The sequence below is a fragment of the Pan troglodytes genome, chromosome Y (genome assembly GCF_028858775.2).
Source record: "Pan troglodytes isolate AG18354 chromosome Y, NHGRI_mPanTro3-v2.0_pri, whole genome shotgun sequence".
Taxonomy (NCBI): domain Eukaryota; kingdom Metazoa; phylum Chordata; class Mammalia; order Primates; family Hominidae; genus Pan; species Pan troglodytes.
In genome coordinates this window covers 17147306-17219394 of record NC_072422.2, presented here as the reverse complement: position 1 = coordinate 17219394, position 72089 = coordinate 17147306, and the positions used below count along the sequence as shown (strand labels likewise).

Sequence of the window (72089 nt, the reverse complement as noted above, 5' to 3'; positions counted from 1 at the left end):
AACATCATCAGAGCCTATGCGATCTGATGAAGGAAACCAGCTTTCACATAATAACAGCCCCAGCTGGGGAGAACAATGAGAAAGGGCAGAGAGAACACTGTAAATAATAACACGCCAAATTCCCCAAATGAGTTAAAAGACATAAAAGTACAAAGAGTGCTTCTTTTCAATTCAAGGCCCTTGAATTCAGAATTAGAAAGTAAACCCAGATATAGAATAGAAAGATAGACGATACAGATGGAGAGCGTGTGTTGGGGAAGTAAGGGAAGGATGAAAGGAGGGGTGTAAAGGAAGGAAAGGATAAAAGGAAGGGAGAGAGACTGATAGATGTTCAAAGACACAGATACAAAGTCTACAATGGTTGTAGAGATAGGCATGTGCAAATTGCCGCGGGGAGTGTGGAAAAATATCGGAACCAACGAGACCTAGGTGGAGTCAGAGAAAATATACAAACTCGCACAGAGAAATAAACATACACAACCACAAACACACACGTGGTAGTTTAAACATGAAAAGACACCAAGTCCCTGTCGGTACAAATCACAGATGTGCTTCCGAGTTACTGAGGCACAATGCAAATTTGTCATTGCCCTTAGCATCTGTGGCCCATGTGCACGGATATTCAGTGGAAGAAGTGTTACACAGCCTTTATAATTCAGCACGATCTGTGGTAATACCAGAAGAAGGGATCTCATGTGAAATCACTAGACTGAATTGCACGTAGGATTCAAGGAAGAAGCCCAGTCTGCTGCATTCACTCGGTGGGGTGGCAATATGGCTGAGCCACCAACCCATGGCACGCCCATCCATTGTAGACAGTTCCTGGTTTGCTGCCTGCCTTGGAAAAAGTTCCTCCCCTACCACCACTTTAAAACAGGCTAGCTCCAAAACTAGCCCTGGCATCCATTTACGGTCATTTTCTTATCTATTTACCTCCTAGAAAAATCATTGCAAGACCCTTTCCTCAACATTTTCCTATGCATTAAATTTGGGGAAACGCATTTTAAGACGACCTCGTTATAGGCAAGTCCCCAGACGTTTCCTAATCTGAGTTGCGCAGAGTGCACACACCAATCTGTTGCCCCATTGCCACTATAGGGATACCGTACTGGACCACAGTGTCTTTGACATGCACAAAGTAGGATAGAGGGCTGCTTGAGGGGGCCAAACGGTTCCGACTGTTTTCAGAATAATTTGCTTAGAAAACCTGCTTCCCCTGTGTTTGTGGGTCAGGGGGACGGTAGTCAGAGGAGGACAAGGCTCCCGCTCCACAGCTTCAGCTGTCTGCATAGGAGCAGGGTCAAAACCGGACGATAGATTTTAAAAGCTCAACTGCTTTGATACCGAGCAGAAGGGTTAGAATGCATATTCAAGGCACCACAACAGATTCAGGAACTTTGACTGTCAAACCCTCTTCCCTGAAACAACATAGCTCTTCTCACAGAAGCTGTGCTGACCAGAGTCTATACGGGACAGGAATGTTAGCACTCTATTAGCGTGTGGTCAACATGGACGCTCATGTTGGAACTGTTTCATCTGGGAACAGCAAAGAAAGTTCTGCCTCCGACACTGAAATCCTCCTGCCCCATCCTTGACAGAGACAACCCCTTGTCTTGTGCAGACACAGGTGTTCCTGGGAAGCAGCCTCCCACTCGCGAAAGAAAGGTGTATGTTTTGTCCTCCTGTGTGAGGCTTGCAAAACATACTCCGCAACTATATTCACTTTACGTTCTAAACCTTAGGTAAACTATGCTGAAGAGGCCACAGAAAATTAAAGGGCCCTGGTCTCCAGATACAATCTGCAGTGCCAATCACGAGGGAGAATATAGAGCCTCACTAGACTTTGCAAGAGCACAAAATGCACTCGTAGTGTTGTTAGCTACATATGTTATTGGCTCCTTTCCTAACACAGAATCTTGGAGAAAAGCTTAAAACAACTTAAGATGTAAACATCCACAAGAGTGTCCATATCCTGGGTCATTAAGTGTCAAGAGAGTCCATGGATGGATTCTCCAACAGTCTTATATTCCACTAATCCACCCCCTTTCCCCTCACTTCTGTAAGTTTGTGTTTTCCCTTAGTCATCTATGCCAAAAGCGTATCCTGAATGCCTTCCCACATGCCTCTGTCACCTTTCCCACAGTCCCTCCATACACCTTACATGCCCATTTCTTCTCACGTTGATGTTTCAGAAGTCCTGAGAGGCTGATTGTCCCAGAAAAGGATTATGTATTCACCTTTAAAAGAACATGTATTTTCAACACGAAAGCGAACTTTAAGATTTCCATCATCCTGTGCTTATCTATTGTGTATGATGATACCCAAAATGAAGGATTTTGGAGGTCCCAGCAAACGGGGCCCTGGAAACCCAGTAACCCCATTCCTTGAACTATCTCTGCTTCCATAGGACCAAGTCAGCCTCCAACTAAGCTGTCTTTTCCTTTTACCTCTCCCACTCTGTCCTGTAGGAAGAATCCCAACACATCCCACACCCATTCACTCTACAACTATAGAGGCCCAGCTCCAACGCAGACTGGTTATTTCCATGAAGAGAATAAAGCACGTGGATTGATCAATTCATTATGACACCCGAATAAAGTGGATAAACATACACACACACACAAACACAAAGACACACTCACACACACACAGACACAGAGTCACACATCCTTGAGAATGTTTATTTTTCATTCCATACAATCCAAATTTACCCCCTCTTCCTGATTTTTGGTGACTCGATCTCTTTTTCCTTTAGTTCCTGTGCATAAGACCATGCTGAGTACTGCCGTCCTGCATACTGTTGTAACTTTTTAGGAGTTCTGCTGTATTAGGTAAAATCTGATGTTCCATCATATTCAACTCAACAACTGGGAGTCCCCTAGAGAAACACAAACTCATGTTAAAACGCATTTTCTCTGAGCCATACTTTGAAATGTTTCAATTGTGGGGCCCGCTGAGAAAAGGATATCCCTTCCCCATTTGTGATCCCTTAAACTTCCTCCTACCACGTGTTACAAACTGTTCTGCACAATCCCTGCCCCATTCCCAGTATTGTCTGTGAGGGGAGTCAGCTAACAAGATGCACTGTACCCTAAAAGCACACAGAAGTCTGATGGGGCAACAACTTAAGGAAATCCATCAATCTAAACAGTCCTTTGTGGTTTGGGGCAAGGATGATCAGGACGCACATTCAGGGATCCCAATCTTATGGGGTTGGTAGGATGACTGCCGGAGGGGTTCACAGCCATGGAATCAAGTGCCACAGACTGAACTGAATGATTTTCAGCTTTACTCCTCATTGATTCTGGAAATGGACGATTCTTCACTGGGCTTAAGACTCCACAGCTATGACCCGCTTTGCGTGCAGTCTCTAATGTGCCTTTTCAGCCCAATGCCATGAACGTCCTGGATTCTGTCACTCTCTGTCTTCCTCTCAAGGAATTTCTATATGTACCAAAGGAGCCTCAATTTCTACATTTCTGAAATGAGCACCCAGGCTCCCTGAATAGGCAGGCGCATCAACCCCCTTATACTAGGCATCAAACAGCTCCAGTCCCAACTAACGGCTCACCTGACGTCTCTGTTCCCTCTTCAGGTGGCTTCATCCTCTTGTAGTATTGCAGGGGATTGCGCCACAGGTCCTTACATAGGATCTGTCAGGGGACTCAATCGGGAAAGGCCTCATCAGGGCTCAGAAAGGTGACCCAAGCAGCTGGGAACACATGGGGTCATTTCTCATGTTTCCCAGTGAGGACTCACCTCAGCAATCTTGTTAGATCCTGCGAAGTTGTGGTCAGAGAACCAGTTGAAGAAGTTAAGGCTGCTGCTGTGGTGTCTGCGGCGATAGGCCTCCACTTCATAATACGGATACCACTCAATTGGAGTGGAATGAGAAGCCCTGTATTCTACAGAGACAGGAGTTTTCGTGGGAAGAGGGCTGGATCACGTCGGCAATGATCCACCCGCCATCTTCCTTCCACTACCCATCCTGGGAGCCACCTGTCACCTGTGATGTTCACCAGATATTCCTTGGTAATCACTTCATTCTGGAAGTAGGGGTTACTCCGAAAGAACAACATGATCTTGCAGAGATGAACAGGATGCTTCTCTTCTTCCACCTGTCAGGACAAGGTGGAGAAAGCTTAAATACGTTTTCGGGTGAGGTGCTCACTCTTGCTTACAGGAGTGAATTATTTCCCTTACCCTCCCCCGCTAAACCCTCTAGCCTCAGTCTTCCTGGCCTCACCTCCAGGCTGACCATGTAGCTCAGCATGTCTTCATCTTCGTCAGTGATCAGGGCTGACATCTGGGGGTGGTTTGCAATCTGATTTAGGTCAAAGAGACTTTATACACGATGGAAGGGAAAGCGACGAGCAACAGGGAAGAAGGCCTAAGAGCACCCAGAGGCTGGGGTAGGGGATTTCTCAGATCTGCTTCCATGTATGATCTCCTTTCACCTCCCCCTCCCCGTAAACTAAGGCCTCCTGTGTTCACAGAGGGTGTATGATTCTGAGGCTGACTGCACTGACATGGGGAGGCGCGATTTGCAGAGACTTGCTGGTGTCTGAGGAGTGGCAGAATCTGCTTAGAGCCGAAGACGCCCAGTCCCAGATCGGACTAGCAAGGGGCAGCAATCACACTCCCTTAAAAATAGCTTGATTCACCGAAAAACCTCTTCTGCTCTGAACTCGCTTCTGCTCTTCAAAAAGATGCCCCAAAGGTCTGCTGCTCGGCATCACCAAGGGTTTCTCTGCCGCTTGCAGGACAATAGTACCCACGCCTGCTCTGGCTTTCCACAGCCACATTTGTCCGTGGCAACTCCCCTTTGTTCCCCAAAGAGTCACATCGACGCCGAGCTGCCCATCGGTCACTTACACTTCCCCGAGAGCACCTCTCCACTAGAAAGGCCGAAGAAACACTGAGAAGGATACAACATTGGCCCAGAAGCCAGGGACGCTCTGGATGACGGCGCCTCTGCGGTCTAGGTTGGGCTTGCGCCTCCGCTCCATCTTTTCCCGCTGCCGAGAAAAGGCCTTCCTGGCTTGGGCATTAACCGGCTCCAGCTCCACCTGAACGGCCAGCAGCTCCTCCAGTGCAGACTCTGGGGTCATGGGCCCAGGGCCAGGCTGTGCCCGCTGGGCCTCCTCCTGCCGCTCCACGAGGCCCTCCTCCTCCGCCACCACCTCCACCTCCGCCATTATGTCATCCAACAGCCGCACCGCCTCCTCCCCCAAAGCCGCCTGCTCACTCTCCACCCCGGCCGCCCCCTCCTGTACAGCCTCCATCCTGAAGGCGGTGCCTTCCTCGGCACTCGCACGCACCAAGGCCTGTGCTGCCCGACCCACGCCACAGGAACCCTGTCGCAGCCTCTATGGCACCCGGTAGCTCAGCGAGCCCTCAGGGCGCATGCGCCGGGCTTCCAGGCGCCCCCTAAGGGACTGCGCGCGAAGGGCCGAGGGGCCGCACCCAGGCCGACTTCCTCCCGTCGTGGCCAATCAATGGGAGGGAGGTGGGCGTCTCCCTGGGCGGCACAGCCACTGGCGGGCCTGCATCTCCAGCCCCCCACCCCCCGCCTTCCCTGCCCAAGCCTCCTCGGAGAAGCCCTTGGAGCTTGGGCGGGGTATCTAGGCATCCAGGCACACGCGGGCTGCGTGGCCTTTGGAATTGTGGGCATGGCAGCCCTGTGCCCTGACATCCTCAGTGTGGCAAGCCATGAACATCTCTATGTGTCACGAACACAGGAAACATCTCTCTTCGTTAGGCAGGCCAGGTAGATGGTACGGAAGTAATACTGCAGATCCAGAGAAAACTCTCTGGTTCCTGGGGCTAGGGCGGCAGGGGTGTCCTGGGGGAAGTGATCGGGGCGGGCACGTGGGAGGAAAGTCGCCTGCCTTATAAAAGATTAATTGTGAGGAGAAAGTTATGCTTCCCATTACTACAAATACACAAGTATGATTTCATCCAAAGCTGAAAGCAGTCAATATAATTTGTTTTTAATGTTTTATTTAAAATCCTTAATTTCAACAGGATTACTCAAGAAAAATAACGTTATTCGTATTAAATAATGTTGATGTATTCCCTTTAATTGTTGATTATTTCAAATGTACGTAAAATAGTAAATGGCACTGTACAATGTAGTTTCATGAAGCATTCTTTATAGTTTTCATAAAATTGACAGTCTCCATGGAATATTTTAAGACTGAGGAAGTTCCATATATCATTTTATTGTACTTTCACTTTATTACTTCTTGCATGTCATAACTGATGGATATAAAACTATGTATATTTACAAACATGAAAAACATGGATTTTTGTTTACGTTTTCTAGTGAGACAAAGTTACCAATACTTATGCCTATTTAGGAAAATTTTTACAAACCCAAAGTTCTAATCTGTCTTTTCTTTGAAGTTTCATATTTCAGTCTAGGTATGTAATGGAATTGGCTGGGATCATTCTTTGATTTCACTGTTATTTGTGAGTTTCTGATATGCTTTTAGGAATGTATAGAGTTTCAAGCTTGCTTTCTTCTTCTTCGTCTACCTTTTGACCTGTATATGCGATGTCTGCAGTAATGTGCAGTGCTATCTGACATACGGTTGCTGAAAGATACAAGCATATATACAATTCTTTGTTTCAGTGAATCTTTAGGAACAGACAAGTAACCTGAGACATAATTATGGTATGAATGTAAGCAAGCAGTTTATCATAGAGGTACAATAAGGGTGAAAATAAATGTAAAAATACATGCCTCATCCAAAACATGAGGTAGTCAAAATGAAAAATTTAAGTTGGCGTAAAGAACACTTTAAAAGTTCTGATTCTTTCTGGTGAGAGCAAGGAGCTCAGAAACCATGAGAAAGTCCTTCAGAGCTGCATGTTGGATTTGCAGGTCAGGATGGAAAGCCTGGGTCTGGGGGAGGGTGCTACGGTCCTGGTCTGGTTGAGGTCCTTCTGGGGCTCAGGTGTGTCTCAGCGGGAAAGCTGGGAAGGGGAAACGCATGCTTCACCCCGGCTAGAATGCCACCTCAGCCCACCTAGATGAAATTGCCCCTTCACAGCCCTGTTTCTCCTTCTTGGACAGGCAGGTGGAGGAACTCGGCCACCCTGAATACAAGTGGTAGGAAGAATTTTGCCTTTCATCACAACATTTACTTCGGAAACAAAGTGATGACTAAGGAGTATTGCATTGGTATCCTCCATGAGGAGTAGAGGGGGTAGTACCTCGGAAGCTGGGCCTGGCGTGAGCCTTCCTGACTCGTCTCCCTCCAGGATACAGGGCGACTGGCTCCACTGCAGTCCAGTGGTTCCAGGGTCATGCAAGTGAAAGCCCGAGTTTCCCGCAGGTCACTGCCTGAGCTTCTTCAGCTGGTTGTCTGACTGTGACGGCCCAGGTTACGGCAGGATTGCTGAGGTGGGGCAGCTATGGGGCATCATCGCAAAGGACCTTCTTCGACATTCCTTGGCATCGGAGGAATTGGCTTTGAACCAGAACCTGACCTGTCACGGCCAATTTGCCCGGTCCACCAGATCATCAGCCAGGGCCTGTGGCTCTATATTCTGCAGCACTACCCAAGGAAGTTAGGCCCTCAGAGAGGGAACAGAGAAGAGGCTAGGGAAGCAGCCCAGGGCTGGGGGTTGAGAGGCCTGTGGGTCCTGGAGGTAGGACACACATAGAGAAGCCAAGGCTCAGGGAGGAGACTGCAGTAAGGAAACTCAGGCCATCATGGGCTGGTGGAGAAATGCCCATCAGGGAACTGTGGTACCCACATTTCACGATGGGGGAACCGTAATCTGCTGAATAGGCATAAGTAGCTAAGGTCAATGGGTGGGAAGCCAGGATCAAGGGATAGCTGCCTCATCATCCCTTGCTAGCTACTTCCCTGTCCTGAGGCTTGCTTCTACCTGGGGTTCAGTTTGGGCTCAACCAGGGATCTCTCACCCTCCACACAGATGCCCACCTGAGGCCTGTCTAGGTCTGCGTCCTCCCAGAATGACTCTCCCAGGCCTGCTAAGTACCGTTTGGATGACACCACGCTCCACTGACATGCTTGCTTCCCTCCGCCATCCTCATTCACCCACCAACTCCCCACCCCAAAAAAGGCAGGCCACCGCACAGGGAATCTGGAGGACCACACAGGGCTCACAGGGGAGGAAATGTGAAGAGACGGCAAAACAGAACAGGACATTCTGTGTGTTTCCAGAAGGCAATCTGCCTGGATATTAAGGCCCACCTCAGTATTGGTGGGGACACCCAGTGTCTCTTGGCCCTGAGCATGTGCACACAAACACGCACATTGTCTAAACGGCATTGACATCACTACTACCTGAGTCATCCTCAGATTCTATACAACCCCTGTAAAAATATCAATGACACAATCTTCTAAGAAAAACAATCTGGGAATCCAAAATTTGCTATGAAATGGCAGAAGATCCTGAAAACCCAGAGCAATCCAGTAAAAAGCACAAAGCTGGAGCCACCACACTACCTAACTTCATGATATACTACTACAAAACTTTTTGTACCAAAATACAATAGCACTGGCAGAAAAGCAGAGACTAGAGCTCAGGAAAAACAACAGGAGCCCAGAACTAAGTCACTGCATTTGCAGCTCACCGCCTTTACCCAAAGAAGCAAGAACGCCCAATGCAAAATCAAGTATCTTCTATAAACTAGGTTGGGGAAATCTGAATAGCCACACAAAGGATTTTACAAGTGGATTATTTATCACCAAACTCCAGTGTCAGATCTGAAAGGATAAAAATAGCAGAAGAGATCACAAGGAAGAAGCTCCATGGCGTCCGTGTGTTCAATGATGGTCTCAAAGTGACTGCAAGAACACAGTAAACACCATCAAAAACAGAGAATGGAATCATATCAAACTAAAGTGCTTCACCACACCATAGAAAACTCAACATACAGAAGGGGCATCCTACAGGATGGGAGCAATGATTGGATCACCATACATCTGTTAATGGGTGAATAGTCACAGTACATAAGGAACTCCCAACAACTCAATAGCATGAAAACAAATGGGCGAAGGCTGCGAAGACTCATTTGTGAAACTGAGACATACAGTTGCCCAGAAGACACACTAAAAGGTCCTCAGTATCCCCAATCCATCACGAAAATGCAAATCAAAAACACAATGAGATTTCTTCTCACTTCAGTCAGAATGCCTATTATCCAAAAGACAAACAAACAAACAAACAAAAGAAAACAGAAAACCCTAATTTCTGTGAAGGATAAAGAGAAGAGGAATTCCCTGCTCACTGTTGGTGAGAATGTAAACTAGTGCAGGCATTAAAGAAGCTTTATGGCTTTTATTAAAGTATAAACAGTCTTCAGAAATCTACAAGCAGAACCACCCACTATATGATCCAGCAAATCAGAATACCCGGGCATGCCCACAAGTACACAGATCAGTATGTTGAAGCAGTGCGTGCACCCACGCAATTATTGCTGCACTCATTACGTTTTTGCTGTAGCCAAAATACGGAAGCAACCTGAGTGTCCCTCCATTGATAAGTGGATTAAAAAAATGGGGCAAAAACACATATGCAGAAAGGAAATATGCACTGCAATAATAAGTCAGGAAATCCTGCCAGTTGTGAGACTGTGTGGGAATCTGCTGAATGTGTGCATGCCATTCTGTTAAGTGACATAAGCCAGGTATCAGAAAGGAAATTAGCACATGACCTCATTCTTATATGAAATCAAAAAAGCGGACTTCACAGAAGTAGTGACTCCAATGGCTGCGTGAAGAGGGTGCACTGAGGAGATGCTGGATCAAGAACCCATATTTCTAGTTAGAAAGGAGGAATAGGTTAAAAATATTTACTTCAGCATGCTGACTATAACTAGTGGTAACATATTCTTTCTCTAAAAAAATTCTAAAACAGTTCATGTCAAGTTTTTTCACAACAAAAATGACAACTATGTGAGGTCACACATATGTTGATTAGCTGGATCTATCCAATTCATAATGTATATGACCTGTTGAACATCACGCCTTAAGTTATAAATATGTAACATTTCATATGACATTTTTAAATTAAACATACAATTTTGAAAATGCCTTAACAAAATAAATGTCAATAAAGTATTCTATTATAAAGCAGTGCTTTTCTTTTCTAGCAAAGTCTTTTTCATGACACAGGAAAGAATGCAAGCTCTTATGGTAACTGGAGAAATAAATACATATGTGTACATGTATATATATACATATATACATGTATATATGTATATACATGTGTTTATATACATATATACATATATACATATATATGTATATTATGTGTGTGGGTATATCTATTTTTATATATGCATATATATATATATATAAATGAAAATCTCAATGAATGCTGATGATGATTTGATAGATAGAAATTCCAGGCGCAGAGACTATAGTCGATGAATTGAAACCTTCACTGCATGTTTCAAAAGAAGACGTGAGGTGGAGGAAGTAAAAAGCAAAAAACACAAAGCCATGGCAGGGCCATGGGTCACACCTGTCATCCCAGCACTTTGATAAGCTGAGGTGGGAGGATTGCCTGCACTCAGGAGTTCCAGATGAGCCTGGGGCAACATGGACCCACATTCAAAAAGTAAGTATTTAGTTAACTAATACATAGCTGGGAGGGGTGGCATGCACCTGTACTGCCAGGTGTGTGAGAGTCTGAGTTGAGAGGGTCACATGGGTGTGTGGTGTCTGGGCTGCAGTGGGCTGAGATCGTGGGGCTGCTGTCCAACCTAGAAGACAGAATAAGACCCATTCTCAGAAAACAAACAAAAAAACAGTCACATTAGGTAAATTACAACTACCTAGTGTGAGGAGAATCAAAATAAACAAAACATCATTAGAGCCTACGCAATCCGATGAAGAAAACCAGCTTTCACATAATGACAGCCCCGGCTGGGGAGAACAATGAGAAAGGGCAGAGAGAACACTGTAAATAATAACACACCAAATTCCCCAAATAAGTTAAAAGACAAAAAGGTACAAAGAGTGCTTCTTTTCAATTCAATGCCCTTGAATTCAGAATTAGAAAGTAAACCCAGACAGAGAATAGAAAGATAGATGATACAGATGGAGAGAGTGTGGTGGGGAAGCAAGGGAAGGATGAAAGGAGGGGTGTAAAGGAAGGAAAGGAAAAAAGGAAGGGAGAGAGAGTGATAGATGTTCAAAGACACAGATACAAAGTCTACAATGGTTGTAGAGATAGGCATGTGCAAATTGCCGCAGGGAGTGTGGAAAAATATCAGAACCACGGAGACATAGGTGGAGTAAGAGAAAACATACAAATCCGCACAGAGAAATAAACATACACAACCACAAACACACACGTGGTAGTTTAAACATGAAAAGACACCAAGACCCTGTCAGTACAAATCACAGACGTGCTTCCGAGTTACTGAGGCACAATGCAAATTTCTCAGTGCCCTTAGCATCTGTGGCCCAAGTGCACAGATATTCAGTGGAAGAAGCGTTACACAGCCTGTAAAATTCAGCACGATCTGTGATAATACCAGAGAAAGGGATCTCATGTGAAATCACTAGACTGAATTGCACGTAGGATTCAAGGAAGAAGCCCAGTCTGCTGCATTCACTCGGTGGGTGGTAATATGGCTGAACTACCAACCCATGGCACACCCATCCATTGTAGACAGTTCCTGGTTTGCTGCGTGCCTTGGAAAAAGCTCCTCCCCTAAAACCACATTAAAAAAGGCTGGCTCCAAAACTAGCCCTGGCATCTATTTATGGTCTTTTTCTTATCAATTTACCTCCTAGAAAAATCATTGCGAGACCCTTTCCTCAACTTTTTCCTATGCATTAAATTTGGGGCAAGACCTTTTAAGACGACCTCATTATAGGCAAGCCCCAGGCGTTTCCCAATCTGAGTTGCTCAGAATGCACACACCAATCTGTTGCCCCATTCCCACTATAAGGATACTGTATTGGACACAGTGTCTTTGACACGCACACAGTAAGATAGAGGGCAGCTTGACGGGGCCAAAAAGTTCCGACTGTTTTCAGAATAATTTGCGGAGAAAACCTGTTTCTCCTGTGTTTGTGGGTCACGGGGACGGTAGTCAGAGGAGGACAAGATTCCTGCTCCACAGCTTCAGCTGTCTGCATAGGAGCAGGGACAAAACCAGGCGATAGATTTTCAAAGCTCAACTGCTTTGATAGCGAGCAGGAGGGGTAGAATGCATATTGAAGGCACCACAACAGATTCAGGAACTTTGACTGTCAAACCCTCTTCCCTGAAACAACATAGCTCTTCTCACAGAAGTTGTGCTGACCAGAGTCTATACGGGACAGGAATGTTAGCACTCTATTAGCATGTGGTCAACATGGATGCTCATGTTGGAACTGTTTCATCTGGGAACAGGAAAGAAAGTTCTGCCTCCGGCACTGAAATCCTCCTGTCCCATCCTTGACAGAGGCAACCCCTTGTCTTGTGCATAGACACAGGGGTTCCTGGGAAGCAGCCTCCCACTCACGAATGAAAGCTGTATGTTCTGTCCTCCTGTGTGAGGCTTGCAACACATACTCCGCAACTATATTCGCTTTACATTCTAAACCTTAGGCAAAGTATGCTGAAGAGGCCACAGAAAATTAAAGTGCCCTGGGCTGCAGATACAATCTGCAGTGCCAATCACGACGGAGAATAGAGCCTCACTAGACTTTGCAAGAGCACAAAATGCACTTGTAGTGTTGTTAGCTACATACGTTATTGGCTCCTCACCTAACATAGAAACTTGGAGAAAAGCTTAACCCAACTAAAGATGTAAACATCCACAAGAGTGTCCATATCCTGGGTCATCAAGTGACAAGAGAGTCCATGGATGGATTCTCCAACAATCTTATATTCCACTAATCCACCCCCTTTCCCCACACTTCTGTAAGTTTGTGTTTTCCCTTAGTCATCTATGCCAAAAGCGTATCCTGAATGCCTTCCCACATGCCTCTGTCACCTTTCCCACAGTCCCTCCATACACCTTACATGCCCATTTCTTCTCACGTTGATGTTTCAGAAGTCCTGAGAGGCTGATTGTCCTAGAAAAGGATTATGCATTCACCTTTAAAAGAACATGTGAATTCAACACGAAAGCAAACTTTAAGATTTCCATCATCCTGTGCTTATCTACTGTGTATTATGATACCCAAAATGAAGGATTTTGGAGGTCCCAGCAAACTGGGACCTGGAAACCCAGTAACCCCATTCCTTGAACTATCTCTCTTCCACAGTACGAAGTAAGCCTCCACCTAAGCTGTCTTTTGCTTTTACCTCCCCTACTCTGTCCTGTAGGAAGAATCCCAACACATCCCACACCCATTCACTCTACAACTTTAGAGGCCCAGCTCCAACGCAGACTGGTTATTTCCATGAAGAAAATAAACCACATGGATTGATCAATTCATTATGACACTCGAATAAAGTGGATAAACAACACACACTCACAAACACAAACACAGAGGAAGACACACTCACACACACACAGACACAGAGTCACACATCCTTGAGAATGTTTATTTTTCATTCCATACAATCCAAATTTACACGCTCTTCCTGATTTTTTTGTGACTTGATCTCTTTTTCCTTTAGTTCCTGTGCATAAGACCATGCTGAGTACTGCTGTCCTGCATACTGTTGTACATTTTAGAAGTTCTGCTGTATTAGGTAAAATCTGATGCTCCATCATATTCAACTCAACAACTGGGAGTCCCCTAGAGAAACACAAACTCACGTTAAAACGTATTTTCTCTGAGCCATACTTTGAAATGTTTCAACTGTGGGGCCCGCTGAGAAAAGGATATCCCTTCCCCATTTGTGATCCCTTAAACTTCCTCCTACCACGTGTTACAAACTGTTCTGCGCAATCCCTGCCCCATTCCCAGTATTGTCTGTGAGGGGAGTCAGCTAACAAGATGCACTGTACCCTAAAAGCACACAGAAATCTGACAGGGCAATAGCTTAAGGAAATCCATCAATCTAAACAGTCCTTTGTGATTTGGGGCAAGGATGACCAGGACGCACATTCAGGGAGCCCAATCTTATGGGGTTGGTAGGATGACTGCCGGTGGGGTTGACAGTCATGGAATCAAGTGCCACAGACTGAACTGAATGATTTTCAGATTTACTTCTCATTGATTCTGGAAATGGACGATTCTTCACTGGGCTTAAGACTCCACAGCTATAACCCGCTTTGCAGTGCAGTCTCTAATGTGCCTTTTCAGCCCAATGCCATGAACGTCCTGGATTCTGTCACTCTCTGTCTTCCTCTCAAGGAATTTCTACATGTACCAAAGGAGCCTCAATTTCTACATTTCTGAAATGAGCACCCAGGCTCCCTGAATAGGCAGGTGCGTCAACCCCCTTATACTGGGCATCAAACAGCTCCAGTTCCAACTAGCGGCTCACCTGACGTCTCTGTTCCCTCTTCAGGTGGCTTCATCCTCTTGTAGTATTGCAGGGGATTGCGCCACAGGTCCTTACATAGATCTGTCAGGGGACTCAATCGGGAAAGGCCTCATCAGGGCTCAGAAAGGTGACCCAAGCAGCTGGGAACACACGGGGTCATTTCTCATGTTTCCCAGTGAGGACTCACCTCAGCAATCTTGCTAGATCCTGCGAAGTTGTGGTCAGAGATCCAGTTGAAGAAGTTAAGGCTGCTGTTGTGGTGTCTGCGGCGATAGGCCTCCACTTCATAATCGGATACCACTCAACTGGAGTGGAATGAGAGGCCCTGTATTCTACAGAGACAGGAGTTTATGTGGAAAGGGGGCTGGATCACGTTGGCAATGATCCACCCACCGTCTTCCTTCCACTACCCATCCTGGGAGCCACCTGTCACCTGTGATGTTCACCAGCTATTCCTGGGTAATCACTTTATTCTGGAAGTAGGGGTTACTCCAAAAGAACAACATGATCTTGCAGAGATGAACAGGATGCTTCTCTTCTTCCACCTGTCAGGACAAGGTGGAGAAAGCTTAAATACGTTTTCGGGTGAGGTGCTCACTCTTGCTTACAGGAATGAATTATTTCCCTTACCCTCCCCTGTTAAACCCTCTAGCCTCAGTCTTCCTGGCCTCACCTCCAGGCTGACCACATAGATCAGCATGTCTTCATTTTCGTCAGTGATCAGGGCTGACATCTTGGGGTGGTTTGCAATCTGATTTAGGTCAAAAAGACTTTATACACGATGGAAGGGAAAGCGACGAGCAACATGGAAAAAGGCCTAAGAGCACCCAGAGGCTGGGGTAGGGGATTTCTCAGATCTGCTTCCATGTATGATCTCCTTTCGCCTCCCCCTCCCCGTAAACTAAGGCCTCCTGTGTTCACAGAGGATGTATGATTCTGAGGCTGACTGCACTGACATGAGGAGGCGCGATTTGCAGAGACTTGCTGGTGTCTGAGGAGTGGCAGAATCTGCTTAGAGCCGAAGACGCCCAGTCCCAGATCGGACTAGCAAGGGGCAGCAATCACACTCCCTTAAAAATAGCTTGATTCACCGAAAAACCTCTTCTGCTCTGAACTCGCTTCTGCTCTTCAAAAAGATGCCCCAAAGGTCTGCTGCTCGGCATCACCAAGGGTTTCTCTGCCGCTTGCAGGACAATAGTACCCACGCCTGCTCTGGCTTTCCACAGCCACATTTGTCCGTGGCAACACCCCTTTGTTCCCCAAAGAGTCACATCGACGCCGAGCTGCCCAAAGGTCACTTACACTTCCCCAAGAGCACCTCTCCACTAGAAAGGCCGAAGAAACACTGAGAAGGATACAACATTGGCGCAGAAGACAGGGACGCTCTGGATGACGGCGCCTCTGCGGTCTAGGTTGGGCTTGCGCCTCCGCTCCATCTTTTCCCGCTGCCGAGAAAAGGCCTTCCTGGCTTGGGCATTAACCGGCTCCAGCTCCACCTGAACGGCCAGCAGCTCCTCCAGTGCAGACTCTGGGGTCATGGGCCCAGGGCCAGGCTGTGCCCGCTGGGCCTCCTCCTGCCGCTCCACGAGGCCCTCCTCCTCCGCCACCACCTCCACCTCCGCCATTATGTCATCCAACAGCAGCACCGCCTCCTCCCCCAAAGCCGCCTGCTCACTCTCCACCCCGGCCGCCCCCTCCTGTACAGCCTCCATCCTGAAGGCGGTGCTCTCCTCGGCACTCGCACGCACCAAGGCCTGTGCTGCCCGACCCACGCCACAGGAACCCTGCCGCAGCCTCTATGGCACCCGGTAGCTCAGCGAGCCCTCAGGGCGCATGCGCCGGGCTTCCAGGCGCCCCTTAAGGGACTGCGCGCGAAGGGCCAAGGGGCCGCACCCAGGCCGACTTCCTCCAGTCGTGGCCAATCAATGGGAGGGCGATGGGCGTCTCCCTGGGCGGCACAGCCACTGGCGGGCCTGCATCTCCAGCCGCCCTACCCCCCGCATTCCCTGCCCAAGCCTCCTCCGAGAAGCCCTTGGAGCTTGGGCGGGGTATCTAGGCATCCAGGCACACGCGGGCTGCGTGGCCTTTGGAATTGTGGGCATGGCAGCCCTGTGCCCTGACATCCTCAGTGTGGCAAGCCATGAACATCTCTATGTGTCACGAACACAGGAAACATCTCCCTTCGTTAGGCAGGCCAGGTAGATGGTACGGAAGTAATACTGCAGATCCAGAGAACTCTCTCTGGTTGCTGGGGCTAGGGCGGCAGGGGTGTCCTGGGGGAAGTGATCGGGGCGGGCACGTGGGAGGAAAGTCGCCTGCCTGTGCTGAGGTGGAATTGATCTGCTGTAGAGGCCAGAGCCCCGGCACACACTCTCACAGGTCGAGGCAAATAGAGGCTCCGAGTACCATGCTTCCTCCCTGAGGATGCTGTACTCCAAGGAGCATTCCAAAGGGCCTCTTGTCCTATGCCCTGGGCACACCAGAGGCCAGCCGCCAAGGTTGGCCATTGTCGGCCTGCGCGCACGCTGTTGTGCACTGCCTTGACGACCCAGAGGCTCCCGCACCCGCAGCAGCGGCTGCGGTGCCTGTTGGTGGGGCTCTGCAAGCCCAGGGCCGGGGCCTCTGGCTCCCGAGCTCCTGTGTGCAGTTGAGCCTGCTGGGGACCGGAGCCCTTTGGCCGGTGCGGGATCTGCGGGTCCAGCGGAGCTCCTCAGGAAACCTGGGTCCACATAGGTGTGGGACTAGGTTCTCAGCAGGGCGACGCCCGTGGGTCTTTCAGGGAGCGGGTCTGCTGGGGAGCGGGCCCCCAGCGCCTACGGGTGCGGGGCATGGGCTGGGCTGGGCTGCGCAGGCCCGGGGTCTGTGGGAGCACCCAGGAGAAAACCGTGTTCAGGCTGGAGGCAATGCTGGAGAGGACGGCCGGGGTACAGAGCAAGGAGGCGGCCTTGGAAGAGGAGGCGGTGCTGAAGGTGGAAGACATCATGGCTGAGGTGGAGGTGGTGGTTGAGGTGGAGCCCGACGTGGGGTGGCAGAAGGAGGGCCAGTGGGCACAGCCTGGCCCTGGACCGAGCACACCAGGGCCGTCAATGGACTCGCTGGAGGTCCTTCACTTGTAGCTGGGCTCCGTGAATGCCCCAGGCCACAGAGCATCTCCGCCTTGTGGGCCAGAGCCATATCCTTGCGGCTGCCGATTGGGGATGGCTGGCAGCAGGGGATAGTCATCGGGCTTCGGGGGGTATGGGGGCTGTTTGGGGGGAGGAGCCAGGTGTGAGGCACGTGAGGTCAGCCAGGAGGCAGAGGATGGGGGACAGCGTGGGAGCCGAGGCCACGTTCCTGCAGCTGTGAGGGCAGCTCGCTTGTAGCAGCCCTGGGAGCACGTGGTAGAGAAGGGGAGCCAAGGCCAGCACTGACAAGGGAGAATCGCGGCGCCAAGGTTCCTTTGCGCACAGCCCAAATTCGAAGGACACGTTTCCCTGGGAACGTCCCTGGAGGACCGGGAATCTGTATGCCATTACCAGCCATTGAACCTCCCCTGCTCTCGGTGCCTGTTTCCAGCAGGCTCACCTCAGAAACACAAGGTGCTTAAGACGGGTTCGCGGTGCATGGGGCTGCCGACCACCTCACGGCGGGCACCAGCTCCGCAGATACGCATTCTTCCAACTGCAGGCGCTGCACTCAAAGGGGTGTAGGCCCTGAGCCTATATAACTTCCTTTGGACCCACGCAATTCCCTTGGAGAGCGCCAGGCACGACCCTGCTGTCGCTTCTAACTACAAGGCTTCCCTCAAGTGGACAGGACCACCCCTCAGGGTGACTAGGATAAGAGGACACCACACACCCGGACATCAGCGGAGCATGTCCAGCACCCAGCACACAAAGTCCTCCTGCATCTCAGAAACCCAGAGAAGCAGCTGCCTCACACCACCCTCTGACACTTGCGTGCCTCAGCTGCAACCACCTGCCCACTTTTTCTGCCTCCCGTCTCTGGTCAGCCCAGGCCTTCTTGGCCGGGGTCCACCCACTCCTAAAACCACCACAGTTGTGGCGTTGCCTCCTCTCCAGACAGAGATAGAGGGCCAACAATGAAGGGTGACTGGCCAAATATTTGGGAGATGGCCCTTTTCCACATTTTCTGTGTTCTTGGGAAATTGCAAGGCGTCACGAGGCTTGCCCACCCAACCCTCTGGAGAGTTCTTGCGCAGAGGTAGATTGTTTGGCACACGAGATGTTGGTGTGGGTCAGAAAGCATGCGGAAGTCCTGCTTTGCTACATGATGGATTTGCAGGTCAGGCTGGGGAGCCTGGGTCTGTGGGAGGAGTCCAGTGTCTGAGTCAGTTTGAGGTCCCCCTGGGACCAGGGTTGTCTCAGTGGGAGAGGTGGGATGGGGAAACTCATCGTTCACTACAGCTAGTAGGCCACCTCAGCCCAGCTAGTTGACATGGTCCCATTGAATCCATCCTCTTTCTCCTTGGTCCGGCTGGTGGAAGAACTCAACCATCCCGGTTACCGGTGGCAGGATGATTTCCTTTCATCCCAACCTTTATTTCCACAGTGGAATCATCATGAAGGAGCACTTTGTTGGCATCCTCGGTAAGGAATGTCTCCCAGCATGGTAGGGGAGCTGGTGTGTGGGAGGGTGGGACTGGCATGAACCTTCCTGACTCCTCTCCCTGCAGGCTACAGGGTGTCTCATTCCACTGCAGTCCAGCGGTTCTGGGATCACGAAGGTCAAGCCTCCAGCTGCAGGCAGTACACCTCCTACCTGAGCTTATTCAGCTGTTTGGCTGAACATGACTGCCCGGGTTTTGGCAGGATTGCTGAGGTGGGTAGGGTACGCCGTGGGGCATCATGGGAAAGGACCTAGCTGGTCATTCCTTGGTCTCTGGGGAATTGGCTTTAAACTGTCACCTGAACTGTCCTGGACCCACTTCTACAGTCCCCTAGATCATCAGCCAGGGCCTATGGCTCAGTCCATTGCAGTTCTATCCCATGGAGAGAGGGTCAGCCTTAGAGGTGGAATAGAGAGGAGGCCAGGCGAGCAGGCCAGGGCTGGGAAGGGCTGGGAACTGAGAGGCCTTTTGATCTGGATCTGGGCCCCACATCGAGAACCCAAGGATCCTGGCGGAGACTGCAGTGAGCAATCCCAGACAATCCAAGGGTTGGGGGAGATAGACCCATCAGGGACATGTAACACCCACATTTCAGGGTCGGGGCCCCTTAAGTCACTATGATGCATATATGGCTAAAGTCAGTGGGTGACAAGCAGGGCTAAAGGGATAGCTGTCTCATCATCACTCGCCAGCTCCCTTCCCTGCGGTAAGACCTGCTACCACCTGGGGCTTATTTTGAGGTCAACCAGGGCCCCCTCCCTCTCCACGAGGATGTCCACCTGAGGCCCACTTCGGTCTATGTCCTTTCACAGTGTTTCTCCCTGGCCAGTCATGTTTTTTTTACATGACCCTGGCTGCCTTGACATGTGTTATCCTCTCTGCCTTCCTCACTCCCGGTGCCCTGCCTTCCCATATAAGTTAGTCCACCTCACACAGAATGTGGAGGACCACACTGGGCTCCAGTGTGAAGCAATGTTTTATTTTCTTCAGGTACATGTGTTTTAGGGCTACCTCCCGGGCTGGGAATGTGAAGAGATTGCCAAATGGCTGGGGACCTTCAGTGTGTGTCCAGGGAGGGAACCTGGCTGGTAATTAAGGCCCACCTGAGTAATGGTATGGACATCCAGTGTCAGTTATCTTGATAAAGACCTGCTTTCTTACATCACCTACTATTAGTATAAAAGTTAATTTCGTTATTGAAAAAACAAATCTATGTATGAAGAAATATAATTTGTTCATAATTGTATGGAAAAAACTGCTGACTAATCCATTTTCCATTACAATTCTTATGGGAGACTTGAAGTATTTAGCAAGTTTTAAGATGCATTTTTATTCTTCTACTCCTGCAGTTTTTATGATCATTTTTGTAATATAAGGACATGGCCTCTAGAAAGTTTTGGAGGGACTTTCAGATTCTTTTATGCTAGATAGTTGTAAATTTTGAATTGTTTTCCCCTGTGGTTCTTTTCAGATTACTGTTTTTACTTTATATGGGGGGTGTTAAATTCATTTTCTTATTTGCCCCTTGTGGAAATTGTAGGTCTGGGGAAAAGGAAGGAAATAATAGGCTAAATATATGTAAATTATGTGCTGTAAACAGAAGCTTAGCTCACAGACAGTAGTTGATTTGTCTGGCCGCAGTTGTTTTGTCATCTCTTATATACATACAACTACCTATTTATGGGCTATCTGCTAATGACTATTTAAAAAAATCTGTTTCAGCAGCAATGGCCTAAAAATGCAAGTAGGTATTTAATTGAAAACTACTCAGTTTCCCGTTCAATCAAATTATGGGTTAAAGAGTGCCAGTAAACACATGGGGTAATCATGAAACCTGGTAGTCCATGTTGGGACCACAGGCTAAAAGTGATATCCTGAAATCCAGAATACAGATGGCTGAGGGGAAAAAGCAGCTGCTATTTCATAACATAATACTTAGTTACATTAAGAAAAGTATGGCTGAAGATGACATTTTCACAGGTTTAGTGTGTCAATTCGGAAAAATTAAGCATATAATTCTGAGATGCCTGGCTTTTTATTTATACTATATTACTATTTTAAAAAATCGTGTACATTTTAATTCTAATTTTTCTGCACTTAAGAAATATGCATCAGTAATTGTTAGTATGTTAGCTCCATTAGCTACAGAAGAAATTCCAAAAGAATTGAATAATGCCATTTAGATGTTTCAAATAGAAAATTAAATTTAAAAACAGTTTGGATTTTTAATCAATCATTGCAAACAAAATAAAGCTGTTGAAATTCTCTTGTGCCAGAAATAAAACATTGAACAATGTGTGATAAATGATTTTTAATGTTCAGTTAAAAAGCTAAACATTGGTGATAACTTTTATTGGTGACAACAAGAAGCAACTTTGGAAAAGCTTGCAAGTAACTTTATTTAAAAATCAATATAAAATTAAAAGAAATGCATTTTCTAGAAAAGAACTATGTATAATTATTGTTAAGAAACACATTAATTCATATAAGTATGTTCCAGAATCGTTATTCTGCCTACTATTTCTAATATTTAAATAATAAATTTAAAGAAGTTGCTTTTCTCTGTTGCTTCAAGATATACAATTGTGGTTTTAAATTTTTCAAGGGATTTCATTTTCAAAAATATTTGGAAGGTAACTATTTTATAGATCCAACCATACAGTAAAAACAATTTGCCTGTAAGGAAATAATATATTAAATAATAAATGGTTTTGTATATGTTAGTACTCTTTTATCCTAAAAAAGTTTCCATTGGAACAATAAAGGTTTTAGTCACCCTAATTTAACTAAATATCATTAGATAGTCCTGTGGATTGATGGGAAAAAAATTATCATTCCTTACATTCTTGAGTACACTCAGTAATTATTATTTTAATAGTTGACAAGCTAATGAACAAAAGTTGGATCCTAATGTGGTTTTGATTTATATCCCCGGATTACTAATGAGTTCAAGCATCTAGCCATTTTTCATTGGTCAGTTGACTTTCCTCTTTTCTAAAAAGGATCTAATTATTTACCTGTACTGCTTTCTTCTACTGGGCTAGATTGTATATATTTTTTCCTGTACATTTGTATGAGTTATTTTGATTATTTTGGATAGTGGTAATTTTATTTATATTTTTCTTAGTGATGATCTGGAGTTTTACAAACACCCAAGATAGTTTTTAGAATTTATCATCTGAAGATTTTCCAAAAGCTAACTCAGAAGTCATTTGAGGCCATAATGCTAACTTCAAGTGAAAAAATTATTTTGCCATTTTAGCAAAACATACTTTAAAGACACTAATTAGAAAGCACTGAAGTGCTCACTTCTATCTTTTTAATAAAACTTGCATTTAAATAGTCATTTCAACAAAATCCTTTACCCTTACAGTAAGAACCAATTATTAAATGTTGATTACCTAGCTCCTGGATGATTGTCTAAATATTTCACAATTGTCATTTTGGTAATAATCACTTAGCATACTTGTGAGAATTACTGGTTCTCCAGGTCTCATTCCAGGTGATTGAAGCAGGATTTTGAAGGAAAATAGCTATAAGTTTCTGGGTATATGTTTTATTTATGACCCATGTAATTATTTGAGGATGTTTGTGAAACTCTGATCTGACACATAAGAGAAAGTAAAACAACAACAAAAAAACCAAAAACAGAACAACAACCATAAAAAAAATAAGCCCCACACAAAGAATATCAAGCCAGGAGTCAGGAATAAATATGATATCTTTTCATAACTGCAGCCTTCTCAATTCATATGGCCCTATCTTCTTTTTCATTCTTGGTAAATACTACTCCAACTGTCTAGCACTTCATGGTAGTAATTAACCTGTTAGTTTGCAATTTAGCAAAATATGTGAAACCTATTTCTGAACATTTTCTTTAGGATCATTTTTCTAGCTATACAACATGGGTCAGTTAATGCTATGTATGGCTATAAAATAGCAGTATTTAACAAAAATATTTGACCACTGTGGCCAAATTATCTTCTGCAATGATCCACTGCTACTAAGATTACATTGACATTTTGGAGACTGTACTGACATTTTGAATATTATATACTCAAGGAAGATTGGAAAGCGTCTTCAGATGTCATTGTCTATAATGATAAGAGTTAATACTCGTATTAACTTTCAAATTTTTCTATGTTAAAGCATGCGTGCAGGTATTGGATGAACAGGTAGGCCACAGAAGCATGGCTGTGGTTAAAGTTGTAAAAGTTTTGGCAAAATTGTGCATACCAACATCTCCACAGAAAATTTAGATTTTGGCTCAGCTAGGAGATGTTGAAGAAAATTATATTTTTTATTCTTCATGATTCCCCAGCTGGTTCTTAAAGGCAGATAGCACAATATTTTGGAAAGAGGTAGTTTTGCAATCTGAAATTAGACTTTAAGAGGAGTTAATGATTTTGAGAGTCAAATTTCAGATGTATGAAGTGGGGTCTGAAATATCTAGTACCTGTGTGTGTAGTTATAAAGATCATATAATAACAATTGATTCTATTTGCCTTGTACTTTTCTGTAAAACAAAGACATAATTTAATTGTGTTACTTAGTATAGATTTGTGTGGGCATTTTAAAGGATAATTTATCTCATCATAAATAAAATGGTAATACAGGCAGAGAATGGTACTTACTCCAACATTGACATTGCAGAGCTCCAGCTGTTCTGTAGAGAAACTGGCATGAATTGAAAAAAAAAAAAAAACTGGACGACTGAAGGTTACTTAGGGGCCACTCTTCATTTACTAAGACTATGTAATTCTCAGAGAGGACACACAACCTGTGAAGAGTTGGATGTAAATGATGAAGAGTCATTGAGAAAAGGCTGCCTCAAGGATCATCCTCTACATTTCTAGCTTGAAATACATGGTATTTGGTGCTGTGAATTTCTGAAATAGTGGAATACTGTAGGAGGAAACATGTTTTGGGGATGATAAGGAAGGTCTGGTTTTGGTATGTGGAGATGTAAGGCATGCAGTTGGATATGCCAAGTCTGAAGGTAGAACAAAGATCTGGCCTGAAGTTGAGACTTTCCTAATGGTCAGTATAGAAAGGGTGTTTTAGCCTTGAGAAAACCCAAGAGGATCCATGACTGAGATCTGAACAACTTCAACACCTGTAGATTTAGTAAAGATGCCAACAAACTACACACCAAGTTCATATTGAATGTAATAGGAATAGACAAACAACTTAGTGAGAGGCATTCAGGCAACTAGCATTTAGCTAGCTATTAGGTAGCAAATTTTGGAAAAAAATAAAATGTATAAAGAATCTTTGATCAGGTTTCCAAATATACAAAATAAAAACCACTAACATGTTAGAAGACAATATACAAAATGATATTATGTTAATGGTACTATTTAATGCTAATAGACAAAAATGAAAATTATTCTGAATTAAATCAATAGACAATATATTTTCTATCACTGTCTTTTCTTCTCAATTTGTGTGTTGTTTTAATTCACTAAGCAATGACTCCTCTTAATTCCACTACTTTTTATTTAACACTGCATTTTTTTTTCATATGTGCAATATTACGCTGCCCAATAGAGAGGAAATGCAGAATTTGGTCTATTATATCAGAAACAGCTTAGTTTTTCAGCTTTGGGCTTGTGCGGTGTGGTTAATTTAAAGGTTCTCATCAGGCTTTGATTTTTGTAGTTTCTGTAATCACTTCTCCAAAATAAACAATGTCTGAAACTAATGACTACAATAAAATTAAAATTATGCTGGCTTTTAAGATAATTATGTTTATGTAAATTTGATGCTTTTTTGGGGGGTTGTGGGGTGGTGGAGACAAAGCTTTGGTCTTGTGACCCAGGCTGTAATGCAGTGGCGTGATCTTGGCTCACTGCAACCTCCGCCTCTCGGGTTCAACCGATTCTCCTGCCTCAGCCCACCAAATAGCTAAGATTACAGGAACCTGCCACCACGCCCAGCTAAGTTTTGAATATTTAGTAGAGATGGGGTTTCACCATGTTGACCAGGCTGGTCTTGAACTTCTGACATCTGGTAATCCACCAGCCTTGGCCCCCCAAAGTGTGGGGATTACAGGCGTGAGCCACCCCACCTGGCCTTCAAATTATGTTTTCATACCCACTTACTTCCACAATTGTTTGGAACTATCTGCATGTTCTCCTCGGGGGTGGGGGGATGGAAACAGTATCAGAGTTCTTCAAAAATTTATGAAAGAGAGAATGACAATACTATACAAGGTTTAACCTATTCACAATACTGTATTTACTGAATAAAAACATTACTTTTAAAATTCTACTATTGACTAAATAAATAAAATACATTCTTTCAATCACCCTAAAATGTGTGTACATGAATAGAATAGAAGAAGGGTTCTAATACATAAACAAATAAATGAGGCTGGGCATGGTGGCTCATGCTGTAAGCCCAGCAGTTTGGCAGGCAAAAGTGGGTGGATCACATGAGGTCAGGAGTTGGAGACCAGCCTGGCAAATATGGTGAAACCCAGTCTTGACTAAAGATACAAAAATTATCTGCACATGGTGGCATGCACCTGTAATCCCAACTCCTCAGAAGGCTGAGGCAGGGGAATTGCTTGAAGCTGGGAGGCAGAGGTTGAGGTTGAGCCAAGATCCTGCCACTTCACTCCAGCCTGGGTGACAGAGCAATACTCCTCAAAACACACACAGACACCCCAAAAAAACTAAAACATGAAAATAAAAATTTTGTACTCACAGTTCAACTCACATATCTAACAGAAAACAAAAAGTACTTTAAAACAAAGTTTCCACAAAAGGCAAATAAAACAAATTTAACACCTTGCATATAAAATTAAAATAATAAACTGAAGAGAACTATACGGAAAAAAAAAACAAAATTTCAAGTAAGTACTCTAAAAGAAGCTGAAAGTCACTCAAAACTTTTCTGGCTCCCATGTCTCTACAGTGCAAACATGATCATAAAATTTCCCAGGGGCAGAAAAATCAAAATGTATCTTAAAACTCAATAAACACTTCAAGTCTCACATAAGAATTGTAACGGAAAATGGATGGGTCTGCAGTATTTCTATACAAATCTGAACAAACACTATTTCTTTGTACTCATCGTTTCACTATTCCAAGAAAATAACTTCCATATTAATATTAGGGAATGTGACAAAACAGGTCTTCATCATGATAAGTAACACTGGGTGTCCACACCACTACTCAGGTGGGCCTTAATTCTCAGCCAGTTTCCCTCCCTGGACACACAATGAAGGGCTCATCCATTTTGCAATCTCTTCACATTTCCTCCCCTGTGAGCCCAGTGTGGTTCTCCAGATTCCCTGTGTAGCGGCCTCTCTTGTCTGGTGGGGCAGGGTGGGGCAGAGAAGTGTGAGTGATGATGGCAGAGAGCAGAAAGCATCCCAGGGAAGCCTGGGATCATTGTAACAAAAAATGATGGGCGTGGGACAGCCCATCAAGGAAAACATAGGGGCCTTGGGAGGATATCTGCGTGGAGGGTGAGAGGGCCCTGGTTGAGCCCAAACTGAGCCCCAAGTGGTAGCCGGCCTCAGGCCTCAGCCAGTGAGGGATGATGAGACAGCTACCACTTGAGTCTTGCTTCTCACCCACTGATCTTAGACACTTACTCCTCTTAGGCGGCTTAAGGTGCCCCAATCCTAAAATGTGGGTGTTCCAGTTCTTTGATGGCCATTTCTCCGCCAGCCCATGGATGGCGTGGGATTGCTCACTGCAGTCACCTCCCTGAGGCTTGAATTCTCCATGTGGGGCATAACTCCAGGAATAAACAGCCTCTCAGTCCCCAGCCCTAGACTGCTCACCTGGCCTCCTCTCTGTTCACTCTCTAATGGCCTCCCTCCCTGGAGAAGTACTGCAGGGGATTGAGCTACAGGCTCTGGCTGATGATCTAGGGGACTGCAGAAGTGGGTACTGGTTAGTTCAGGTCATGGCTCAAAGCCAATTCCCCAGAGGCCAAGGAATGACCAGCAAGATCCTTTCCCATGATGCCCTACCTGGCGCTCACCTCAGCAATCCTGCCAGAACCTGGGCAGTCATGGTCAGCCAACCAGCTGAAGAAGCTCAGGTAGGAGCTGTACTGCCTACAGGTAGAGGCTTCACTTTCATGATCTCACAACCACTAGACTACAGTGGAATGAGACATCCTGTATCCTGCAGAGAGAAGAGTCAGGAAGATTCATGCCAGACCTACCCTCCCACACACCAGCTCCCCTACTATGCAGGGAGGTGCTCCTTACCGAGGATGCCAAAGCAATAATCTTGAATGATCACTTCACTGTGGAAGTAAAGATTGTGATAAAAGGAAAACTTCATCCTGCCTCTGGTACCCGGGATAGTTGCGTTCGTCCCCTTCCCTGGCCAAGAAGGAGAAAGGGAATGTACTCAAAGGACCATTTCATGTAGCTGGGGTGAGGTGACCTGTTAGCTGGGGTGAAGCATGTGTTTCTCCTTCCCAACTCTCTCATTGAGACACCCCCAGGTCCCAGGGGTACCTCAACCTGACCCAGACACCAGACCCCTCCCGAAGACTCAGGCTCCTTAGCCTGACCTGCAAATCCATCACATACGTAACTTAGCAGGACTTCATCATCATTTGTGATCCCAGCCAACATCTGGGTGTGCCGCACAATCTGCCTCTGGTCAAGCAGCCGCCAGATGATTGGGTGGGCGTGCAAGGAAACACCCTGCAACTTTGCAAGAGCACGGAGAGTGTGGGGCAGGGCACCTTCCCTTCCAGGTCCTCTGTCTCTGTCTGGCGTGTAGGGCACCATCAGAGCTGTGGTGGTCTTGGTGGTGGGTGGAGACAGGCCCAGACAACCTGCTCTGACCAGGGACTGGCACTGAAGAAGTGGGCAGGGGGTTGGGGGCGGGGTGTTGTTGTGTGAGGCGACTACTTGCTCGGCGTTTCTGAGCTGCAGGAGGCCCTCCTGTGCTGGGTGCTAGACAGGCTCTGCTGCTGTCTGCGTGTGTGGTCTCTCCTTCTCCTGGTCTCCCTGAGGGGTGCACGTGTCCACCCCAGGCAACCGCTGTGGGTAGAAGTAGCTACGGGGCTGTGCCTGGCTCTCCCCATGGAGCTCGAGTGGTTTCAAGGGAAGTTATATATGCTCAGGGCCTAAACATCTTTGGGTGCAGCGCTGGCAGAGGGAAGAAATTGTGTCTGGGGAGATAGTGCCTGCCTTGCGTAGGACAGCAGCCCCGTGCACAGTGATACCGAGTCTTGAGCACCTTGTGTTTCTGGGTTGAGCTTGCTGGACACAGGCAAGGGGAGCAGGGAAGTTCCATGGCTGGCATGGGCATGCAGACTCCCCTTCCTCCAGGGACTTTCCCAGTGAATCGTATCCTTCAACTTTCTGCTGTTATGAAGGGTCCTTGGCGCTGCTATTCTCCCTTGTGAGTGCTGTGCTTGGCTTCCTGTCCCTACCACATGCCCTCAGGGCACATGCAATTAAGCTGCGCTACTATCTGCATGAGTCTGTTCTCGGCTCCCCTTGTTGTCCCCCATGCCCTGAATCCTGGCTGACCGCCAGTGCCTACCACCTTGTTTCCCCCCACCTCCGCTCCCGGGAGCTTGGCGCCCATCCCCTGCTGCCAACCATCCCGAATTGGCAGCTGCAAGGATATGGCTCTGGCCCAGAAGCCAGGGATGCCCTGCGGCCTGGGACATTCATGTAACAGAGCTCCAAGTGAAGGACGTCCAGCGAGTCTGTTGCTGGCAGGGGCGTATTGGGGCCAGGGCCAGGCTGTGCCTGCAGGTCCTCCTGCTGTGGCTCCACATTGGCCTCCTCCTTGGCCACCACCTCCATCTCTGCAATGATGTCATCCCCCACTAGCATGCCTCTTCCCCCAGGGTTGTCTTCCTGCTCTGTGCACAGACCATCCTCTCCTGCACAGCCTGCAGCCTTAACATGGTGCCCTCCTTGAGGCTCCAACAGAGCAAAGCCTGTGCCTCCCACCCCACCTCCCCCGGCACCCCTCGACTCTGGGGGCAACTCCAGGAGAGGCCTGCGGGCCTTGCCCTGCTGAGAACCACATCCTACACCTATGTGGAACAGGGTTCCTGGGGAGCCCCACAGAGCCCTTAGCCTGTCACACTCACAATGGGGCTCAGATACCCAGCAGGGTTAGCTGCACACAGCAGCCGTGGAGTCGGATGCCAAGGCCCTGGCTTCCAGAGCCCCGCTAGCAGGCACCACGGCCACCCCTGCACTTGTGAGAGCCTCTGAACCAGCAAAGCAGTGCACGTGGATCACTGCATTGGCGACCATGGCGGTAGGCCTCCCGTGTGCCCAGGGCACAGGATGAGAAGTCCTTTGGAATGCCCCTGTGAGTACAGCATCCTCAGGGAGGAACCATGGAACTCGGAGTATGTATTTGCCTAGACCTGACAGAATCCTTGCAGGGTTTCAGCTTCTGGTGCAGAGGAATTCCACCTCAGCAACGTACCAGTCGACTTTAGTCCCACGCACCCGCCCTGCCCCAATCCCCCCGAGCCACCGCCGCTGCCCTCGCCCCAGCGGGCAGCTCTGGTCCCTCTCTCTCCCCTCTGGATCTGCAATATTCAGTACCATCAGCCTAGCCTGACTAATGAAGTGAGATGTTTCATGTGTTCCCTGTGGGTTAATTAATGTCTTGCCACACTCAGGATGCCAGTTAGGGTGCAGGTCTTCCATGCCCACAATTCCAAAGGGCTCACAGTTCGCCTGTGCCTTAATCCACCGCCGCCCGCCACATGGCACAAGCGGGGTCTCAGAAGAGTTACCACGAGATGATGGAGCTGCAGGCCAGCCGGGGCTGGGCGCCTCAGGACACGCCCACAGCCTTCGCAGGAACTGGCTGACGCCCACCGCCTTCGCAATGATTGGTCACTGGAGGTAGGCGGGATTTCCGGGCACGGCTTCTGGCATCCTTCCCTCTCAGGGTAGCTCCAGCTGTCCTTCCCGCAGTTGGCCTTGTGGTGTTCCGAAGCTGCATACATACGGCCTGAGGGCCAGGCGAACCTCAGGCTCTTTGTCCTAATAAAAAGCGCAGGTATTTTCTGTTTCTCTGGACAGCTTGGTCTCTCGGCAAGAATAGAAAGCAAAGGTTTGGGATTTTGTCTATAAAAGGGGATGGGTTTTCTATGTGTGGGTGTTGAATTACTGGAGGAGTCAGTGGGGAAAGAACTCCTTAGTGCTATTAAGAGACTCACTTTCGTTAAACTGATTGATTTTTCCTGGGGATTCTACATTTAACTGCCTAATATGTCCGACTAGTTGTGGGAGATGGTGCTAAGGCGCCATTGTTTTCATGTGCACTTTTTATTAAAGCGGGTTTTCTCTGTGAATGTGGTCATAATTCAGAATACAGGCAATACACTTAACCACTGCGATTAAAAAGTCACAATTTTAGTTAGCACATGTGGCGTGTCTGATTTGCTTGGATGAAATTGGACATAAATTGTGTTACTTTAGTGTATGTAGAAATATGGGCCATAAATAATCTCAGTTTCAGTTTGCCTCTGTAAAGCCTGTAATTGTCTCCTTCGTTGTATGACAGTATTTGAAACATGTTTCATGTATCTTTGGCATCGTAAATAATTTAAACCGAATAATCGGTGGGTGTAATCGAGATAAATGGAGTTAGATAGCCTAAAACGGGAACAAAATAGATGAGCTTAAGTTATTCTGTTAACCTGGCACACTGACTTACTCGTGTAATCCTAGCATTTTGGGAAGTGGAGGTCGGAGGATGGCTTGAGGTGAGGAGTTTGAGACCAGACTGGGTGACATAATGGACTCCTTTATTGGTATTTTCGCATCAGGGACTGGTTTAGTGGAAGACAATTTTTCCTCAGACAAGGGTTGCACAGGGGAAGAAGGCGGCGAGGTGGACACGTTTGGGAGTGGGGGCTGGCGGCAGGTACCCGAGGGGCACGTGGTAGGGCGGGTCTTCCAGTAGGAGCAATGTGACAGAGGACAGGTGGGGCAGTGGGGCTGCCACGGGGACAGGGAGGGCCAGCGAGGGAGTAGGGAGGATGGTTTCCGGATAGAACTGTACCACCTCAGGTCATCCTCAGGCGTTACATTCTCCACAAACAGGTATTACATGTCATCCTGTGGCATAACATTCAGGCCACAGATAGGTACGGGTTGAAGGCTAGGGTTTTAGAATCTGTGACCTATTGTATATTTCAAATCACTAGAAGATTGTAAAATATTTAAAATATTCTCCCCCTAGAACATTTTAAGTAGCTTGATTTAATATTTTATCCAAATATCATGCTGAGTGTGGTGATTCACCCTTGAAATCCCATCGCTTTGGTAGTCCCAAGCCGGCAGAACACTTGAGCCCAGGATTTGGAGACTACCTTGGGCAATATGGGGAAACCCTTGTTTATTTTTAAAAACACAAAAAATTGCCCGGCTGTGGTAGAAAGCCCCTGTAGTACTAGCAACTTCAGAAGCTGAGATGTGGGAAGATCAGTTGGGCTGGGTAGAGGAGGCTGCAGTGAACAGTGCACTTTGGCAACAGGAGACACACATCTCAAGAAAGAAAATATGCAAAACATCACACTGTACCTCATAAATAGACAGTTTTCAAATAAAATTATTTAAATGAAGGCATTCTTCATATTGCAACTTAGGAAAATTACGATAGCTTTTCTTATCTAATTTTTAGAAATGAGATTCTGTCAGTACATACTAAAATGCAGCATTTGTGTGTGAAGTTAGTGCCCCTTTGCTCTGAGTGTTACAAATTTTACATATTTAAAGTGAGAAGTACTAAAAAGATGTCAGCCTCAGGAAGGGAATTTTACTTGGGTTTTCAGCACAGTTTGTAATAAAATTTTATCTTTTTAGCTTATTTATATCTAAATATAGATAATTTTTACCATTTACAGCACAATGGTAGAGGCAGATCATCCTGGCAAGCTTTTCATTTGTGGCCTCAATAGAGAAACCAATGAGAAGATGCTTAAAGCAGTGTTTGGGAAATATGGTCCCATATCAGAAGGTAACTCTTAAAACCGTGTGTGTGTGTGTGTGTGTATATGTATTTTCACATGTATATTTCAGTATGTATGTTTAAAATATGTATGTTATATATATATATGTTTTGAAAAAATATATTTTTTCAAAGTTCATTGTATACCTACATTAAAATGCCTTATGAGTTTTAAACTCTTATTTTGTAGTATCTGTTTGATATTTGGAAAATTCTCATAGTACTAGGTTAAGGTTCTATGGAAAGGATAACCTACTACTTAGAAAGGAAAATGAGGGAAAGTAAATGTGCTGTGGAGTTCAGAAAGAAACTGGAATAAACTAGACTGACTGTAGGGGTGACTGAGTATTAAGAACCATAATAATGATGTGAAATGCAATTATTTTTTGGTTTGATGTAACTTTTAGATGGTTAGTACCTTGATGAGTCCATTAGATGAATGTAAAATGTTTTCATATATTTTAGTTCTTTTGATAAAGGATCGAACCAGCAAATCCAGAGGCTTTGCCTTTATTACTTTTAAGAACCCTGCAGATGCTAAGAATGCTGCCAAAGATATGAATGGAAAGGTAAGAGTCCCTTATTAATAATATTCTAACTGTGTTCTTCAATTAACAATATTTCTAGGTCTTTTTAATATTACTAAACTTTTGAAGATAGTAGAATGACATATGAAGCCATCCTCTTTTTTGTGCCTTATACGTGCAAGTGTAGTTGGAAGGGTATTGGAATTAACATTCTATAAATTAATATTTGGTAACCTTTTTCTATGTTTGTATTTTGATATGAGTGCAAATAGATTTTAAAAGGTTTTGATGAGCTTTAAAACTTATAAGGAACCCTCATGTAAATGAAATTAATAAGTCAATATTTATTAAATGCTATTAATTGAAGTACTTCCAATTCATGGATATTCTTTTAGAGCATAGACAAACTGTGGATAGACATCTAGACAGACTCACAAGAAGGAAGGACTCCTTCCTTCTTGAAGAATATATTTTATGAAAATATATTCTTGCAAAAGTATATTTAAATAAGACCTTTACATTTACGGAAAGGTTAAGTAGTTGAAAATAGAAAATAATATGAGAACATTGAAGTCAGATAGCAGAAGAAGTAACTAGCATTTTTGCTCCATGCTTGCTTTTTCTCCTAAGGACATTTCTTTCCTGTCACCAGAGTGATTTATGTAACATGAATAGCTAATTACTCATTTCCCCAGTGTGTTTGAGGACTTGTTTTGATTCAACCAATGGTCTCCTGTCATGTTGAGTCTTAAATCTAGAGATTGTGTGTTTACTAAAGCTTTAAACTTTTATGTAATTATATTAATTATTGAATTCCTTTACATTGTAGTCAAGAGCATTCCATTCTGTGCTCTTTAGTGCTTTTTTGCTTTGTAACATTATCCCAATCATGCCGGGCATGGTGGCTCATGCATGTAATCCCAGCACTTTGGGTGGCCAAGGCAGGCAGATCACAAGGTCAGGAGAAAGAAACCATAATGGCCAACATGGTGAAACCCTGTCTCTACTAAAACACACACACACAAAAATTAGCTGCGTCTGGTTGTGTGTGCCTATAGTTCCAGCTACTCAGTAGGCTGAGGCAGGGGAATCAGTTAAACCCAAGGAGGCAGAGGTGGCAGTGAGCCGAGATCACGCTGATGCACTCCAGCCTGGCAACAGAGCAAGAATCCGTCTCAAAAAAATAAAAAATAAATCAAATAAATAAATAACATTATCCCAATCTGTTTTTAGCTCCTGTTAGTCTTCACGCTATCCCCAAAGTGCTGTTTTAGACTTGTTGAGAATTATTCTTCCCTGTGTATGTCTCATAAATAAAATTTATGCTTCAAAAACCACTTAGATTTCATATTTTCTTTCTCATTGTAGGTATTTTGTACTCACTGTACTGTGTATTAATCTATTGAATGTGAAATTGTATGTAGTGCATATTTAAGTCTTGCTAGTTGCTTTTCTTTCTGTTACATCTAGCACAGTTCCTGGCACATAGCAGAAAGTACATTTTTATTCACCCTCATAAATTAGTATTTCAAGCTGTGGTAGAAACTGAGAGTTGCTTTTGGTTCATGGCTTTGTGGTAGGTATGGAGATAATTTTGACTTCTGTATAGTAATCTATGATAATTTCTTTTTTCCCTCTAGTTTTCAAGCAAAAGAGCAGCTAATTTGTGTAAAGTTTTTGTTCGTTTGTTTGTTTTTTGAGATGGAGACTCGCTGTGTGCCCTAGGCTGGATTGCAGTGGGGCCATCTTGGCTTACTGCAACATCCGCCTCCCAGGTTCAAGTGATTCTCCTGCCTCAGCCTCCCAGTACCAGGGGCTACAGAGGCGCGCCACAATGCCCAGCTAATTTTGTACTTTGAGTAGGGATGGGGTTTCACCCTGTTGGCCAGGATGAGCTCTATCTCTTCACCTCATGATCCACCCGCCTCGGCCTCCCAAAGTGTTGGGATTACAGGTGTGAGCCACCGTGCCCAGCCAACATTATTTCTAAGTTACTTCATCTCACATATTTCAGTGTGTTAAAATAAATATGAATGTTGTATGCACATTAATGTTAAGATGGCCAATAAAGGAGGTTCTTCGAGTTTTCAGGGGGAATTAACAGTTAAGGAATTTTGGCTGACTTCAGAACACTGGGAAGGAAGCAGCCATGGGCAAATCTGGGGAAAATATTTTGATCCCAGAAATAACAAAAGAAGTTTCAAGGTAGGAACAACTGGCGATGTGGCTGCAAGGGGTCTTGTCAGGGATTTAAGTCCTTCCTCCAAATAACAAAAGCCATGTAATTTTTAAATCGCATTATTAGCTGAACTGTTTTCAAAAATTGCTGTGGCCTGTAGAAAAGATTACAGTGAAAAATGTTATTATGAAATTAATTAGGATATTTAAGCATTTCTGAGAAATTACCTGAAGTACTATATTAAGATTTGTTTTTTAGGGGCATGTGTAAGGCAATATAAGAAATGAGTAAAGCAAGAAAACTTAATGAGATCAAACAAGGATCACATTTACAGAAACATTTTTAGAGTCAATATAGAATTGTAAATCATATGGGGACATTTTATGTCAGTGTAAGCAAATCCAACAAGAAACAGCTCATAGTGACTAATGTGACTAGTCACTCTGAAAAAGTAAGCTCACTTTTTAAAATGACACAAGTTTCGTTGGGACACTGCAACTTTCAAATCAGTGATGTGAATACAAAGATGAAGTGGATTATATATTGTAAAAAACAGATGTGCCACATTCGTCTATAGAATGTGTGATGGGTCAATCTTTTTTTTTTATGTTTGAGTTTTTTTTTTTTTAAATAATGGAGGAGTTTTCAAGGAATTTGAATAATAGAATTTGTGTTTGGTCCCTTAATGGAAGGCATGTGCTCAGTAACTATCTCAAATTTGGCATTGTGAAAGATGTGTTCATTTTAGGAGAAAAAAAGGTTTCCTTTTGGGAGAAAATACCTCGAATTGAACTACAGTTGATGTGAAAATGTTTGTAAAATGCGCTTACGTTAAATGTGCCATTGTTATTGATAGTACCCTTAATACTTCTAGTCTTTGGATGGAAAAGCAATAAAAGTAGAACAAGCCAAGAAACCATCTTTTCAAAGTGGTGGTAGGTGAAGACCACCAGCTTCTTCGAGAAACAGAAGCCCTTCAGGAAGTCTGAGATCTGCAAGAGGAAGCAGTGGAAGAACAGGAGGGTGGCTTCCCTCACATGAAGGACACCTGGGTAATGTTTTAAAATATAAAGATGGAACCATAGGACTGAAAGAAAATAAGTTTGAAGATATCGAAATTTCTCAATTTTTAAATTTCCTGTATGAAGAGAAAATTAGCTTATTGATAATAAGCAAAATTATTTCTAAGTACTAAAGGTGTATTATAAGAATGATTGAATTAATACATAAATTTGTTTTAAAATTACAATAAGTTTGCATTGAAGTAACGCACATTTCAAACTGAGTTGTGTTTATGAATGCTGATTACCTGTACTCAACCGGTTTTCTGCAGAACTCATTTATATTCATTATACTTTAGAGTTTTCTACTTTAGGGCCCAGAATTTCATGTCAGTTATATTATCAAAGTACAATGTCGTATTTAAAATTTTCCAACAGGAAAAAGTAACTCAATACTTAAGACTGATTTTGCAGTATTTGTTTTCTTGTGTATACATGTGCGAACATCTATGCAAAGGTATTGCTTTGTAATTTTTACAGAGAGTTTGTACATTGGCCTGCCATAAAGCATTTTCAATTGAAGAAATGTAGAACTTTAATTTCTGAAAAGAGTCTGTGACTCTGGAAAGGTCTAAAAACCACTGCTTCACAGATATGTATGTATCTTTCTTTGCTGGAGGCTGAGTCACTGAAAATGATATTTATGAGTGATTTACTTAATAGAAATGAGGGGTCTATGTTTACATATAAAAGAAAAACAAACCATATATTTAAAAAAAAAGAAAAAGAAAAGACTATTGGATGGGCTGTGTGAGGTGGCTCACGCCTGTCACCTCAGCACCTGGGGAGTACAGGGCAGGTGGACCACAAGGTCAGGAGTTCCAGACCAGCCTGGCCAACATGGTGAAACCCTGTCTCTCCTAAAGATACAAAAAAATTTGCCTGGGCGTGGTGGCGTGCACCTGTAATCCCAGCTACTCAGGAGGCTGAGGCAGGAGGATCACAGGAACCTGGGAGGCACAAGCTGCAGTGAGCCAAGGTTATGCCATGGCACTCCAGCCTGCGTGATAGGGCAAGAGTCCATCTGAATAAATAAATAAATAAACCTGTTGGTTAACTTGTATTATCTATTAACCAACCTTCAAAACTCTAACAATTAACTTGGAGTTTTAATAACCAGACGTGTAGTTAATTGGAGATTTTTTTCAAGTTGAAATTGCAGTGTTTGCTCCATTTTAAGATGCATAGCTTCGTGGCTATTTTGTCTCCACTGATCTCGAGAGTGAGGTTCAATTATACTCTTCCACAGACGAGAATGTATATATAAATTCTAACCTGTAACACCACCTGGCAGTTGGCATATATCTACATTTTTGTAGATGTATAAAAATATTTTTATATTACCGAATATGCAATTCCTAAAGACTGTTAAAATTCAGCATAGTCTAATCTGAAAATCAGTGTCTCATAAGGGAATTTTAAGAATTCTATATTGTGTTAACAAATTTTAGAGACAATGTATTTTCCTGATATGTCACTTTTTGGTGTTGGAAATATTTGAGTTTCTTTGAATGGAAATTAGTTTATGATGTGCTTTGAAAATTTTTCCTCATTACAGAAGGATATAAACAGTCATTTATCATTTTTCTTTTAATATTTTTATGCCTATTATATTTAGATATTTTAGTGATAGGTTTCTGCCCTGTTCACGCCCCATTTTCCCACATCTCTCCCTCATACCGATATATTATGATACTTGAGTTACTTTCTAGATTTTCTAAATGAACTTTTATTGCTTGAAGTGTACTAATACCATGTAGGAATGCTAATTTTATTAGTTTAGACAAAATGTGAATTTGTTATAAAATGTAGAAAATATTTGTAAACAACTAAAACTTAGCCATTTAAGAAACAGTGATGTTAGTTAACTAAAAAGATTTTGTTTGAAATACAGAGGATGGTGGATACACTCCTGATCTCAAGATGAGTTATTCTAGGGGACTCACTCCAGTTAAAAGAGGTCCATCTTCAAGAAGTGGAGGTCCTCCTCCGAAAAAATCTGCTCCTTCTGCTGTGGCAAGAAGCAGTAGTTGGATGGGAAGCCAAGGTAAATGCTACCTGACAGAAAGACCGTAGTTTTTGTATGACTGAAAATGAGCCGTTTTACCTGAATGCTTAGCTTTAAGTTCATTGAACAAAAGGGAAGTGACACATACGTGAGCATAATTGCTGATTGATAGCTTTTATTATAGTTTCTATCTCACTAGGTACATTTCAGATTTATGTTGAAGAAATACTTGAGCTTCTCATTGCAGATCAAAGAAGTGATTAGAGTGAGGCCAACATTCCTTTTAATCCTGTGTTGGCTAGAAAATTCCCCTTAATTTTTCTAAAAGTTCCTAGCAGTATTCTTTGATGGTAGGCTTCTTGATGTAATTAATTCTTCCATTTCCTAAGTCCCCTGGTGTCCCATTCTAAAAATTGCTTGTTCGGTGACTTTGCCGGGTTGGAGTCTTGCTCTTACTAGGTGAGAGTGCACTATGTGAGATGACGGCTTACCATAGCCTCAAATTTGTGAGATGACGGCTTACTATAGCCTCAAATTCCTGGGCTCAAGCAATTCTGCTGTTTCAGCCTCCCGAGTTTCTGCAACTACAGGCATGCAGCAGCACACCTAGCTACATTTTTTTCCTATGTTTTTGTAGAGAGAGGATCTGACTACATTGTCAAAACTGATGTTAAAGCCCGGGGCTCAAGCGGTCCAGCTGCCTCAGCCTTCCACACTCACTCACAGTGTGAGCCACTAAGCCTGGCCATCCAGCTTCTGAGACCTCAGTAATGCGTATGTGCAAGGCATACTCACTGCTTGCATGAAGATTCAAAAGAACTACAAGAGCATTTAGCAGACAAGGAGTCATTGGGCTTAAATATGATTTAAAAATAAATTTAAGGCTCGAGAGGTAGACACGTAGGAGTCCAAAATTCTTAAATTAAGTGGATATCACAGAAATGCAGAGTTGTGAAATATAGGTGTATGTAAATCAGTAATTGAGATTGTACCGGGATGTTTAAACATTAACACAAGGTCCTTAGTGTAAGATTTGAAATTATTTGAGGAGAGAATTTAGAACTAAGCAACATGAGGTGAGCAGTAGGGTTGAATGCAAGTAATACTTTTGAGAATTGTAAGACTGCAGACTGAGCAGAAGAAAATAAGACAATAAATAAAAGTTCTTAGCAAGGAAGTTTAAGCAGAGCAAATTAAAATTCTTTCTTAGTCCTCCATCCACATATGGAGGAAGTTAAAAACTGCCATTTTCAATTTTACATTTCATACGTAGAGTATCGGTGAAAGGAGGTATTTATTGGCTTCAGGATACCCAAGCCAACACATTTCCATTGGAAAATTAGCCAGTGAAGGTATCATATGTGAAACACTGACCTCTAAGGAATAGCAAGTGAAGAATATATTAAAGGAGAAACTTTCTATTTTGAAATAGCAACAATGTTGTAATGACCCCTTGCATAGCATTGCTTTCTTTGCAGTAAAAGCAAATCCTGACCGTCATTAGAAAATCTTCACTAATACTTTTAAATTTGTCAACATTTAAGATAGAGCCAACCAGTTAGAGATAAAGAACTTTTATGTAAACATTTAGCATATAGTCATTTAAAGGTAGCTGTATTTATGTGTGTGTGAGATGGACTGAATGATATTGGAAAATCTACCTTCTTTGGCTGAGAAAGGACAATGTATGTAAACTTTAAAATCAGTGAAGAGTTTGATGGTTTTACGTGTTTTCCCTGTGTCACTCACAGTCATCAGTAATTTACATGAAAAGGAAAATAAGAACTAAGTAGTTATTAACCATTACAAATGAACTTTTACCTAAGCATTAATGTTTGCCTTCAGCTTCATTAGAAGAACTGGCCTTGTGGAAGCCATGGGATTATCCAAAGCCATGAGAAATATTCACAGTGTCATGTCTGTCTAGTAATTTAGGAAACAAAGAATGGAGTCATAGAAGAAATAATTTTAAAAAGTTGTTTGAGAGAAGAGAAAATAGCGTTTCAGATTTGGTGTTCTTTACGTAATGTTCCATCATTTGAATGTTAAAGGTCCCATGTCACAAAGAAGAGAGAATTATGGAGTTCCTCCACGCAGAGGGACAATATCTTCCTGGAGAAATGATCGCATGTCACCAAGATAAGATGGTTATGCAACTAACGATGGGTAAAGGAAAAATTAAAAAACACAGTTGATTTTTTTTTCTGTGGTGATGAAATTCACATAACAAAATTAAATATTATAAGGTGAACAGTTAAGTGGTGTTTAATACGTTCTGTGCCAGGCAACAACTACCTCCATCGACTTCCAGAACATTTTCATTACTCCAAATTAAAACTCCAACTACCAGTTAAGCAGTCCCTCCCAGTTTCTCCTTTTCCTCAGCTGCCAGATAACACCAGTCAGTGTTCTGCCTCTGAACTTAACCTGTTGTGGGTATTTAATGTTAATGTGCTCAAACACTACATGACTTTTTGTATTTGTCTCCTCTCCTTTTGCATGATGTCCTGAAGGTTCATTTACATCATAGCACTTCACTCCTTCCACAAGCTATTAACCCATTATTTTATCTGGGTTGTTTCCACCCGAGTATTTCTACGCACCAATATTTGTTTGAGTATGCCTATTCGGTTCTGGGTGTATATGAGTGGAATTGCATGGTCCTATGATAATGATGTTTGTTTTCTTGAGGAACCACCACATTTCTCCATAGTAGCTGCATCATGTTCCGTTCCAACCTAGCATTGTATCAGCATTCCAATTGATCTACATCCTCTCAAACACTTGTTATTTCCTGCTGTTTGAAGTTTATTGCCATTCCAATGTGTGTTTGAAATATGATATCCCATTTTGGATTTGAAATGCATTTTCTGCACCCATTAACTCATCATGCACTTGTGTCCTAGAACTTAAAGTATAATAAAACAAAAAGAAATGCATTTTCTGCATCACTGAATATGAGTATCTGTCCCATGTGCTTTTTGGGCATTTGCCGATTTTATTTGGGGAAAAACTGTTTAGAAGTTTGGCCTTTTAATTTTGTTTAAGTTGTAAGTTAGTCATGTATTGGATACTAGAAGTTGAAAATTTAAAATTTGTTGCTTAAACTTATGCACAGAGAAATCATCCAAGTTGCCAAGAAACGAGGGACTATGCTCCACCATCTAGAGGCTATGCATACCGTGATAATGGTCATTCTAATCGGGATGAACATTCCTCTAGAGGATATAGGTACTGTACCTTTTTCTGGATTTGTCAAATAGATTTCTCAAATTGTTCATTCCAACTAACGTTCTATCAGGGCTCCAATTTATCTACATCCTCTCAAACACTTGTTATTTCCTGCTTTTGAAAATTTATTGCCCTTCCAGTGTGTGTGTGTGAAATATGATATCCCATTCTGGATTTGAAATGCATTTTCTGCACCCATTAATTCATCATGCACATGTACCCTAGAACTTAAAGTATAATGAAAAAAAAGAAATGCATTTTCTGAATCACTGAATATGAGTATCTGTCCCATGTGCATCTTGGGCATTTGCCCATTTTATTTGGAGAAATATCTATTTAGATGTTTGGCCTTTTAATTTTGTTTAAGTTGTAAGTTAGTCATATATCGGATACTAGAAGTTGAAAATTTAAAATTTGTTGCTTAAACTTATGCATACAGAAATCATCGAAGTTCCCGAGAAACTAGGGATTATGCTCCACCATCTAGAGGCCATGCATACTGTGATTGTGGTCATTCTCGTCGGCATGAAACTTATTCCAGAGGATATAGGTACTGTACCTTTTTCTGGATTTGTCAAATAGATTTCTCAAATTGTTCGTTCCAACTAACATTGTATCAGGGCTCCAATTTACCGACATCCTCTCAAACACTTGTTATTTCCTGCTTTTGAAAATTTATTGCCATTCATCTGTGTGTGTGAAATATGATATCTCATTTTGGATTTGAAATGCATTTTCTGCACCCATTAACTCATCATGCACATGTACCCTAGAACTTAAAGTATAATAAAACAAAAAGAAATGCATTTTCTGAATCACTGAATATGAGTATCTGTCCCTTGTGCTTTTTGGGCATTTGCCTATTTTATTTGGAGAAATATCTATTTAGATGTTTGGCCTTTTAATTTAAAGTTGTAAGTTAGTCATGTATTCGATACTAGAAGATGAAAAGTTAAAATTTGTTGCTTAAACTCATGCACAGAGAAATCATCCAAGTTCCCGAGAAACTAGGGATTATGCTCCACCATCTAGAGGCTAGGCATACTGAGACTATGGTCATTCTAGGCAGGATGAACATTCCTCTAGAGGATATAGATACTGTAACTTTTTCTGGATTTATCAAATAGATTTCTTATATTGTTCATTCCAAATAACATTGTGTCAGGGCTCCAATTTATCTACATCCTCTCAAACACTTGTTATTTCCTGCTTTTGAAAATTTATTGCCCGTCCAGTGTGTGTGTGTGAAGTGTGGAAGCTCCTTTTTTATTTGAAATGCATTTCCTGCATCATTGATTATCAGTATCTGTTTCATGTGCTTTTTGGGCATTTGGGCATTTTGGGCATTTGGGATCTGTGGGTATTTTATTTAGATGGTTGGCAATTTAACTGTGTTTAAGTTGTAATGTAGTTCTATTTTGGATACTACAAGTTGACAATTTAACATTCCTTGCTTAAACTTGTGCACGCAGAAATAGTCCAAGTTCCCGAGAAACCAGGGATTATACTCCACCACCTAGAGACTATGCATACCGTGATTATGGTCATTCTAGTTGGGATGAACATTCCTCTAGAGGATATAGGTACTGTCATGTTATCTGGATTTATCAAATGGATTTCTTAAATTGTTCATTCGGAAATTGAAAAGACTTTTTTTTTTCAATTTAGTTATCACGATGGCTACGGTGAGGCCCTTGGTAGAGATCATTCTGAACATCTACGTGGAAGTTCTTATAGAGATGCATTTCAGGGATACGGTAAGGGTCCAGGATGGATTTGTAAATTACAGAATTTTATTTAATAGACCGGATTGTTATTTTAATGAAATTCTAAGGAAAATTGTAAAGGACATATTCAACATGTTTAAATATTGAGTATTCTTTTTTTTTTTTTTGATCATCCCAGAAACATATTTATTCATTTTCATCATTGTGCACAAATAATAAAATAAACAGTGCTTATCTGGTACTCATTATCAGTATAAAGCCTAGGGAATGATATGAAGGTGAGAACTTCAGTTAACGTTAAGAAAATGTGACTGAGCATTTACTTTAGAATTAAGTTTGTTAAGCTGCAAAATACTACTCTTACACTTCTCTTAAATAAAACCTTCTGACTATTGAAGACTTGATTAATATCCTGTCAACAAAGGCGGAGGAAAGCAGATATTTCCAAATAGTACTTTAACTAATTCATGCTTTAATGATAGCAGTACAAATGTTTAAATGTAGTCCCACATATTATTTTATCAACCCTGCAGGGACCTCTCATGATGCACCACCTGAACGAGGGCCTCGGATGTCTTATGGTGGAAGCACCTGCCATGCATATAGTAATACACGAGATAGATATGGCAGAAGTTGGGAGAGTTACTCAAGGAGCTGTGGTGATTTTCATTATTGTGATCGTGAGCATGTTTGCAGAAAAGACCAAAGGAATCCGCCTTCTCTGGGTAGGGTGCTCCCTGATCCTCGTGAAGCATATGGTAGCTCAAGTTATGTGGCATCTATAGTAGATGGTGGGGAGATTCGATCTGAAAAAGGAGACTCGAGCAGATATTAAAGCAAGCATTCAAAATAATAGTTATTGCATACCAAACCTTGTTTGCAAATCAAAAATTGAAATGTTATTTCTGCATCGTTACCTGCATATTACTGACAGAAACATGTTGGTTTTGTGGAGAGAGGTAGATACTGACTTCCTCCATTAATTTTTTGAGGTATTCAAAGGAAAAGGAATTGTTTTCAAAGTAATTTCATACTTGTTGATGCTATTTGGAAAGTGTTTAGATGTAATATCTACCTTAAAATTTTCACAATAAAATTTTACATGTACTGCAAGATGCCTGGTGTTATTGGTTAGCTGCACATGCTTAAAGCAAATTCAATAGGAGAGTAAATTGTGTAGTTTGTTGTACGTTTTCCTTTGTTTCTTTGAACACAGATGCAAAATTAGGGATGTGTTATGTCGCCCTTGCAAGCTGCTCAAGTTTTCTAATTAGGCTGTTTCTCTTTAAAAACTAACAAGGTTAAAATGTTGGAGAAGTCTTCAGAAAGACTACAAAACTGTCTGCCTCACCATAAAATGTTTATTTTTTAGAGGAATAGTACAGGTCAAAGGAAATAATTAGATGTATTGATACTAAAGTTTAAGACATCCAGAACATTCTGTGTGAAGCATTCTGTGACTGAAGAGGATAACGGTAATGAAAACTTTTTTTTTCACCTAAATCAGAAGTGAACCAGCTAAGTTTCTCAGGTGCATACCATAATGAATTTAAATGTTCGTAGTTTAAATAGTGGAAAGTAAGTGTTTTGTCTTGTGAGGTACCCACGTTAATTTTTCTTGAATATTTTGCCAATGGATGTTGTAAATAATGGTGTAGTAATATGTTCTTACAGATAGGAATAATCTAGAGTGGTTGGGATAGTATCACATTTTTTTGAGATGAAGTGTAGCTTTGTCGCCGAAGCTGGGGTGCAGTGGCTCTGTCTTGGCTTATGGCAACCGCTGCCTTCTGGGTCCAAGCTATTCTCCTGCCTCAGCATCCTGAGTAACTGGTATTAGATATGTGTGCAGCACAGCTGGGCCAATTTTTGTATTTTTAGTGCAGACAGCGTTTCACCTTGTTTGCCAGGCTGTTCTTAAAATCCTGATCCACCCTCCTCAGACTCCCGAAGTGCTAAGATCATAGGCATGTGCCTCCACTGTCAGCCTATCGTATTTAATTGATAATATGAATGGAAACACTTTAAACCTCATACTTAGAGGAAAGTGAAGTGTATAAAACGTAAACAACAGCATAAAGTTTCCGACGGGATTGCTTAAAGTTTTAAGACATCATTGAATGATAAAAATATTTAGACCAAAATAACTAAATGAATTAATTTTCCTGATTATACAAAGTAAAGAAATGAAATACATCAAGTTCCAGAAGTTTTGCAGTCCATAATTCTTACAATTGACAGACTAATCTGCAAGGAGGAAGTATGTTCTTGAAAAATTTTGACACAATCATCAATTTTTATAGGGTAAGTTTACAAATAATTTTAAAGGGAGAAGTTACCAACTTTGATTTTCAAGTGAGTTATTCGTGTTATGAAGTGTTTTCATTCACCTGTAGCATTGTGAGGATGAAGTGAAAAGATAAATCCCCCGAGTCTTGTGTATCTTACTGTCCATGGGTGATGGCTCAGGTCTCTAATTCTAACACTTGGGGAGGCCGAGGCTTGCAGAGCACTTTAGGACAGGAGTTGAAGACCAGGCTGGCCAACACCATGAAACCCCATCTCTACCAAAAATACAAAAATTAGCCGGGCATGATGGTGCCTGCCTGTAGTACGTTGCAGTTAATTGGGAGGCTCAGGCAGGACAATGGTTTGAACTTGGGAGCCTGATGCTGCGGTGAGCCGATATTGCACCATGCACTCTAGCCTGGGTGACAGAGTGCGACTCCAACACAAAAATAATTATATCAATCAACAAATATATCAATAATAAATAGGGTATCCTTCAGTTCAAGCAGTTATCGATTCTTTTTTCTTTTTTAGAGACAAGGTCTCACACTGTTGTCCAGCCAAGACTGCAGTGGCACCATCATAGCTCACTGCAGCCTTGAACACGGGGTTCAAATGTGCAAGCCTTCCATTTCAGCCTCCCAAGTAGCTGGAATTACAGACACACACCAACCACCATGCCCAGCTTTTGTGTTTGTGTGTGTGTGGTAGGGACAATGCTTTGGATATGTTGTTCAGGCTGGTCTCAAATTCCCAGACCGAAATGATCCTCCTTTCCTGGCTTCCCAAAGTGTTGTGATTATAGCAGTGAGCCACTGAGTCTGGCATATCTTTTCTTATTATGAGCGACATTCCACCTCACTGAGTCTGGCGTATCTTTTCTTGGCATCAGCGACATTTCACCTTTGCTCTTTTAATTATTTTGAGATGTACAATAAATCATTATTAAGTGTAGTCATCCTGTGCCACTGAACACTAGATATGATTCCTTCTAAGCAAGTATAATTTAACCCACCCCCATCCCCTCTTTGATCCCTCCCTTACCAGTTCACATTACTTGTATCAAAATATCACATGTATGCCAAAAGTATTTACAACTGTTAGGTACAAATTTTCATTGCCTTCCTCCTTCCCTCCCTTCCTTTCTTCCTTCCTGTCTTTCTTTCTTTTTGTCTCTGTATCTTTCTCTCTCACTGATTTTTTTTTTTTTTTCAGACAGAATCCTGCCCTGTCACCTAGGCTGGAGTGCAGTGGCGTGATCTCAGCTCACTGCTCCCTCCTTATCACGGGTTCAAGCAATTGTCCAGTCACACCCTCCTAAGCAGCTGCGACTGCAATCATATGACACCAATCCTGGCAAATTCTTTGTATTTTCAGTAGAGACCAGGTTTCACAATATTTGCTCAGGCTGGTCTTGAATTCCTTTCCTTTAGTGATCCACCCACATCAGCCTCTCAAAATGCTGGGATCCAGGCATGAGCCACAGTGCCCACCCAGCTGTATGCATTTCTCTCTCCCGTGATCTCTCCTATTTTATTATTTTATTCTCTTTTTATTTCTGAGACAGCGTCTCGCTCTGCTGCCCAGGCTGGAGCACAGTGGTGTGATCTCACTTTACTGCAAACTCCATCACCAGGGTTCAATGGATTCTCCTGCATCAGCCTTCCAAGTAGCTGGGATAACATCCATGGGCCACCAAGCTTGGCTAGCTTTGGTATGATACTAGACGTGGCATCTTGTCATGTCTAATTGCGTATCTGTTTTAAAGCTGGATTGATCAGCAATATTGACTTCCTGGAATGTTTTATGTTTACAAAACAATTATAGTACTACTATTTAGCCTCCTCAGATAAAATATGGTAACACACAAAACATACACACACAGACAAAGACACAGTCAGTGATCAAAAAAATCAGGGTAGGCCACGACCTAAATGAAAGGTGAGCTGCTGCAGTTGCCTAGAATTAAACCAGACCAGAGTTGACCCATACCAGTCTGAGAGATGTGAACAGAGGCTTTCAAACAACTCTATCAGATACATGTTAGATTATTCTCCAGCCGTAGCGAAGGGACATTAAAGATCTGTTGTGCTTAGAAGAGTCTGGATGATTTGACTTTTCCAGGGTATTAGCATTCATGATGTTGGCCTTTACAGCTCTCTGCAATGAAGTCAGTAGACAACTCAGTTTTTCTAGGAGTCTAAAGTGCTTTTCAGAATTATCTAAAACTTAGTGGCTTAAAACCATAATTATAATTTCCTAACGGTCAGTCTCTGCAATCGCCCTCAGTCTCTCAGCCAAATGAATGTGGTTCAGGGGCACTCAGGAGGATGCAATCTAGTGATGGCCAAAGATGGGGACATTGGCGGGTGTCTTCTCATCTCCCTGGTGCCATGGCTAGCGTGACTCAAATAGCAGGGGCTGGACTGCTGAGATGCTCAGACACCTTGTTCTGTTTCTTTGAGTCTCTCCATTGGATGTCCCTTCTGCATAGTGTTATCAGGGTGTTAGACTGCGTGATGTACTGGTCGGGGGCTCCTAAGGGGTTTGTCCCCATCAGAGCAGGAGACTTAGGCAGAGCCGTGTCACCGTCTCTAAACTAGGCCAGAGGTGGTCCAGTATCCAGAAACTGCGTGCAGTGTTTTCTATACATTAGAAGCAAGTACTCTGTTCAGCTCCATCAGGAATATTTTCAAATGGGTTTGAGAAGAATTTCAAAGTGTGTTTTAGACCACTACAGTGACCATGCCTAATAATTACTTATTTTTACAAGTGATGGTTAGGTTTTTTCCCAAAATAATAGCAGATACAGACTTTTAAACTTGAAATCTATGTAGCATAGCTCTGAACATTTGGCTATAAGTTGAAATAATTCTTGAGCAAAAATTGATTTTGAAATGAGAGTTGTAAATAAAATACATGAGATAAAGTCATAAATATAGATGAAATGCTTATAAAGAGATCAGCCTTAAAAATGTCAATAGGTCTAATGTGCCACTATTTTACTATTTCTATGGATATTACTTGGATAAGAGGACAAGGACTCAGGGGTGTGCTGCTCTATCTCTTTACTTTGAAACTGCAGCTGGGGCACCAGGAGTAGCGTTCCAGCTAACACCATGTGGTGAGGACAAGGAGTCCATTCATGTAAAGGAGGGTGTGAGCATATTGTGATCTGGAAGAGAGGTACACCTGGTATGGTAATGAGGATCAAGTTCCCCAGCACACAATGAAATCCCCCATGCCCAGCTGTGGCAGAGTGAATCCCTCAGCTGGTGCTGGGCTTCCAGGTATGTTCTGAAAGCAGCTGCCTGCGCTTAGAAGGATCCACTCATTCCCTTGTCATGTGGGAAGGTGAGGCTTGTGGCCCCCGCTCTGTCTGTTCCCGCTCTTTGCCTTCCCATTATTCCACTGCTGGGTAAGGTGGCAGGACCGCGGAATGTAGAAGGGCCCTGGGTTGTTGACAGTGCCTGTGGGTGGCCATGTACTAGGAGGAGAGTCCCCACTGAGCCTCCCGCAAGCTTGGAGGCGGGGAAGGAACAGTCCTGGGGCACTGGCTGTTCCAGAGTCCAGGCGTCTGTCCCAGAGAAGGCCAGGGGGAGGTTGTAAGCCTGTGGATCAGCAATCTAGGTGGAAGACCTGTATCTGCCATGGCTGACATCATCAGGGCAAGACACCCACTGGGTGGAGAGCTGGGCTTATGCATTTTAGCCTTGTCCTGAAGAGACCCTGCATGCCTGGTTCTCCTGGGAACAGTGATCCTAGGGACCCCCCAGTCTGGGTCCACTCATGACCATAAGCTTAGGATCTTGTGTGCCTTGCTTCCTGTCTGCCCAGGTGAGGCATCCTGGAGAGGGTGCATGGGGCAAAGCTGGTGTGCACACACCCGGCACTGGAACGGGGTGTCACCGGCCAGTTAGGTCGCTGCTCAGCAGGCCCTCTCCTGAGCTCCCACCTGGCTAAGTGGTAAGTGTCCCATCTACCTGAACCCACAGCCCAGGTTTCTCTTCCACCTACCGACCCATGACCTCTTGGGGAGAATGCCAGCCTCCCTGGAGACTCAGGTCCTGCCAGGCCCACATGCTGTCCTCTCTCATGGGCCGGAGACTCTGGTGCACAGGGATTCCTGAATAGCGAATCCCAAAGCCCTGCAGGTTTCACTGATTCTTACCTGAATGCCCCGGCCGAACACACAGGTAAACACAGGCAGCTACTAGGTTTTATATCCCTCTGGGTGTCATTTCAGGTTTATGACATCTCCTCTAGGTAGCTCGTGCCAGCCACCCTTTTCCTCTTCCCTCTGCCATTTGTGAGAACCATGAGGACTCTTTGCTTCTCCCTAGCATGCAGACTTCACGGGTCCTGAAGTTGGATTGCCAAACCCAGCGGCACCCTGCTTGCCAGCTTAAGAGCTGAGTTTGAGGCACACCTGTGGGCAGGAGTGTCGGCCCTCCCAAAACCAAGGTACACAAAGCCACACAGGCACAGGTGTGCACATGCGTTCATCAGCTTAGACACACAGGCTGGACACGCAAACTGGAACGTGCCCATACCCACACTGGTACGACGGAAACTGGGTGTCTACACCAATACTCAGGTGAGGCTTACTGCTCAGCCACGTACCCTCCCTGGACACACACAGAAGATCCCCTGCCATTTAATCGATCATCTGCAGTAGGATTTATTTTTACTTTTATACTTTTTTAACTTACCAAAGTATGTTGCATTCTTTTCCCCATCATGAAAAAGACTTTGATACAAGTAAAGAGGAAAAGCACTTTTTATAATGAAATCTTTTATCTGCATCTATATTATTAAGGCATTTAAAAAACTTTATGTCTATTTTTTAATGTCATAGGAAATGTCTTGAGAGCCGGGGAAGCATGAATGAGGATGGCAGCGGGCATAAAGCATGTCAGGGGAGGCTGGGGTCATTGAAACAAAACATGACACGGCTGGGATAGCCATTCTAGAAGTACGTAGACCTAGGCATGCCCTGCGTGCACTCTAGTTGAGCCCAAACTGAGCCCCAGGTAGTAGCAGGCCTCAAGGCATAGAAGGGAGCCAGAGAAGGATGATGAGACAGCTATCCCTTGAGCCTTGCTTCTCACCCATTGACCTTTGCCACTTCTGCCTCTTAGGCACTTCAGGTTCCCCAATTCTGAAATATGAGTGTTACAGTTCCCTGATGGGCCTTTCTGCCCCAGTCCAGGGATGGCCTGGGATTTCTCACTGCAGGCTCCTCCCTGAGCCTTGAGTTCTCCATGTGTGTCACAGCTGCAGGACCCACAGGCCTTTGAGCGCCCAGCTGTGGGCTGCTTACCTGGCCTCCTCTCTGTTCCCTCTCTGAGGACCTAATCCTTAGGTAGTGCTGCAGGGGATTGAGTCGGAAGCCCTGACTGATGATCTGGAGGAGTGGGGAAAGTGGTCTGTGAAAGGTCAGGTCATAGTTCAAAGCCAGTTCCCAAGATGCCAAGGAAAGACCAGCAAGGTCCTTTCCCATGACGCCCCACAGCGGCCCCTGCCTCAGCAGTCCTGGCTGACCCTGAGTGGTCACAGTCAGCCAACTAGCTGAGGAAGCTCAGGTAGGCTGTGTCCTTACTGAAGGTGGGGCTTCTTCTGATGACTCTAGAACCACTGGACTACACTAGAGCCAGAAGCCCTGCATCCAGGAACAAGAGTCAGAAAGGCTCATGCCAGGCCTAGCGTCCCACACTCCACCCTCTCTACCACACCAGGAGGCACTGCTTACCAAGGATGCGAACACGATATTCCTTAATGATCACTTTATTGTGGAAATAAAGGTAGTGACGAAAGGAACACTTCATCCTGCTGCCGGTACCCCGGATGGCTGAGTTCCTCCACCTGCCATGCCAAGAAGAAGAGGACAGACTCAAAGGATCCATTTCGTCTATCTGGGCTGAGGGCCTGCTGGCTGGGGTGCAGCATGTGTTGCCCCTTCCCAGCTCTACCACTCAGAACCCCTGTGCCCCAGGAAGACCTCAACCTGAACAGGACCCTGGACCCGTCCCGCAGACCCCGGCTCCTCAGCCTGAGCTTCAAATCCATCCTGTAGCTTACTTAGCAGGACTTCCTCATGGTTTCTGAACTCTGCCGACATGTAGGTGTGCTGCACAATCTGCCTCTGGTCAAGGAACCTCCAGATGACTGGGTGGGCATGCCAGGAAACACCCCACAACTTTGCAAGAGCTGGGAGAGTGTTTGGCAGGGCTATCCCAAAACCTTTGACCTGGTACCCTGCATTGGTGGTCCTGTCTCTGTCCAGTGTTGGGGGCATGGTAGTGGCTGTGGTGGTCTTGTGGGAGGGTGGAGGGAGGCCCAGAAAGCTCCTGCCAACAAGGAGCGGGCGGCACAAGTAGGCAGGGGATTGGGTGTGGGGTGCTGTTGTGTGAGGTGGCTATATCTTCAGAGTTGCTGAGCTGCACATGGTCATTGTGTGCTGGATGCTGGACAGGCTCTGCTGAGGGTGTCCAGGTGTGCAGTCCCCTCTTCTCCTGCTCTTCCTGAGGGGTGGGCGTGTTCACTTGAGGGAGCTGCTGTGGACAGAGGGGACTGCAGGGCTGTGCCTGTCGCTCCCCATGGGGCTCCCATGTGTGTAATGGAGGTGTTTGTGCAACGGAGGTTGTATATGCTCAGGGCCTACAGCTCTTTGGGTGCAGTGCAGGCAGAAGGAAGAAAGCCTATCTGGGGAGTTTGTGCCTGCCTTGCAGAGGACAGCAGCCCAGTGCACCGTGAACCTGAGTCTTAAGCACCTTGTGTTTCTGGGGTAAGGCTGCTGGCCACAGACATGGGCAGCCAGGGTGGTTTCTATGGCTGGCGTGGGCTTGCAGATTCCCCTTTCTCCAAGGACTTTCTCATGGAAACATGCCCTTCAAGTTCCTGCTGTGCGTGAAGGGTCCATGGGACTGCTATTCTCCCTTGTGAGTGCTGAGCTTGGCTCCCAGTCCCTACCATGTGCTCTCAGGGCACCCCCAAGCAAGCTGCCCTCCTATCTGCAGGACCCTGGCCTCAGCTCCCTTCGCTATCCCCCATCCCCTGCCTCCTGGTTGTCCCCGTGTGCCCCTTGCTTGGCTCCCCTGCTCCCCACCCCAAGAAGCCAGATGCCCACCCCCTGCTGCCAGTCATTCTGAATGGGCAGCTGCAAAGATGTGCCTCTGGCCCAGAAGCTGGAGATGCCCTGGCTGATGGCCCCTGTGCTATCCAGGCCGGGAAGGCACCTCTGCCAAAGCTTACATCTCAGCTGTGGGCAGGCCATGTGGACTGGTTATTCATGGAACTCTGCTTCAAGTGAAGGGCCTCCAGCGAGTCTGTGGCTGGCTGGGGTGTGCTGGAGCCAGGGCCAGGCTGTCTGCTGGTCCTCCACGAGGCTCCATGTCAGGCTTCTCCTCAACCACCACCTGGACCATGCCATGATGTTGTCCACCACCAGCACCTTCTCCTCCCCGAAGAGTGCCTTCGAACTCTGCGCCCTGGCTGCCCTCTCCTGCAGAGCCTCCAATTTGAATGGGGTGCCTCCTTTGGAGGTCCCACTGACCATGACCTGCACTGTCCACTCACTGTCCACTCCAGGTCCAGATAAGTATATCCTTATAGTATACTTAAAAAAACCCTTAAAAGCATTCCCATTTCTCCACATCCTCTCCAACATCTGTTGTTTTCTGACTTTTTAATGATTGCCATTCTAACTGACATGAGACGGTATCTCTTTGTGGTTGCAAGGTCATGGATGAAGCTGAAAACCATCATACTAAGCACACTATCACAAGGACAGAAAACCAAGCACCGCATGTTCTCACTCATAAGTAGGAGTTGAACAATAAGAACACAGGGACACAGGGTGGGGAACACCACACATGGGGCAGTCGGTGGGATGCGGGGCTGGGGAGGGATAGCATCGGGAGAAATGCCTAATGTAAATGATAAGTTGATGTGTGCAGCAAACCAACATGGCACATGTACCCCTATGTAACAAACCTGTACATTGTGAATATGTACCCTAGAACTTAAAGTATAATTTAAAAAAAAGAAAAAAAAAACTGAAAAGGAAAAATAGCTCTACAAACCAAAATACCAAATAGAAAATTAGTTGTGGCCTAGAATCTAACTTGCATTAAGATATCACAAACATTCAGCAGATAGTTTCTAAATGCCACAGTAAGCCTGGCAGTCTGCAAGAAGCTCAGAAAAACATGGTCCTTCTGAGAGTGCAGTTGTTACAGGCACAGAGATAAATGAGGAATAATAAGTGTGATAACTGCTGTAATAGGCAAATACAGGAAATAGAAACCACATTTTCCTCATTTATGAAACACAAGTTTAAAAACCCTTTTGAAGTTCAAATGAGAATATTTGCTGTTACTGTATAAACTGTTAAGTAGCTATACAAATGTTTTTTTTTTTTTTTTCTCACAGTGATTTATATTGTGTGTATTACATGGTTAGTGTAGCATTCTCATAAAGGAAAGCTTGAAATGTGTCCGCTGCTCAGTTTTTGTTTTTCAACTGTTTCAGTCATTGTTATTTATCATATTTTCCCAAGGGATTTTGAATTTTAAAGAAAATATGTAAAAACTGAAAAGAGAAGGACAATGAAATTGCAAGACTACAGTCATAATAATTTCCTTGATTAATTCAATTGTTTATAGAGCAAGATTAGATTATATTTCTCCCAAAAGATTCTTGGAGAAATTCTAAGATGATGCACTCATTGTTAGAAATTGCCAAATTGTTGCTTAAGTTAGACTTAACACTTTTTAAGCCTGAAGATACAGTAATAGTTATGTATTTAAACAGGGAAAATAGGATTTTTAGTGCTACTTTCTCTCACCTGGAATAATTATAACTTTTCAATTGGTCTTTATGTCAATTTAAATTTTTTATTATTCTACCTCTTGTTTTGGATAAGCCATGTATTTTTAAATTTATTTTCATCCTTTTTGTACTTCTCTGAGAAACTGCAGACTTAAATTCATATCACAAGTATGTTTCAGTTTTACTTGTCTCTTCCTAAGGGTTCCCAAAAATAAAGAATTCCACTTACGCTTGTATCTTTCAGCAACCTTATTTCAGAAAACGGTGCATATTACTGCAGAAATCACATGGACAGGTCCAAAGTGGGGAGGAGAAGGATGAGGAGGAAGAGGAGGAGGAGGAGGTGAAGAAGAAGAAGAAGAGGAAGAAGAAGTAGAAGAAGAAGGAGGAGGAGGAGGAAGAGGAGGAGGAGGAAGTGGCAAGCTTTTAAGTCTATACATTAGTATCACTGTGTCAGAAACTCAGTAGTCACAGTGAAATAAAAACAATGATCACAGTCAATTCCATCTCATACCTAGACTGAAATATGAAACTTCTAAAGAAAAGAAAGTTAAGAACTTTGGGCATGTCAAAATGTTCCTATACAGATAAAATTATTGGTGACTTTTTCTCACTAGAAAACAAAATTCCATGCTTTGTATATGTGTAAATAAAAGTATTTTTATTTCCATCAGTTATGATGTGCAAGCAAGTAACAAATAAAACACTAATAAAACGATATAAGGAAATTTCTCTGTGCCAAAAAATTCCATTGAGGCCATTAATTTTACAAAAACCATAGAGAATGCATTGTGAAACTACACTATACAATACTTTTTAGTATTTTACTTACATTTTAAATAATCAACAAAGGAAAGGAAATTCTTAATCATTATTTATTACCAATAACATTATTCTACTTGAATAATCCTTTTGAGATTAAGTATTTTAAATAAAACTTTAAAAACAAATTGTATTGACTGATACCAGCTTTCAATGAAATAGCACTTCTGTATTTGTAGTCATGTGAATTATAAATTTCTCCTCACAGTGGATCTTTTATAACACCAGTTTTATCGATTTCTCTGATACAAACCCTGTGATAGCTCATGGCTTTACTGCAACCATACATTACATTACTCCAGAGAGTAGCCTTCAAATAGATGGAAAAATTATATTTGTGACAAAATTCTAAGAAAGGGAATGGTAAAATGGGAGAATAATTTCTAAATTTCTAACTGTTCATCAGTGGATTTGGATATATTTAGATACAGACAAATATTAGCAGACTGCAAGTTTGCACATGTGTATATAAATTTATATGAGATACCCATAATGTGTGGGTTGTGTAATCTTTTAATCCTCAATTTTACATGTGGGAAATTTGGTAAGAGTTTATCTTTATCAAATAATCAATTTGAAGTACTATACTCAATTTGATGTAAAACCAACAAAATCTCTGTCAACATTCACTTTAATTGATCCAATGATGTTAACTGATGATAACTTCATTCTCTTTGTCCCCTGTTGGCAGCCTGAAAGTTGATTCTCACTCTAATTCATCACTCAAGGTGCCATCCACAAGACACTTACTTTGCTGTGGATTGTGACTTCTCACGCCAACACTTTTTTCCTGTAACAGTCCTACCTTTGTATATTTAAATAATTTGTACATGGCTAAAAAAAAATAAAAGTGCTGTGAAATGTCAGGCCATGCTGTGAAATTTCCATTGTTTCTATATCTCTGGTTGAGCTTTCATGTTATAGAGAACAAGAAAAACAATTCAGTATGTTTCTTAGTATCCAGTCCAATGCAACCTTTCTTATTAATACCAAACCGTCTATTCAAGGCACTGACATCTAAAGACAGCTAGATATATCAAAATCTCTTCTCATAAAAAACCTTTATATTAATCACTGTTGCCTAGATCTGGACTCTGACTGTGAAATCCTCCGGTGGAAATTGCTGTAATGGCTCACACTATGGGAATGACTATTTTTCCGCATAATTATTGTTGTCAACTTAGTGAAGAATATCACATTAGATGGTAGCTCTTAGATACATAAACCCTAGTGATTAATTTTAATGTCCAGCATTTATGATATTGCACAAGTAAAAATCTTTGATAAATGATTAGCTGAGCAATGACTTAAATAACAGCAGTTCAAACATTAATTTACTTACTAGAAGTGCCATACATCATTAACTCCTGGTGAAAACAAAGTTGGGAAATTTCAAGTGCTGAATTGTTTACTAAATTATGTATTTCACGGTATTTTATAAAAACTATCCTTGCCGTGTATGATGCCTCACCTGCAAGGATGAAACTTTAGCGCATATATATATATATATATATATATATATATATATATATATATAATGTCTTTGGTTCTTAATATCTCTCTACATTTGCCTTCAAAACCTCAACACAGAAACACCCATGTACTTGACATGTACTTGACTTTCAGCTGACTTGACTACCAGTTATTAGGGTTTAAGTAAACAAAGATTTCAAAATTTGTTGACCAAATATGAGAAATCACACTCTCACCATAAGAAATAATTCTTCTTAAGTGCCACTGCAAATGCAAAATTGAAAGAAGAAATGAAGTCTAACATATTGCAATATTCTAAAATCTAAAATTTCCTCTTTGAGATCTGGTGGTTCATGCCTGGAATCACAGCTCTTTGGGAGGCTGAGAAGGGAGAATTGCTTCAAACCCAGAGTTGGAGACTAGCACAGGCAACATAGCAAGACCAATCTCTACAAAGGTAACTAATTAATTAATTAATTAAATTGGGCATGATGGCACACACCTGTTTTTCTATTTACTCCGGAGTTCAAAGTTCCAGTGAGCTGTGATTGCACACTGCATTTCAGCCTGGGCCATGGGGCAAGACTTTGTTTCTACAAAATAATTCAATATAACAAAACAAAGTCAAACAAAATAAAAACACTTTCAGGTGTTCTTTGGAAGTTTGTATAATTGCTCCAAAGCATAGACATTGTTTAAAGTTGAGCAGTTCATGAGGAATGGGCAGTGAACATTGTTTGTATTGTTTTCCAAAAATTAGGATAATTATATTAGAATATTATATGTTAATATCTAATAACCTTTGGTACAATAAGTATTGACAAATGACAAGCTATTGTGTTTATAGATATTTCCTTCAAAATAGTCATAGTTTAATTGGAGAATAAAGAGAACAGAGATAATTGCAATGTACTCTGACAAGTGTTAAAATAGACACAATTTAGTAACTTGGAGAGGAATGAAGTTCTTAACGGGGTTTGCAGCGGTTTGGGGAACATTCTTAGGGCAGGAACAATTGACTGGATCAGTAAGGATTCGAATTTGTATGAAGAATGTTTGGGAGAAAAACACTGTAGAAAAAAAGAAACATTCTTTTTTTCAATGAAAGAAGTACTAACAATGCATATGATGCCTTCTGACCAATTCTTAGACCATGCTAGCTCACTAAATATTTCTTGAATGAATCCATGAAAGGAAGCTATTGGGAAAACGATTCTGGAAGGGATTTTCAAAATCCTATAAAGGAAATTTAAATACCCTGGACTTTACAATTTTGCCTGCTTTTCTTTATGTTCTTATTATGTCTACTACCTCATAAGCTCTGTTTTATTTTTTGGTCTTTTCACAAATATCATGCATGAATTGTTCCTGATATTACTTCTCTCTTAATCTCTTCATACTATATTTGTCTCTGATACTCCTTTGTTTGAGGTCCTGGGTTTGTATGCCCACAGATAACATCACTCACCTCTCCCTGGCACTATTCTGTTATAGAGAGGCCTGGCCCCTGAGAAGCACGGTTCCTAGGCTCACATAAAATTGACTTTCTATTTTAGTTCAGTTAATGGGTGACACTGCAGAGATTAGAGAACAAGATGAGAGAAGCCAGTTTGTTTCCCTTTCCTTCTCAGTAAGAGATATGTTTCCACAGTGATTCCACGGCCTACAGGACATGCTCTCTGTGTTTCCATCTTCTATGCAGTGATCCTAATCCTAGACTGGTTCTTCTAATGCCATCTTCTCCAATTGTCTTCCCTAAAGGATTTGGGTACTACTTTTGGAGTTTTAAATTTAAAAACTATTGATATGGAAGGGGGGCAGGGAAGTGTCTGGTAGAGGAGGGTGTGGTTCTTGGCTAGGGATCCACCCTCAGGACTATGCTCACTGACCTAGCATAAACTAAATTAACACCATGTAACATATGCCCAATGGGGATTCAGGAGCTGTAAAAATTCACCCCTGGATGCTGCCTGGGGTCGGAGACCCAAAACCTGTCCTCATTTCTTGCCCAGTAATGGGGGATAAGGAACATTTTCCTGTTTCAATATGAATCTGTTTCCAGTGCAGTATGTTTTCTGCAATACTGCAGTGTTACTTCATTGTATATATTTAACTAAATAAGTTACAAACTGTAACTAATATGAGAAGAAAATAAATGGTGGAGAATAAGGAAGAAAAATGAAACATTGTGTTTAACAATGAATGTAAACAATTATAAGTATGATTAATCAATATGTCAGACCAGCCAGGCAGGTGCTTAACGTCATGAGGGGGCACTACTTCATCATCTTGGGATTTCATTCTGGGACAGAGAGTGTGAGCAGCAATAAGGTCCGATAGGGAAAAGGATACAATCTGGTGAGGTGTGGATTGTGTCCCACACCTGCACCTGAAAAAAAGGTGAAGACAGATGACACAGAAGTTGCTTCCACCTGCATCCCCACATTCCGTTGATTGCACAAGCAGCCCACACCATGGCCCCGTGTTCAAGTGGGAATTCTCCAACCTGCCATTAACATATGGAGTGCAAACTGGGGCTTTGCACTTTGAGGGTTTTCATACCCAGGGCCAAATGGGAGTGGGATGGATTGATGTGGGTGGGATGTGGCCTCCACACTTGCCTCTTCATTTTCTGACTTTGTGTTCCTCATCGAATTAGGGTTTCCTTGGTCTGGTTCACCATCTTCCACACAAAACATTTCCCAGTTCAAGAAGGATGACCCTCGTGGGAATTCATTGCATGAGTGTTTCCTTCTTAACACTCATGTTTTAGATGGCTGGACAGCTTCGATAGTTTTAAAATGTAAATTCCCACACAGCACCAACAGGGAAACTACTGATCTCCCACTTCTATTGTAGGGTGGCATGATTCCTTTAGGATGAGAAGTAGGCAACAGTGTCTAACTGTTGCTTGGTTATCTAGGCTCTGTTTCATTTCATGTGCACATCCTTTCTCATTGTTGCAGGGCTCCTTTGTTGGGCTGTTGCTGGATAGGACTGCCTCTTGCCACAGATCTTTTGGCTTCCAGTGATTTCAGAGAGGAAACGAGACTTCAGATAGACTGGCTGAACTCCAGGTTGTGGGTCCTGGTTGCGTTTTGGGGGCTGAGGATGTTTGCACTTTGCAGAAGGATTTTTGGTGCTCTGACAAGAATCATTGAACATTGCTTGGACTCCAGCACAAGGCAGCCCATTCTCATAGGTGAGCATTGATTTTTCTTTGCTTTCCTGGGGTGTCCACATTGCCCATCAATAGCATTACTGGACACCTTTTTCAGGCTTGCCATCACCACAGATGGCCTCTTAGACACTGTCACAAGCTCATCTGCCCACAAGCGAGGCCAGATCAAGGTGAGAGAACACTGCTCAACCTTGCATTTGCCTATGTCGTGGTTCCTGCCTTTCCCAGATAGGCCCTGTGAGGCCAAGGATGAAGGGAGGCAGTGAGGTAAAGTGACGAGCCATTTTTATTCTCTGAGGTCTCAGGTGTGATTCCATCATGTAAAGAACCCTCAACTACTCACCAGACTCTATTCCAATCCCCGTCGGACCTGATTCTTGCACACAGACTCTTTCAGGAATGGAGACAGAAGAGCCATCTCCAGCCACCACCTCACAGTCTTGAAATACCTCCTTCTCCACGGAGACGTGACCAGCGAGATGACCCAGAGGGTCAATAAGGTCAAGACTTTTAGGGTCCCACAGTAGGTTATTGCAGACAGCCTTTTTCTCAATACCAGTCTAGCTCTGCCTGTACCACTTTTGTCTGCTTAGGCAGGCTGACAGTTTTGACAGACAGGCACCCAAGCCTGCCTCATGAATGCGCCTGTGATAGCCTCAAAGCACCAGACCTGAGCAGGGAGCTATTGCTAGCTTCACAGTGAATGCCACCATTGCCTAGTGACAAGTCCCTGTGGCTTGACGGAGGAGGAGAACTCCCTGGAGGTGTGTTGGTGGTGGAATCTTGCCTGTCTTGTCTCAGAGATCCACAGGACAGTCCCATGAATCTAGGAGTGGGTAGATGTGAGTCAGCCTGAAGAAACATCAAGCAGAGCCCCAGGAATGAACTTCAAAATCCCTAAGGATCCATAAGGATCTACAGGATGCCTCAGGCCTAATTAGACATTGTAAGGGTAAGTAGTTTTGAAACTTATCCCACAGTGATTACTAGATACAGCCTGCCTGTGTACCCTGGGGTTGCTCTCTCCTAGGTGTGGCTTCCTGAAGAACCACTCAGCCTCAGAAGCTGCTGGGCTGTGTTTCTGTTGGAGTGTTGCTAGTGTTGGATGTCTGCTTGCATGTGAGGCTTTGTGTATTTGTGGGTGTATGTGTGGGTGTGCATGTCTGTAAGTGGAGTCTGCTTATAGTAGTGTGGCTAACACATTGCAGAGCTTCTTTTTTTTTTTTTTTAGTAACTCAACATTCTGGTCACCTGTGTGTCTGGGGCTCTGCTTGGACTGTGGGTCTCTGTGTTCTTTATTTTTCCGTGGATCATGAATCCGCAGTGAATTGGGAGTCTGGCTGAGACCCACCAGAGTCCAAATTACCTCCCCCTGCAAAAAAGAAAAAAAAAGAAAAAAAAAAGTTACTCTTCTGGAAAGAAGGGCACGTCATACCCAGGAAGTGTGACATCTCCCAGTGTTTCATTGTCCCGTGGCCAACCCAGGGAGGGACACTAGCAGTCTTGTCCACAGGACCCCTTGAATTTACCTCCAATTCGGTTCCCAGCCAAGCACGTGCTTAATGTCATTAGGGGACACTCCTCCATTGTCTTGGGATTTCATTCTGAAACAGAGAGTGTGAGCAGCCATAAGTTCACATAGGGGTGAGCATACAATCTGGTGAGGGGTGGATGGGGTCCTGCAAATTCACCTGCAAAAAAGGTGAAGACAGAGAGTGCTTCCAAATGCATCCCTGCATTCCCTTAATTGCGCCAGCAGTCTGCACCATGGCCCTGTGTTCACCTGGGAGTACTCCAACGTGCAGGGAACATTTGGTGTGCAAACTGGGGCCATCCTGGCAAACTCCTGATTTGAGGGCTTTGATTCCCGTAGCCAAATGGGAGTGGGATGTATTGATGCTGGGTGGGATGTGGCCTCCATACTGGCCTCTTCCTTTCCTGTCTTCCATGTTCTCTGTTGGCCTAGGGTTTCCTTGGTCTGGCTAAGTTCTTACACACTAAATGTTTCCCCATTCATGGAGAATGACCCTCATTGGAATTCTTTGCATGTTTCCTTCTAAACACTGTCACATTTTAATGACTGGGCTCCTTTGATACATTTAAAACCATAAATCAGCATTACAGATACCATAAAGGAAACTGTTTTTCTCCCACTTCTGTTGGAGGGCTGCATGATTCCTGTAGGATGAGAAGCAGGCAGGCATGCCTGGCTTTTGTTTGGTAATCTAAGCTGTGTTTCATTGTGTCTGCATGTCCTTTCTCATTGTGGAGGAAGTATTTCATTGGACTGTGGCTGGATGCAACTGCCTCTCTCCACAGATCTCTTGGCTGCCAGGGATTTCAGGGAGCAAAAGGGAAGTCGGTTAGGCTGGCTGCACTCCAGGGTGTGGGTCCTGGTCTCTTTGTGGGGACTGAATTTGTTTGCACTTTGCAAGAGGCTTTGGGTCCTCTGACAGGAATCTTTGATCACTGCTTGGACTCCAGCACAAGTCAGCTCCTTCTGTCAGGTGAGTTTTGATTTCTTTGCTGTCATGGTGGGTCCACACTGACTTTCAACAACACTACTGGACACCATTTTCAGGCTTGCAACGGCAAGAAATGGTCTCTGAGACACTGTCTCAACCTCATCTGCACCTGTGAGTGCCCACTTTGAGGTGTGAGAACACTGCTCCACCTTGGACTTTCCTTTGCCATGGTCCCTGCCTTTCTCAGAGAGCCCTTGCAAGGTTCAGAGTGAAGGGAGGATATGAGGTAAAGGTCGTGGCCAACTTTCGCTGACAATGCCTCTGTGGTCTCAGGTATGATTCTGTCAGCCAAAGACCCCTGAACAACTCACCAGACTATATTCCAAACCCCATAGGAACCAATCCTTGCACACAGCCTCTTTTGGGAATGGAGTCAGAAGAGCAGCATCCAGCGATCACCTCACAGTCTTGAAACTCCTCCAGCTGGACCAGGCCACAAAAATGGCCCGACGGAGCCCTAAGGTTGAGACTTACAGGGTCCCGCAGTGCGTTATCGCAGAAAGCCTTTCTCCAGATACCAGGCTGGCTCTGCCTGTAGCATTTTCCTCTGCTTAGGAAGGCTCACAGATCTGATATTTGGGCGCCTGTGCCTGCCTTGCGAATGCACATGCGCTCTTCTCAGGCTACCAGGCCTAAGCTGTCAGCTCTGTCTGGCATCACAATGAATGCCACCATTGCATAGCAGCAAGTCCCTGTGGCTTGGTGGAGAAGGAGACCTCCATGGAGGTGCATAGGTGGTGGATTCTGGCTGTTTTCTCTGTGGGATCACGGGATAGTCCCATGATCCTAGGAGAGGGCAGACGTGAGCCAACCTGAAGAAAAGTCAAGCAAAGCCCCAGGAATAAACAGTGAAATTTCTAAGGATCCAAGTGTATCTGCAGGATGCGTCAGGCCTGCCTAGACGTTGTAGGAGTGAGTCCTTTAGAAACTTGCTCCAATGTGATTTCGAGGAACAGACCACCTGTGTACCCCGTGGTTGCTCTCTCTGTGGTGGGGCTTTCTGCAGAACCATGCAGCCTCAGAAGCTGTCTGGCTGTGTGATTCTGTGGGATTGTTGTGAGTGTCGGATGTCTGCTTGGTCCACCAAAATGCTTCAGCACCTGTATATTACGTGAACTACTATAGATCTGTCTTGCAGGAAGACCTAGGAAGGGAGGATGAGAGTGAGAACTCCCACTAATAAGTGAGATTCTCAAAGCGGGGAATAAGGAGGGAGATCACCTCTCTTATTGTCCATACCTTAAAAAAAAGAAAAAGGAATCAAAAACTAAAGAAAGGCAGAGATGAATTCAAATGCCAGGCAGAACATGCACGGCACTCCAGGACTGGCAGTTAAAAATCAACCCCTCACCTAACCGCTTGTGTTATCTATAGATTCCAGACACTGTATGAGGAAACATCATGAAACCGTCTGTTTTGTTCTCTTCTATCCTGATTACCCATACATGCAGCCCCAGCCACATACCCCATGCTTGCTCAATCAATGACGACCCCTTCCCAGGGACCCTCTTAGAGTTGTAAGCCTTTAAAAATGGCAGAAATCTCTCTCTGGGGAAATTGGTTTTTGAGACAGTCAGCTGATGCTCCCAGCCGAATAAAGTCACTTCTTTCTTTAAGCCAGTGTCTGAAGGGTTTTGTCCATGGCTTATGCTGCTACAATGGGAGTACTCCAATGTACAAAGAACATTTGGAGACTTGGTTTGCCAATTGGGGCCATCCTGGCAAACCCCCATATGAGAGCTTTCATACCAGAAGCCAAATGGGAGTGAGAGAGATTGATACGATATAGGATGTAACCTCCACACTTGCCTCTTCCTATTCTGACTTACCTGTTCCTCATCAGCCTAGGGTTTCCTGGGTCTGGCTCAATGTCTTCCTCACTAAACACTTCCCTCTTCATGGAAGGTGACTCTCAAAGAATCCATTGCATGAGTGTTTCCTTCTAAACAGTGTCATGTTTTAATGACTGGGCCTCTCTGATAATTTTAAAACCATAAGTTCCTGCTACAGCCACCAACAAGGAGACCCTTGCTCTCCAGCTTTTACAAGAGGGCTGCATGATTCCTGTAGGTGGAGAAGTAGGCAGCCATTTCTGGCTTTTGCCTGGTAATCTAGACTCTGTTTCATTCCATCTCCATGTCCTTCCTCATTGTGGAAAGCGTCTTTCACTGGGCTTTTGCTGAGTTGGGCTGCCTCTCACCACAGATTTATTGGTCTCCAGGGATTTCAGGAAGGACAAGGGACTTTGGGTAGGCTGGCTGCAACCCAGGTTGTGGGTATTGGTCTCCTTATGGGGGCTGAGGTTGTTTGCACTTTGCAGGAGGCTTCTGGGTTCTCTGTCAGAAATCATTGAACATTGCTAGGACTCCAGAACAAGGCAGCTTGTTTCACTCCTTTCTCTGTGGGAAAGAGAGTTTCTGGGATGCCAGATGAGTTCTTCTCCCCTGTGTGAGACACCCATGGGAGCCATGGGTGGCCTCTGAGGAGAAAAGTCTCCTTATTGCCTTCATGTCTTTATGCTCAAGAGCATAACAGCTCAGCGGCATGCTACAGGTTGCTCAGGGAAATAACACTCCCTTGAAGCAGTGGTGTATAATCAAACATCTTGTCTTCTACTGAAACCCACTCCCACCCATTTCAGTCCTGAAAAGTTATTTTTATTATTTCTATTATAATTTTTTGAGATGGAGTCTCCCTCTGTCACCCAGGCTGGAGTGCAGTGGTGTGATCTTGGCTCACCACAAGCTCCACTTCCCATGTTCACACCATTCTCCTGCCTCAGCATTCCGAGTAGCTGGGACTACAGGCACCCACCGCTGCACCTGGCTAATTGTTTGTATTTTTAACAGAGACAGGTTTTCACCGTGGTCTTGATCTCCTGATCTCATGATCTGCCCGCCTCTGCTTCCCAAAGTGCTGGGATTACAGGCATGAGCCACTGCTCCTGGCTGTTAAAAATCTTACATAGTTTAGACACATGCCTTTGCAAGAGGAAATTCACGGAAACCACCATTGCTATACATCTTATTGAACGACTCACGAGTTCTGCTTCACTGATTAATCATTTTCCTCATCCCTTCCTACCCCGCCCATCTGACCTAAGAACAAAGAGCTTGTAAACCAATAAATTGGGTGGAGGTTGAGAGCTCGGGTCCGTGAGCAAGCCTCCAATTCTCTGGTCCCCTGGACCTGCTTTTTAAACTCTCAATCTTCCTCTTTCTAATTCCATGGTCTCCGCTGGACACGGGGTACCTGCCCAGTGGTGTGGGGCTTGTTTACTCAACATCTGGTGCCCAACACGGTGCTCCTTATATCTCTACAAATCATCCAGTGAGGGAACACCAGAGCGTAGAAAGTGCAGGATGACTGACAAAGGATGTCCGAGTACCTTTTCCCTTCACACTCTACAGGTAAGTGGGGCACACAGAGAATTCCAGGGCAACCTCAGGAAAATATGGGTCAGGCTGGAAACAAGTTTGTTAATTACTTAAGCCTGGTGCAGCAGTTATTGAGCCATAGAGGAGTAATTATGAGTACCAAAAATCTCATATCTTTTTTCCGTCTCATAGAAAAGTATTCTCCTTGGTTCCTGGAATACAGAACCATGAATGTAAAAGACTGGGACAAGATCGGACCAGACTTAAAAGGAGCACAACAAGAGGGCCACGATACTCCCTTCTCCACTTGGTCTGTGTGGTCAGCAATTAAAACAGCACTGGAGCCCTTCCACACTGAGAAGGAGGAGGAGAAGTTTCAGGGTGACATAAAAAAGTTTAATAATCAGGAGTCTGATAATCAGCACAGTCAACCATCACAGTCTAGTTTAAAAAAGGGGGAGAAATGGGAAGGTGTATATGCTAACCTCCAAAAACGTATGAAAGAAACAGTTCCCCCTACTGCCCCTTTAGAAGAAGGTGCAGAACAGCCACCTCCACCTCAGCCTTATGAATTTTTGGAAAGGGAGACTGAGACACGGCTTGCCACTCCCATTGTTTCACGGCCTACCATTGACTATGGTAAAGGGAAGCTTCAACAGCCCAACAGCCAATTACGGTGAGGGAATGATCTAGGCTTGTCCACCTGTTAATTATGGGAGAGAAATGCTGTGAGCCAGTCCAAATACAAATTATGGTGCAGGGGCAATTCAGGCATCCATTTGACAGGCACAAGAAATGGGGGATTTGGATGCTTGGCAGTTTCTGGTAATTATTTCTCCAGCTGAGGAGCCCAGAGAACATGCTCGGGCCTGCTGGGAGCCATTTCCTTTTAAAATATTAAAAAGACTTTAAGCAAGCAATTGGACAATATGGGCCAAATTTTTCTTAGGTTCATTCTTCATTATAATTTGTGGCTTATAACAGGCCCTTAATACCTATGGATTGGGAGTCATTAGCTCCATCCACCCTGTCTCCCTCTCAATTTCTCCAATTTAAAACCTGGTGGACAGATGAAGCAACAAGTCAGGCAGGGAGAAATGCTCAGGCCCAACCTCCTATTAATATCACATCTGATCAATTGCTTGGAATTGGACAGGCATGGGGTACTGTAAATCAACAGATGGTAATGGGTGATGAGTCTGTTGATCAGCTCAGAACTATATGCTGAAGATACCAGGAAAAAAATTCATGACCCTGTTACTATTTATCCTTCTTTTAACTCAGTTTGACAGGGTCCAAGGGAGATTTATCCAGATTTTATCACCCCATTTGCAAGAAGCTGCTCAAAAGACTATTTCAAATTCTTGTGCCAGGAAAGTGATCATTCAGCTGCTTGCTTATGAAACTGTGAATAGAGAATGTCAGGCAGAAATTAGATCTATTAAGGTAAAGGCAGATCTAAATGAGGAAAAAACTGTAAGTGAATATATTACAGCCTGTGATGGCAGTGAGGAGCCCTTATATGAGGCCAGCCTCCTTTCTCAGGCAATGGCTGGACTAAGGGTAACAAAAAACACATGAGTGTTCCCTGGATCTTGATATAATTGGGGACAGATAGGACATGCAAAAAGAGAGTGTACAAAGAGCCAAAAAAGGCAAAACTCAGGACCAGGCCCTGATTCAAAACAGGGCATTCCCAATTCAGGGTGGGTCATCCCTGACCCCAAACAGAGGATTCCCAGCCCAGTCTATCCCTGCACAAATGCAGAGCAATTGTCCCCCTCCACAGATAAAAGTGGGGCAGTAAATACATGCTGTACAAAAGCTGTATTCCTCCTTCCTGGGGAGACTCCCAGGAAGATCCCAACGGGAGTTTACGGCCCATTGCCAAAGGACATGGTGGGACTTATACTTGGAAGGTCCAGCTTAAAATTAAAGGGAATTCAAGTACATACTGGGGTAGTGGGCTCTGATTGCCAGGGAGAAATTCAAATTGTTATCTCCTCCACTGTTCCCTGGAGTGCTAATCCAGGTGACAGAATAGCTCAGCTGTTGTTTTTACCATATGTTAAGATAGGAGAAAGCTCAGAAAAAAAGGAGGATGTAGAAGCACAAATTCAGCAGGCAAGGCTGCCTATTGGGTAAATCAAGTCTCTGACAATAGTCCTATTTGTAGGTCACTATTAAAGGAAAACAATTTGAGGCTCTGGTCGATACAGGAGCAGATGTGTCAATCATAGCGTTTATCAATGGCCCAAAAACCGGCCCAAACAAAAGGCCCCAGTGGGTCTTGTTGGGATTGAGGATTTGGTTGTATCTCACCAGAAGAGAATCAACTTCTTGTCTGGGTACCCACAAGACATCTTAAGCTGTGCCAGGAGCCAGAATTCGAGGAAGAGGAAAAGACCTCAGAAAGTCCCTACAACCCCAGTTCATCAGATGGCTCAGATGAACATCTCTGTTGAGCAGACGGAAACCAGTAAAACTTACCAAGCAACTCCACCGACCTGGGGGCAGATGAAGAGACTAGCTCACACTGAAGAAGAGAACCTGTGGTCTCAGCACAAGCTGCTGACCACCAGTAATCTAATGGTAGCTATGATGGTGGTAATCTCCTTGGTGGTGAGTCTCCCTGCAGTGGGGCAGATCAAAATTACACTTATTGGACCTACATTGCATTCCCACCACTGATTAGGCCTGTTACAAGTTTAGATGCCCCAGTGGAGGTTATGTTAATGATAGTGTCTGGATGCCTGGACCAATAGATAACCAAGGTCCTACTCATCCAGAGGAGGAAGGAATGTTAATGAATGTTTCCATTGGTTATCACTTTCCTCCCATCTGCCTGGGGCCAGCAGCAGGATGTTTAAATTATGATAAACAACATTGGATGGTTTATGTCCCTGAACATAATGGATGAAAGACCTCTATTCATGTAATCAGTGGAAGAACATTTCAGTCTTTGGACACTATTAAATACCTTGAGCATGGCTATGTTATGACACATCATCAGATTAATAAACTTAAACCTAATAAGAAGTCCTGCACCAGGCAGGCCACTAAATGGTCTGAAAATCTAGAGGTGCTAACCTGGGAAGATTGTATTGCAAACAGCGCTGCAGTATTGCAAAATAATTCCATTGGAATCATCACTGATTGGGCCCCTAGGGGTCACTTTGCCGTAAATTGTACCGGACACAGCAAAGATTTTGGAGAGGCTCCTTTGCAAACGACTTCCCAGATAATGCACTAAAATTATATAGAAGAATTGAAACAAATTGCCCTATTAAGTGGGAGGAGAATGGTATGGCTCCTCCAAAGCCAAAAATGATTGATCCAATTATAAGTCCAGAACATCCAGAATTGTGGAAATTAATGTTGGCTCAAACCCCAGTTGGGATTTGGAAAGGAGAATATAAAACAGAGACTCATAGTGAAAAACTTTGATTTGTTGTAGCCATGATCTCTAATCAGACAGTCCCATTGCAGAGTTGTGTTAAACCTCCTTTTATGTTAGCAGCAGGAAAAGTTAATATCCTACTTGACTCTCAAACCATATCATGCCTCAGCTGTCATATTTTTACCTGCATTAATTCTACCTTTAATAAAGATAACAGCACTTTACTGGTTAGGGCCTGAGAAGGAGTTTGGATACCTGTTTCCCTCAATAGACCTTGAGACGCCTCTTCCTCCATATATATTATCACTGCAGTACTAAAAGAAATACTTAATAGACCAAAGAGATTCATATTTACCTTAATAGCTGTCATCACGGGCCTTATAGCGGTCACAGCTATAGCTGCTGCTGCTGGTGTAGCTTTGCATTCTTCTATTCAAACTGTGAGCTCTGTGGATAGTTGACAGAAAAATTTTTCCAAGCTTTGGAATTCCCAAAGCCAAATAGATCAAAAATTGGCAAATCAAATTAATGATCTTCATCAAACAGTAATTTGAATGGGTGATCAGACTATGAGCTTGGAGCAGAGAATTCAAATGCAAAGTGATTGGAATACTTCTGATTTTTGTTTCCTCCTAGCTCTTATAATACCACTGAACGCCATTGGGAGTTGATTAGACATCGCCTACCAGGAGAAGATAATTTAACATTAGATACTGCTAAACTGAAAAAACAACTTTTTGCAGCATCTCAGGCTCATCTCAGCTTGTTGCCTGGAGCTGATATTCTTGCTAGAGCCACTGATGGCCTTTTTAACAATAATCCTTTAAAGTGAATTAAAACCATAGGTGGATCATCAACTGCAAATATTATTTTGGTTTGTGTCTGTTTATGCTTTTATTTATTTATTTATTTTTTTAGTCTACAGTTGCGGACAGCACCTTGGGAGAGAAGACAGACACCGTGAATGAGCTATGATAGCAATGGTGGTTATTAATTTTAAAAAAAAATGGGGACAAAAAAGTGGGACATATGGAAAAGAGAGTTTCTGGGATGCCAGATGAGTTGGTCTCCCCTGTGTGAGACTCCCATGGGGAGCCATGGATGGTGTCTGAGGGGAAAAGTCTCCTTATTGCCTTCATGCCCTTATGCCTGGAGAGCATAACAGCTCAGCGGTATGCCACAGCTTGCTCAGGGAAATAACACTCCCTTGAAGCAGTGGAGTCTAATCAAATGTCTTGGCTTCTCCTGAAACCTACTCCCACCCATTTCAGTCCCGATAAGTTAAATACATTAAGTAGTTTAGACACACACCTTTGCTCAAGGAAATTCACAGAAACCGCCACTGCTATACATCCTATTGAATGACTCACGAGTTCTCCTTCACTGATTAATCCTTCCCCTCATCCTTTCTACTCCTCCTATCTGCCCTATGAACAAAAAGTTTGTAAACCAATAAATTGGGTGGAGGCTGAGAGCTCCAGGCCATGAACAAGACTCCAATTCTCTGGTCCCCTGGACCTGCCTTTTAAACTCTCATTCTGTCTCTTTCTAATTCCTTTGTCTTCGGTGGACTCGGGGTACCTGCTGGGCAGTGTGGGGCTGGTTTCCCAACAATGCTGTCAAGTGATTTTTTTCTCTCTGGGTATAAGGAATTGCACAGACAGCCTCTGAGACACTGTCTCAACCTCATCGACACCCATGAGAGGCCAGTTCAAAGTGTGAGAACGTGTCTCCAAGGTGGACTTGCCTTTCTTGTGGTTCTTGCTTGTCTGAGAGAGCCCCTGTGAGGCCCAGGATGAAGGGAGGCCGTGAGATTAAGGGCCTGGCCATCTTTTGCTGACACCTGCCTCTGCGGTCTTAGATATGATTCTATCATCCAAAGAACACTGAACAACACAACAGACTATATCCTGATCCCCGTGGGATCTGGTTCTTGCACACACATTCTCTTTCAGGAATAGAGTCAGAAGAGCAGTTTCCAGCCACTACCTAACAGTACTGAAATGTGTACTCCTCCAGTGGGACGAGACCATGGAGGTTGCCCATGGGGCCCTAAGGTCGAGATGTTTAGGGTCTCACAGTGGGTTTTCACAGGTAGCCATTTTCCCGATATGACGCCAGCTTTGCCTGTGCATTTTCTTCTGCCTAGGCAGGCTGACATCTCTGACAGCTGGGTGCTTGAACCTGCCCCAAGAATGTGCATGTGCTAGTTTCAGGGCACCAGGCCTGACGGTGAGTTCTGGCTAGCCTTATAATGTCACTGTTGCCTAGCAACAAGTTCCTGCGGCTTGGCAGAGAAAGAGACCTGCTCGGAGGTGCATTGGCGGTGGACTCTCCCCTGTCTTTTCTGTGGGATCCACAGGATAGTCCCATGATCCTATGAGAGGGCAGATGTGAGCCAGCCTTGAAGAAATGTCAACCACGATCAGAGGGCTTATGGGAGTCAGCCTGAAGAAACATCAACCACAGCCCCACAAATAAACTGCAAAATCTCTAAGGATCCAAAAGGATCTGCAGAATTCCTCAGGCCAGCCTAGAGGTTGTATGGGTTTTGAAACTTACGCCAATGTGATTTCTAGGTACAGCCTGCCTGTGTTCCCTGGGGTTGCTGTCTCTCAGGTGGGGCCTCCTGCAGAACCATGCAACCTCGGGATCTGCCATGCTGTGTGTTTCCCTGGGTGTGTTGCGAGTGTTTGACGTCGAGTGTGTGTGGCATTTTGTGTGTGTGTGTGCCTGTAAGTGGGGTCTGCTTAAAGGAATGGGGCTAACACACTTCAGTGCTTCTTGTTTTTAGCCTCACTAACTTTTGGTGGCCTGTCTCTGTGGCTATGCTTGGGCTGCATGGCTCCGTGTTATTTTTCTGTAGATCCTGAATCCCCAGTGAATTTGGAGGTGGGCCAAGACCTGCCAGCATCCAAAATCACCTCCCCCTGCAGAAAAAAAAACCACTCTTCTAGAAGACGAGCACACCACACCGAAAACCAGGTATCTCTCAGTGTTTCCTTCATCTTGAGGACAACGCAGGGAGAGACACTAGCAGATCTGTCTGCAAGGCCACTTGGATTAACCTCGAATTTGGTTCCCAGCTGCACACATGCTTCACATCATGAGGGGGGCACTTCTCCATCTTCTTGGGATTTTATCCTGGAACATAGAGTGTGAGCAGCAATAAGGTCACATGGGGTGAGGATACAATCTGCTGAATGGAGAATGGGTTCCAGCAACTTCACCTGCAAAAATAAATAAATAAATAAATAAAGACAGATGACACAAAAGGTGCTTCTAACTCCATCCCAACATTCCCTTAATTTCAAAAGCAGTCCACACTATGGCCCAGAATTCAGGTGGGAGTATTTCAACGTGCAAAGAATATTTGGAGGGCAAATTGGGGCCATTCTGGCAAACTCCCAATGTGAGAACTTTCATACCCAGAGCCAAATG

At 44.0% G+C, this 72089-nt stretch overlaps 1 protein-coding gene and 2 pseudogenes across 1 annotated transcript; 1 reads left to right on the top strand and 2 right to left on the bottom strand.

The window, feature by feature from the left end:
* Positions 1-3521: 3521 nt before the first annotated feature.
* Positions 3522-5384, bottom strand: LOC737822 (testis-specific Y-encoded protein 3-like). The gene is made up of 5 exons (XM_054677209.2): positions 4932-5384; positions 4247-4324; positions 4007-4118; positions 3760-3905; positions 3522-3653 (listed from the first exon to the last, which is right to left on the bottom strand). The coding sequence occupies exons 1-5, from the start codon at positions 5283-5285 to the stop codon at positions 3540-3542; spliced, it is 804 nt and encodes a 267-aa protein (XP_054533184.1). The 5' UTR covers positions 5286-5384; the 3' UTR covers positions 3522-3539.
* Positions 5385-13571: 8187 nt separating this feature from the next.
* LOC473888 (testis-specific Y-encoded protein 3-like) lies at positions 13572-16262 on the bottom strand (annotated as a pseudogene).
* A 15654-nt stretch (positions 16263-31916) lies between these two features.
* Positions 31917-43860, top strand: LOC737668 (RNA-binding motif protein, Y chromosome, family 1 member F/J-like; annotated as a pseudogene).
* Positions 43861-72089: the final 28229 nt, after the last annotated feature.

Bases quoted from the DNA above. Each gene is read 5' to 3' on its own strand.
- LOC737822 (XM_054677209.2), bottom strand. From the start codon at position 5,285: ATGGAGGCTGTACAGGAGGGGGCGGCCGGGGTGGAGAGTGAGCAGGCG. The intron at 3,906-4,006 runs GTGACAGGTGGC...CTGTCTCTGTAG, and splicing joins ATATCTGGTGAACATCACAG to AATACAGGGCTTCTCATTCC. The intron at 3,654-3,759 runs GTGAGTCCTCAC...GTCCCCTGACAG, and splicing joins GATCTAACAAGATTGCTGAG to ATCCTATGTAAGGACCTGTG.